Source organism: Tympanuchus pallidicinctus, unplaced genomic scaffold (genome assembly GCF_026119805.1).
Source record: "Tympanuchus pallidicinctus isolate F22 unplaced genomic scaffold, pur_lepc_1.0 scaffold1, whole genome shotgun sequence".
Taxonomy (NCBI): Eukaryota; Metazoa; Chordata; class Aves; order Galliformes; family Phasianidae; genus Tympanuchus; species Tympanuchus pallidicinctus.
The window spans coordinates 12,371,954-12,443,787 of record NW_026294618.1 but is presented as its reverse complement, the minus strand read 5'-3'; the positions used below and the strand labels follow the sequence as shown (position 1 = coordinate 12,443,787).

Sequence of the window (71,834 nt, the reverse complement as noted above, 5' to 3'; positions counted from 1 at the left end):
GGCAAAGTACTTTCTGAAAAATTTATCACAGCATGAACTTAGAAAATGTGATCAGTTTCACAATCTATTAAAACCCAGTTCTCCAAGGTGGTAGTCTAGTCCATGGGAACAGTAACTGTCATTAGAATCTGAAATTACTTATATTTAGTCCTATGTGATTATTAGGTTCTTGAGGCCAAATGAAATAACAAAGTAGCTGGCTTTTTTTTCCTCATTTGATGAAACCTTAATTGTGTAAGAAACAAATGTTTTACACTTTCTATTCAAAGGAAAATGAAGAGATTGGGATATTCAGTGTCTTCTTTGCCTTGGTCTTTACTCAGCCTTCCCAGGTTGAGGTGATCAAATACTGTATCAGGATGCCCAGAATGGCATCCATCCTAGAAGACTTTTATAACAAGATCCTAAACAACTTATCTTAACTATAATCTTGGTCCTGTTTTAAGCAAGAGTTTGGAACTATCTTCCTCATACCTCAGGTCTCCAGAAGCAGCTCTATTCTGAATCACAGTGTTAAAAGTTAAGCCAGTGACACAAGAAAAATAGGCCAAAAATCTTCTCTGGAAAAAAAAACTTTTGTGATGAAAAAATTCAAAATTTGAAAATATTGTTTTCAAAATAATTGCCCTCAGAGTCATATTCATAATGTACACCAGAGGACTGAGTCAGTTTGCAAGAAATGAAGGAAGGGAAATGATCTGAAAGAGAGAAGACAATACAATAAAAAGTGAAGATGAAAGTTGAAGAGGTTAAAAAAAAAAAAAAAGGGGGAGGGAAAGGGGGCTTGACAGACAGAGAGGCAAAGGCGTATGAAACTGAAAATAGGTGATAAGTATTAATGCCTGCCTAGAAAAGAAGAATACAAAGCATTGAATGGAAACTGCTTACTGTTATCACCTTTGCATTCTAATCTTTGTAGCTACAGAGCTCCGAATTAGAGCACATTTCCCTACTGCCTATATTATCATTGTTCCTTTAAAATCCACTCTCTGGCTGCCTATCTTATTACCTTTTCATTCAAAGACTTGGCCTTTGGCTGCCTGATTTGCCTTTGTCTCACTAAATGCAACCCTCTACCTTCTTCTTCATCTTTTCCTGTGGATCTTATATGTCAGCGTTTATTGCAGTGCATAAGAAAGTATATATAGTTACTGCTTTTTTTTTTTTTTTTTTTTTTTTACCATAACCTGCCCATACTAAATTTAGTATGCATATTTCAGTCTGAAATATCTGAGACACCACTATCAGTACTGTCTGGATCTTTAACAATATTCATAGAATACTTATGAGATGTTCAGATAGCTGAAATATTACAAATCCAAGCATGTACTACACTCATCTTCTTTACCTTGATCATTTAAAAAAAAAAAAATTGTAGTCAACATACACCGAACTCATTACCTGGATGTATCTCCACATATCTGAAACTTAATCATGTCAGACAGAGATTTGTTTTCCTGATGTGTTTACCACTAATCTCAGATTACCACATGCAGAAAAATAAAGGAAAGAGAAATTAGAGTATGTACTGAGATCATACCCAGAGGGTAATGGTCAGTGGCTCAATGTCTGCCTGGAGACTGGTGACAAGTGTTGTCCCTCAGGGACCAGTACTGAGACCAGTGCTCTTTAATACCCTAATCACTGACACAAACAGTGGGATTGAGTTTATTTTCAGGAGGTTTGTGGAGAACATGAAACTGTGTGGTGTGATCAATTATGAATTCAAATTTATCAGTTATGAAAACACACTTTTTTTTTTTTCCAGTCTGAATTAGTTGTCCAGACTTCTTGATTTCATAGAATCACAGAATCATAGAGTCATCAAGATTAGAGAATATCTCTGAGGTTCAACTGTCCACCTTCCACTTACCACAAATATTTCCTCTCTAAACAATGTCCTTTAGTACAACATCTAAATGTTTCTTGAACACCTTAAGGGATGGTGACTCCATCACATCCCTGGGCAGTCCATTCCAGTACCTGATCACTTATTTAGAGAATAATTTTTTCCTAATATCCAAACTGAATCTCCCCTCACACAATTTGACGTCATTTCCTCCAGCCCTATTGCTAGTTACATTCGCTCTATCCCTATCGCTAGTTACGCAGAAGACTGACCCCCACCTTGCCATGACCTCATTCCAGGCAATTGTAGAGAGCTGTAAGTTCTCTCCTGAGCTGTAAGTTCTCCTCTTCTTCAGACAGAACAAACCCGGTTCTCTCCACTCCCCATAAGACTTGTGCTCCAGGCCCCTCACAGCTTTATTGCCCTTCTCTGGACATGTTCCAGGGTCTCAATGTCTTTCTTATAGCGAAGAGCCCAAAACTGAACACAGTACTCAAGGTGCGGCCTTACCAGGGCTGAGTACAGAGTTCAGAGGTATGATCACCTCTCTGCTCCTGATAACAACACTATTTCTGATACAAGTCAGGATGCCATTGGCCTTCTTGGCCACCAGGGCACACTACTGGTTCATGTTCAGGAAGTGTTGACTAACACCCCCTGGTCCATTTCTTCCAAGCAGTCTTCCAGCCAATCTGGAAGAGTACTCCATCTGGAATATTCTACCCCAAGCCTGTAGAGTTGCCTGGGGCTGTTATGGCCAAACCGCAGGATCTGGCACTTGGTCTTGAGCTTCATCTCGTTGGTCTCACTCCAGCAATCTCAGTCAGATCCTTTGTAGAGCCTTCCTATACTCAGGCAGATCAACACCTCCTCCCAGCCTGGTATCACCCACAAACTTACTTACAAACTTACAAAGGGTGCTTTCAATTCTGTCATTCACATCAACAATAAATATGTTAAACAGGAAATTCCTTGTAATGAGCAATTGGCATTTCTGCACGTCATTTATCTCATCTAGTAATAGTGCTAGATACACTGGACTCTAAAACTGCTCTCGATGACTACAAAGGAAATAAAATTTGTATGTCAGAGATGTACACATACACACAGTCTTCTAAATTTCAATAAAATTAATCTAATTCTGGCTAATAACAGGTGATACCATACTCATTTCTGTTTACTCAGGGTTGGAAAGAAACTGCATAAGATCATAAACAAGTGTTGTTAGTTCTGGGAAGTTTGATACTTATTTACACTGCTTAATTCCTTGCTGAATTCAGATAAGCTCTCTGTTGGGAATTAATCAATGTGAAATGTATCATTGTATTCTACCACATATGACAGAATGAAAGATAATAGTAAGAACTTGGGAAAAAACTGTTGTATTTTCAGTGATTTGTAGGGTGGATTCCTTCCATTTCTATTGACTGGGTTATGCCACATTTGTATTTATATGCCACTGTCAGAAGGGTTGTTTATGGTCTCTCTTCTCATTAACTAGAACACTTCTGCAGGCAGTAACTGTTATAACTATTTCAACAAAATGTTTCTATAGAGATTTGTTGATTATATTCCCAAATTTAATACCAACAGTGCTTATATAAACTTCAAAGTGAAAACAGGAATTGGTATTCATAGGTATATGCAGTAAGGTGGCTGTATTGATTACCACGGAGTCTTTTTCCTCATATTCTGTTCAAGAAAAAGATGAATAAATATCCTACACTGGACTGCACAAGCAGAATTAAGATTGCAGAAAATGAAATTAATCTCTCAAATGAATTATCAAAATTTATGAAAATGAGGAACAGATTAGGAGAAAAAGAGGGCATAGGATTTGATGAATGAGAAACACAGACTTTGTCTACATTTTGCTCACATCAGTCTTCAAAGTTAAGCAAACTAGCCCAGAGAACAAGTAGGTATTACATAAGTAATTCCAAACTATTTCCTATCTGTTCATAGAGAAATAAAATTCAGCCAAGAAGTCATAGCAGTTAGTTATTGTACAACAAATTTTTAACACAGAAGACACAGACAGAAAGAACAAGAGCACAAAGTGAAGCTCACTAGAAGTGAGGAAATGTCAATATTATGATTGCCAAAGCAGAAACAGTGAAATGCTTATTATGTGTTTTGATTTTATGCACTTGCTAATTACAAGTTCACAGGGTATTTTTTTGATCTTTTTGTGTGTTTTAAGAGATTGGGAACTGTCTGTGTAACAAGTAACTATTCAATAGCTATTTTCTTGCTTATACTCAATGAGTAGTTCAGTGCACTACTTGCTGTATGTTATTTAAACCCTGCTCTGAATACAGAGTTATTCATTTCCTTTGGCTGTTCTTCTGGTACTCATCAGTGATAGATTTGAGTGTTTTACTTAAACTAATGGCTTCACTTTCACAATCATCTGACAAAATTGTCATCTCCATTTTACAGACTGAGAACTGAGGCACAAAGATACAAACAACCAAAGTGCCCACTAATTTTCTCATTCAATCAGAGATACACAGAACCTGATTTTGTGGAGTGCTGAGAATTATACAGCAGATTAGATGTTCAAAGCAGCATCCTACAGACAGCAGTGGCAGCTGCAAGTGAACACAATTTCTGCAAATCAGACCCTGGAGTCTCAATGCAAGCAGTGAGAAAATAAGGATCACGTAATCATATGTGTCTACATGGCACATTGCAAATCCATGAGCAATATCTAGGCTGCGAAGGAATGAATGGGGTACAAGAAACAGTACCATTATGTTAATACAACATAATGCTTTAAGCATTTACCCTGCAAAGCAGGATGTTTCAAACCTGCTGCAGCGTTCTGCTGCCTTCTTCCCAGAACCATCTCACCCCATCTAACATTCTTCTTTTGCACTCACTGTACACTCTGTGCCTTCTGCTACAAATGACTCTGAAGGGCCAGTGAGAAGGGGGGCTTTTTGTAACTGCACAAGACTGATCTATTCCCAAAAGTGTGCCCTTCCTCTGCAATGGATGAAGCAGTGCTCAGAAGAAAAGAGAAAAAAAAGAAAAGAGTATGTAATAATGTAACTATATCAAAAAAGTCTGGGCACTCAAAAGACAAATTAAGATAGCACTGCCATTTCTTTGAGTGCTTTATGGGCAGGTCTACTGTGCAAACTACTCAGTTAAAAAAAAAAAAATCCCTCTCACTTCCTACTGAAAAAAGAAAGGAAGAAGAAAAAAAAAAAAAAAGAAAGAAAAAGAATGAAAAATGAAGAAAAAAAAGAAAAACTGGAAAGGAAGCAAGCAAGCAAGAGAGAGAAAAAGGCTGCTGAAAACACCCAGTCATCCGATCCTGGTAAAATAATCTACAACTGAAATTGAGTATTGTGTTTCGCAATTTAGAAATTCAATTTCATTTACTTTTTTAGATCTATGTTTGGCATTTTGGCATATTATATTAAGCCATTTATTATGGAGTTATTAAGACACAGCAACAATCATTACAAACTGAGTATACACACTATGTATCCTTTGCATCTGGCTAAAACAAACACATTTAATTGCTTGGTTAATGATATCTGACTAGAAAGTGTAATTAAATATTACACACTTAAAAATGGATTATGATAAAAGCCCAAAGCAGCTTCTTCTAATTTTCATAATGAAAGAGATCAAGTGTTTGCTTTGTTTTGTTGTTACCTAGAATTTGGATTACAAAATTACAGAAATCAGTGATGAAGACAATTCTCCATGCTTTATTTTTCATCCATATATTTCTAGGAGCTTTAAAACATATGACCATGGGCTTTTCAATCATGCCTCTTTGTTTTTACCCTAATCTTAAACCAGGAAGTTGGCAAATGTGCGAACTAAATTCATGAACTTTAAACATGAGGTAGAACAGCAGCTTAGCTAAGGTGTTGGCCTTTTCATTGTTCGAAATTCATCATATGTCTATTCCAGAGCCATTTTAAGCAGGAGGATCATAGGAATTAACTATCTCTAGAGAACATGTCATGGTGTTACGGTTTGGTTTTTTTTTCGGGTTTCAGTATTCCACATCAAAACATCATGTAGTGTACGGGGTATTAAAGTGTTAATGCCCCAATCCCAGGTACCTATCCCTGTGCATTACAGAAGTCACAGGATCTGGCCCTTCCAGGTGGGGCGCTCTCTCACTGCCTTGCAGTGGGTGCTGGAGGGTGCTTTCCTAGCTGTTCCAAACTTTTCAGGTTTGACTTTGTCCCGGGAACTCTCTCTCCCATCTTGTCTGATTTATTAGTCTCAATTTCAATTAAATTGTATTATATTGTGTTCTCTTGTATTCTGGTATCATAGTAAAATAAGTTTTCCTCCATAGATTGTTGCTGCTGTTCTTTTCCTCCTTTCCTTCCTTCCCATTTTGTGGGGCTGGGGTAGGGGGAGAAAGGGCAGGGGCCTACTGTCCCCCTGTCACGGGCATAGATTGATCCAGTCAACTCCGTGACAGAACATTAATAATACAGGAGTTTTCAACACTTAACAACACTACTAGCTTCAGAATAGGGAACCATTAAGGAGAAATATTTCAGGTGCATGATCAAAATATTGTTAGTTGACACAATTGAAAACAACATCAAATAAAAACATTCTCAAGGATGAAAGAAATAAAGCAAAATACCACATTACTGCATGCATATTTATATTAAGATCTACGACACTAAACAGCAGATTTAATATTTGGTATAATTCAGTGCAGGTAATTCGAACTTCTGACCCAGCATACAGTCTCAGAAAACTCCTGAGTTCCTGTCTCAAAATTGTGACTGATGAGCCAGTCTCGCTATTGTGTGCTTAACAGAAGGAGAAGAAACTGATGAAAATATTGCATTTTGTATACTTTTCTCTCTATATCAAACAACCCTGTGCACAGTTATATACTTAAATATACATTTGCTACTTCTTGTAGAGTATAATGGGAATCAGATGGAAATATTAAGTTCTTACGCATACGTGAGATGTTTCAGAATGGCATTTTTGGCCTCTAAGCCAAATTACAGAAAATAATAATAACGGAACCATAAACCTGAGAAGTAGATCATAATCATAAAGTATGTGTGCTGGAGCAGACTGCAACTCTTCTCTTGAAAGCGAATTACTATGCAGCCAGCTATCCCTTTCAGGATAAGCTGAGAACTGAGTTATCATTCTTCCCTGAAGTTTGTCTGCAGAAGAGTTTTTAAGTTAACAAAAGCAACTCAATTAATAAAGGTGCCTGTAGGGTTATTAAGCACTGCCATGTAAAAGGTCATCTTTGTTATTGTGCAGATCTTGGACAGGTTTTACAATTCAAGTCACAATTGGTCAGGGACAGCAAATATGTTTCCAATTGCAAACACCTATTGATAGCTAAAATTGAGTCTAATAGATAAGGAGCAATTATTGCGATGTACAGCTGAGTAATATACTTAAAGGGGTAATTGATATTTACAACTTTCAGTCAGCCTTTCAGGTAATTCTGTTTTGATTTTATTCCAGCTTCTTATATCTTGCACCTGGAAGTGCACCCAAGTGCCATCATAGACAGGTCTCAACTGGCTACCTTGGTCAGAAGGTGAGATGGAGAAAAATTATGGGCTGACTTTCATTAGCTGGAAAGGAAATTAGAAGTATTCAGCAAGAAAAGATTGAAATAAAAAATTAAAGCCTATGAGAGGAGCAATTTTAAACTGAATTTTAGCAAGACTGAGGTTTTTATAGATGTGGTGCATTTATCTCCTCCTTCCAAATTTGCAGTGTGCATACTGCCATTGCTGTCTCCAGTTGGAAAAAACGAACCTTCAAAAGGGAATCCTCCAACTGCAAATTTAGCCCCTGAGAGTGACTGCTTCATGGAACAGTTTCTTTCTGAATTAAACCTCCTGGCTCTACATTGTAGAAAATGACTCTTGGTTGTCAAGTATCTTCTGGAAAACTTCCTTCCACCTGCTGTTTATTACACTGTGAAAATGTTGAGAAAGTTCTCATATAAAATTGATGCCTGTGAACTCACATTTGGCATGCTGCAGCACTAAAACAAATTCATTCACAGGCATTAAATACACTCAGATAAGGAATATAAGTGGTGCACTGTATGCCATATTAATCAGATGGAAGAGACATGATTAAAAGAAGAGAGATGGTTAAAGAAGTGATGCAAGGCTGGCCTAGCACTGTAAGACAGAAGAAAAGTTTCTTAAAAAAAAAAAAAAAAAAAAAAAAAAAGCCACACCACTGCTAATCTGGGCAAAATGGAATATTATGTACTCTGAAGTTGTTCATACTCTTCTGGAAATTCTACTCCAGTGTATCTTCGTGCATGTTTGATTTCAAATGAACAGAATTCTTATCACAGTGATGGGGAAAAAAAAAACTAAAAAATCAGTAATCAGAATCGAGCTCTTTCTTGTTCCTGGAGGATTTTTTGTGTTTCGTAGATACCAGACACACAGTTTATGTAATACAAATCAGAGAAAGTAAACAGGCATTTTGAATTCCTTGGGACATTTCTACTGCTTTGAGTGGTTCATATGCTAATGAAATAAGGCATTAGTCAACTGCAGCTAAGAAAAACAAGGCTCCTTTTTGTAAGTCAAAACAAAATGAACATAATGAACAGAAATGACTGTGATTTTACTCTGAAATTATTTAGAAATCATGTTGTGGAATTCTGTTTGGATGGTCACTGCTGGTATCAACAATGTCAGAGGTGAATTTACACTTCACCTCTCTTTTATTTATCAAATCTGTAGGCGTTTTCCCCCACACAATCTGTGCTGTAGTTAAAAAAAGCAGTGTGTTCTTGCATGTGATAGTTTGGGTAGACAGTTGTTTATTGAGCTCTGCAGCTTTTCTACAAAGAGTTCAAAACATGAAGTGAAATTCTTTAAAACATGAAAATCTCTGCACATACATTTTCTTTCACACTTACTTTTTTATTACACTGTGTTTTTTACAAAGGCTACCTTTATAAGTCTTTGGTCTTATAAGAAGGGTTACCCTTCTTAAAGACCATTCATCCTCTGAGTTACATTCGGCACTGGGAGTTTAGAAGTGAAACACAACACATACAGACAACATGGCGAAATGAAAGAAAGCAATATTTTTTGAAAGAATAAGCCACTTGCTGGCTTTATTAAGGAATGAGATCAGAAACTACGTAGGTTCTTTATATAGATTATGTATCTAGGTTATCAGGGTTTTTTCATTTACATTTTTGCCTCACTTAGCTACATGAATTACTAAGTCCATCCCAATAGAAAAGCATTGCTAATGAATCATTATGGATAAGTGGAGCTCTTTAAGACCCTGGATTTGATTCTTTTGGAGGTCTGCTAAGAGAGCTTGGCATCAGTTTTGGCATTGATGCCTTCCTTTGCCATTGTTTAGGCAATGAGTGGATTAGTACAAATCCCCTTTGAAATAAATGAAAAACATTCAGTAACAAGTTTGCTTTCCACACATTGTTCTATAAGCATTGTTGGAAGATCTTCCTGTAGAAGGCCTATCTACGTAGATTAAACTGTCAGCCATTAATCCATGAAGTCATCGGATGGTTTGGTGACTAATAAAAAAAAATACTAGGGAAAAAAGCACATACATAGTTGATTTTGAATATTATTTAGTCAAGCATATAATGTTCTGATTTTAATGCATCAGACTATATTCTTCTAGATGTGAAGTGTATATTTCTGTTAATTGTTGATTTAGGTGTTATAAGACTAAAAAATGGATTTTCAGAGAAAATCCTTCTTTTTGATTGTACGGCTATTAGTAATGAGAGTGATTTTATACTTGCTACAGTTTTGTAGCTTTATAAACCCTGCTTTTGTATGCGTTCCCACACACATACCCACATGCATATCCAAGACTGACCTTTGTAGCTATGAATATTTGGCATAGAGATGTTTTATGACTGGATTATTCATTTTCTATAAACGAAAAAGTTCATTTTAGATAAACGTCTAATTTGCAAATGGGAGACTTTATTATTATTATTCTCCATAGGAGTAAGATTAATAACTTTAAAATTTGATATTTTTCCCCCAGTACATTTAAAATGAAAGTAAATTTTAAAAGGCCATACTTTCATCTCACTTACTGGGCTTTTACCAGCTGCAAAATACCATCAGTGGAAAACGTATTGCAATCTGGGAACATAATAACATTATAAAGACTAAGCTTTCTCATGGACACAAAAAGGAGAGTGAGAGGAAACAAGAACAAACTGATAAATTGAAGTAAATTGTCTTGCTGTTCCACTATATGACATGCATTTGGCAGAATGTAATATCAATGATTTTTTAAAAACGGTACAAAATTTGTGAAAAAGTGAAAAAAAAAGTAAGTGGATATGTTATACAAATATACATAAGTTTTTATAGAACTGTCTCTTTGCACTTGAATATCATGCTCATGTTCCTATGTATGAGCTTTGCTCCAAAAGTAATGCGTCCTATATTTTATTATTATTTATACAACACCATAGATGGATGTTAACAGTATAGTAGTAGAGGATGAATCTTCCTATCAATACTCCATCACATTCTGCTGCCAAATGACAGGTGGCTGCAGAGGGGCAATATGACAAAATGGTGCCTGATATGGAAGTGTGTAAGCAAAAACAAAGGCATGTCATTGAATTCCTCCATCTGGAAAATAGAACCCACTGGCATTCATCAATACTTGCTGAATGTTTATGGAGATCAAACACTGGATGTAAGCATAGTAAGGTTGTGGGTGCTATTTCAGCAGCGACAGCAGCAACAGTTGGTCATCTTCACTGATGAGGATTATTATGAGCGTGGCATGCAGGCCCTTTTTCATCACTGGTGAAAATGCATAGCTAAAGGAGGTTACTATGGTGAAAAGCAGTTTAGTAGCTGAGAATTTGCCTTGTCAAACAATGCTGTTGGGCTCTTTGTATCTGTTCTCATTTCACTGGCAATAAATAGGAGGCATTATTTTTGGAGCAAACTACAGAGAGAGAGAAAAAGGGAGAGAGAGAGAGAGAAGCATGTATGCACATCAGTGCTATGTGTGTTTATAAATATTTTACATTACAACAACCATAATGTTGAACTTAGTCCTCTAAAATTGGCTGAAGTACAGAATTCTGGAAGGTGAGAGAACATTACAAGAAAGCACTGGTGTGTGTTCATTCTGCTCCTATTATCTTTTTACTCAGCATCTGGCTGCTCTCAAATACAGGAAATTGGTATATACTAGTAACGACCCAGCACTGATGTTCTCACATTCTCACTGTAAATAATTTTGTATTTTTAATACCGCAAAGATCCTGTCTGATAATAGTAAACACATATTACTCACTGCCTGCACTCTCCAAAGTCTGTCTTGCAATGGGATGAGTGCTTCAGAGTGGACGTGTTACATTTCAGTTATTGAAAACTAGACCCTTACTTACATAGGATTTCGAATAAGAACTTTTTTGAAGTCATTCACTCTGTGATACTGATTTACCTGTGTATCAGGGATAGGTACAAGTTATTTTATGAAAGTATAGGTCTTGCCCTTTCTTTTCATTGCAGTTCTTGCCACCAGAACATATCACCACATGATCATGACATGCTATCACTCTTCCTTATAAAATGGGCTTTCAGCAAGACTTCCTTCATTTTCCCTGGCAGCAGATGAATATTGTTTTAGCAGTTTATCCATAAAATACCCTTATCCTTTGTTTGTTGTCTTGACTGCTTACAAGATTGCTTGTTGGCCTCAGACTGACACTGTTCATTATTTAAAATAGTTAATGCTGTTATCTCTGAGATCAGGTTCACTGAGTTTTATTCAGACAACTGCATGATTGAGTGCCATCTTTCCAGATTGTCTTCTACTGTTTTTTCATCCCTCCCTTGGCATTTCCCTCCCTCCTCTTCCCCCCCTCCCCCCCCCTAAAACCACCATTCATTTATATCTGCTGTGTTCTCTGAGTTCATTTCTTGCTTGGGTAAAAAATTTCAAAAATTTTCTTATGTCATTAATAATGTTATTTTCAAACTGATTCATGAAGTCAGCTTTATATGGACAATATTCCTCCAGCTCAGATAGTTTGGAAACATCTTTTATATTTCAGTAAGGTGATTCAGTAGACCTAACTAATTTCCAATTCTTTATTTATTCATCAGTAAAAATAGATTGCATGTAAGTGTATATACATTTCCATAAAAGCAAATGTACCCTTTTTGCATGTATGAAACTCTTAATAAATTGCATGTTCTGCAACAGCAATTTTTCCAGGATCTATAAGCAATCATTAAGGTGAATAAGTCTTGAGGTAGAACATAAAAAATTGTATACACGAGACACTTCATCTGAATTTAAGCTCTCTGTTAGAAACTGTAAATACTTAGAATCACAGAATCATAGAATTCTTAGAGTTGAAAAGGACCTTTAAAGTTCATCTAGTCCAGTTCTCCTGCATTGAATAGGGACATCCACAGCTAGATCGTGTTGCTCAGATCCTGGTCCAGCCTCACCTTGAAAGTCTCCAGGGACTAGGCATCAATTGGACAGTCTATTCCAGTGCCTCACCACCCTCAACGTAAAAAAGTTTTTCCTTCCATCTAACCTAACTCTCCACTCTCTAAGTTTGAAACCATTTCCCCTTATTCTATCACCAGAGTCCCTGCAAAAGAGTCTGCCTCTTTCTTCCCTGTAGCTCCCCTTCAGATACTGAAAGGCTGCTATCAGGTCACCTCGCAGACTTCTCCAGGCTGAACAGCCCTGGCTCTCTCAGCCTGTCCTCATAGGAGAGGTGTTCCATCCCTTGGATCTTGGATCATTGTTGTGACCCTTATCTGAACACACTCCAACAGGTCCATGTCTCTTCTATGCAGAGGACTTCATATGTGGACACAGTACTCCAGGTGAGTCCTCACCAGTGCAAAGTAGAGGGGCAGGATCACTTCCCTTGCCCTCATCTGCACATTTCTTTTGACGCAGACCAGGGTACCATTATCTTTCTGGGCTGCAAAAGCACATTGCTGGCCCATGTCCAGCTTCCCATACACCGTTTCTCCCAGGTCTTTTTCAGCAGAGCTGTACTCAATCCTTTCATCCTCAAGCTTGTACTGGTACTTACATACCTAATAGCATTATTCTATATACCTTTTTCCCTTCCCTTTTAAGCCTGATTCAACACAACCATGCCATCTTCATTTAGTGCTGCAAGTATTTCATTTTTCATAAAGAGACCTTTCTAAGTAACTTGCATACTCTTTAAAGGTAGCAAAATGAGTGGTAATTACCATGTAGATTTACAAACATTAGTAGGAATCTCCTAATCTGTATGATAAACACTTATCACACACACATACACAAATATATTCATATGTAGTTAGCAATGATCTTGAACAACATGAAATAGTCTTGAACAACAAGAGATCACTGTTTTTTCCATGTTAAACTTGAATATTATGTCACTCCAGTGCAGGTAACGTGCTCAGGTAAAAGAAGAATATACTTTTATGTGAATCAAGTTGAATTGGTCTTCCTGCTTTCTATACTTCAGAATAAGTAAACCGACACTCAGTCCAGCTATTCATTCCTGTGCTCCAGATAAAATAAAATTTTTCAATTTTGTTACAGAATCACAAATAGCTGAGGTTAGGAAAGAGCTCTTGAGAAAATCTTATCCAAACCGCTGCTAAAAAGTTGGAGTTGTTAGTCAATCACATTTTACCACTGCATTAATTTTGTGTCAGAATACAGTATGTGACCAGGTTGAATATCTCATAAGATTGTAAGTACATTACCTAAATTATGTTGCTTGTATTAATCATGTTTACCATCTCATCTTTCCAAAGTCCACGTTGTCCAATCTTCATTTTAGCATAACATGCTCATCGTGTCTGGGTATGAACTCAAGAAAACGAACTCATACTTACATTAATATTACTTTTTAGTATTTAAAATATTGTTTGAGCATTGCATCGCTTCCTGGAAATATTAAATGTGTAAAATTCAAATTTGCTTCCTATTATTATTATTATTATTATTATTATTATTATTATTATTGAATTTTAGGGTTAAATTTTCAACTAAACTGACTTAAAATGGCTTATTTTTTTTAAGTTCCCACTTAAATATGTGGATGCACATTCAGCAGCAACTCTGAGCAGGGTTGCAGTCTTCTGTATGCAGATACTAAAGCCTTGTTTCTTGGTGGAGAATGTGGGCAACGGTTGTTTTTTAGCTTTTTAGAATGAGCCAGTGATTTTGTTGATCACATCTGTTGGGATGTGACGATGGTCATCTTGCCACTTTATACCTAGGAACTGAATTTCCTGTCTCAAATAAATGTTTAAGCTTTCAGGGTCTTTCAGGTGTTCAGGAATTAAGTTCCATGACACCGAAGATGTCCATCTCTCTAGAGTTGATCAGGGAAAGGAGATTTAACTCCTGGCAAAGTCCCCTGGGGAATGTAGTTCTTCTTCTCTTCTGGGCAGGTACCCAGGACTTGAGCATTAACAGTTAAACTCCCAGTGTCCCACATGATATTATGAGGTGGAATACCAAAAACCAAAAATCACAAAACCATGACAATGACACACTTCCTTAGCTCTGACTTTTTACAGACAGTTCAGGCCGCATCACTGTGAGGTAAACTGAGGGGCTAAAAATGTTATCTAACTTTTTCTTCATCTTGTCAAAAAGAGATCATGTTCTTCCATTCCCTAACAGTAATATCCATAGAATACTTCAAAAAGTGAAAATATCAACTTTGTATCTATCTGCAAATTGCACAAGAGAAATGTTAGCCACTTGAAAAAATTGTATGCAGAACTTTTCCTATTCTGTAATTTCTGCCTCTTTTGAGTTATATACTGTTAATTTTTGACAGCTTGCCAGAACATGAAGAAAATAATTTTTCAACATCTGTCTGTTTAGAATTTTGTTTTCTTGTATCAAGTCAACATAGAATCAACTAAAAGAGCTAGTCTCGCTAATGTCTGAAAATACAAGAGATAGTATTGACATATTAGATTTTTTCTGGTTGAAGGAATACAGAATCTCTCAGATGTGATCCACGGGTAATATGCATCTTACTTAGTATGTGTACCTAGAGGAAATCAGTTTGTTTTCAAACTCCCTTTCCTGGAACATGCTAGACTTCCTGTGTATCCATATATCCCAGCTGCAAGGCTCAGCAGATGGGCTGAGAATTGGGTGAGCATGGTCACTTACTTAATAACATCTTTGCTCTCTTAGAAACAGCTTCTTCATAGCAGAAAGGAAACACAGTGGTGAGGGATGTAGTAAAAGACTTACTGAAAACCTGGACCTCTGGATAGGCAGGAAAGACAGGTTCCTAATAAGTGCTATCACTAAAACATCATTAAAAAATGTCACCATATGAAGGAGTGCAAATTCAGGGCTTGAGGAGATAAGGAAGAACTAATCGTTTTCTATTTGTTTTATCCCTGTTTTGAAAATTTTAGGATACTTCTTTAGATTTAAATTGTCCCATCCTAAAAAAAGTTAATAATCACCAACTGTTATTGAAGCATTTAACTCTAATTAACTGCTCATTAATGCTCAGTTAGGATGCCACTCCACATATACCCAATAGGAAGAAATAAATGAGATGAACAATTGATATTCTAGACTACTATATGGATTTTTTTTCCTTGAAGCTGTTTTCAGCATCAAGAATGTCTCATCTGAGTATGTCAGAAATCTCCTTGCTGTCCTTCTTTATAGATTAGGATAAATCTTTTCTAATATTTCTGGTAAATGTGTTCTTAAATCAGGATATTCTCATTTGAAGAATTAATCACATATTTGAAAATTAATTTTAAACTGAAAAATAATTTAGGATGACAATTAAATGTTCTCTTAATGGAAGGATTACTGCACCAATTGCTATTCTTTGTGTTTTATGGACAGAAAACAAAAAGTATACCAGTGCACACAACATGTGGAATAAACAGGAAGATCTGGAGATCTATGTTTGGTTGCAGGGCCATGATATCATTGCAGTCATGAAGGCATGGTGAAACAACTCACATGACTGGAACGCTGTTGTGGATGATTATGTTCTTTCTCAAATGACACAGCAGTAAGCTGAGGCATTAGCATTGTTCTTTGTGAGAGAGAACAACTGGAATGTATCAAGTTATGCTGAGGAATGAATGAGCGCAGAGCTTATGGGTGAGAATTAAGGGGCAGACTAATATGGCTGACACTGCTGTGGTTATTTAGTAAAGGCCACCTGGCAAGGAGAAAGAAGTTGGTGAGGCCTTCTTAAGATATAGCAGAAAGTAGCCTCACAGTCACAGGCACTGGTTCTCATTGGTGGCTTCAGACACCCTGCTATTTGCTGGAAAAGCAACACTGCCAAGAACACACAGTCCAAGAGTTTCCTGCAAAGTATCAGTATAACTTTCTGACACAGGTGGTAGAGGAGTAGACAAGGAGAGATGTGATGCAGAACTTTATTGGTTGTAGATGTGGTTGTCATCATGCTTGACAAACCAGTCAACTGCCTACCACATCATCCTGGTAGTAAAGCTTAGTAAGTGTGACATAGATGAGGGAGACTGAGGTGGACTGAAAGCTGGCTGACTGGTAGAACTCACTCTGCTCAGTGGCACAGAGTCTAGTTGCAGTACTGTACCTGGTGATGTTCCCCAGAGGTTTTCACTGCATCCAGTCTTGTTCATCTTCTTCATCAATGACCTGGAGAAGGGATAGAGTCCATCCTCAGTCATCCTCATTGATAATATAAAGCTGGGAGGAGTGGTTGACACACCACGAGGCTGTGCTACTATTCAGTAAGACCTGAACAGGCTTGTGAGTTGGGTGGAGAGGAATCTGATGAAGCTCAATAAAATCAAGAGTATAGTCCTACACCTGGGGAGGAATATCTGCATGACTTAGTACAGATTAGGCAATAACCTGTTGGAAGGGAGCTCTGCAGGTAAGGATCTGGGTCTCTTGCTGGACAGCAAGTTTACCATGAGCTAGCAGCATGCATTTGCAGCCAAGGCCAATAGTAACATGGGGAGCATTAAAAAGTGTGTCCCACAGACTGAGGGAGGGGGTACTCCCACTCTGCCCTGTTGAGGCCCCTACTGGAATACTGTGTCCAGTTCTGGGCTCCCACATTCAGAAAAGACAGAGATATTCCAGAAGGAGCCCATAGGAGGGCTGCAAAGGTGATTAAAGGCCTGAAGCGTCTCCCTTATGAGGAAAGGTTGAGAGACCTGAGACTGTTCAACCTGGAGAAGACTGAGATGGGATCTTATTGCTGTTTATATATAAAGTGTAGGAGTCAAACGAATGTAGCCAGGCTCTTATGCCCAGCAACAAAACAAGGGGTAATGGGCACAAATGGGAACACATGATGTTCCATACAAAGATGAGGAAGACCTTACTGTGAGGGTGACGGAGCTCTGGAACAGGCTGCCCAGAGAGGTTGTGGAGTAATCTTCTCTGGAGACATTCAGTACCCACCTGGATGCTTCCCGGTGCAACCTATGGTAGAAAGCCTGCTTTAGCAGGGGGTTAGATAGATGATCCATAGAGTTTCCTTCCAACCCCTATGATTCTATAATTCTGAGAAAGTTTTTTCTGAGAATAAGGACTAAAGTTACACTGCTCATTTAATTCTTCTGCTACAGAATTTGGCATTATCTGTAAGTGTCATTACAAAATTTCCAGCTCCAGTGATTTTACTGTGAATTTTCACAATGAATAGTGTTTTATATCAAGTCACAGATACTGGAATCAAATCAAATTTTACTCATAAAAGTAAGTTTCTATCTCTCATGTTGGCAAATAAGAGCTTGTAAGCTGATGAGAGGAAAAAGCATGGATTACTAGCCTGCGTGAGGAGAAGATGAGCTTTTGTCATTGTGTTCATAATTTTCAAACTAATCTCATGAGTACTATACATATACTTGTCATGGTATACAAAGTTAGAGGGATTCGTCTAATACTGAGGTGATATTTACAGACACTATTTTGCTTTATTCACTGTTAACTATGTCTTCGGGACTCTTCATGAAGATCACTTGATTAAATTTTGCACTGGTTCAAAGAGAAAGGCTTATGTCCTGAATTCTTAAAAATCATGAAGCTTGAATTCTTCATCCTGCTTGAAATCTTTTGGCTCCATCACTGTTTTATAGGAAAAAGGCTATAATTAGGCCACATTAACCTAATTTATGGACACACAGCTACATGAATCCCAATATATGATACAGACGTTTCACTGTTAAATTACATATGCTGTATGTACAAATGAAATACATGTAATGTTTTATGTGTATGTAATCCATCTGTATTTGCCTAAGTAGCTATGGAGACACATACTAATACGTCTTATCAAATGCTCAAAAACTACTAGAATGTGTGTGCAGGAAGCAGGGAGTATAAAAACCTCATACTCAGGAATATTAGTATTATTAAACTGTTTGGATTGTTTTTGTTGTTTAGTTTATGGAAGTTATTTAAGTCAGTGATTATTAAATATGTTCTCCCTTGAACTGGAGTTTAACAAAGAATTTCTCAATATTCATCAATGTTACTGTCAAGTCATTTGATTGAATTAAGATTAAATAATAAATTAAATTCACAACGTATTTTTACCTGTTGACTTTGCAGAGCACACCATCAGGTCATTACAATAATTAAAATGCATATAGTAATTTCTGGCACATCTAGTTTATAAATGAGAATTCTGACAGAGCATTCATTCAAAATGCTTATTCTGTGATGTGTACCGTACATGGAGTCTGAGAGATTTTACAGATGCAAATAGAAAGGCCCTTCTCTGTTCCCTCATGATTTTCTTGTCACCTTCCATGAAAACTCTACACACCCTGTTTTAAGTACCTTGCTAGCATTTAGTGGGGCTAGGCCTTCTTGCAATAATTTCCATAATAAGGACAAATTTTCTAACCATATGGACCTTTCCAACATGCTGAAAACACATTTTACAAGGACTATTAATCAGTCGAGTCTGTTGTGATTAGATAATTAATACAAGAAAAAGTACTTGATAAAAGAGTGGATTTTAAATTTTTAATGATATATCATGAATTAGCTAGTAGAAATTAATTAGGAGATCAGCTTCTTAGTGTCCATATTTTGTGATGAAAAGATTACCAGTCCAAAGGTTTTCAGTGCCTTTTCAGAACATATAAGCGTGTAATTTCCTGGTCCTAATCTGAAGCATAATAAAATGTTTTCATGGGGTCTCAAACTAAAACGGTGTTAATACTTACAACAACAACAAAAAAAGTATCATGATGGTACATTTTCATATCTGCAGAAATATTTCAATTCTACAGATTTAGATTTCTTCTTTTCCTCATAACTATTTGAAATTCATTTGTCTATGAATCACTGCATTTGAATTCCAATGGTTTGAGTTAGCTACACTGCTACAGACCTGGAGGATAGTGTGAACTGCGCTTCTCTTGGCATTTTAGCTATGCAACTCCTCTGACAGAAACCTGGATTTGACAGAGTAATTGCCTATCCATACAGTCATGGGACTGAGTTATCTGCCCAAAGTTAAGGACAAATGGAAGTGCCTCTAAGACCTCCTGATTTCCAAAGCATTTTCAATTTTGCACTCTGAGGTATAAAAGTGTGCACTTGCTGCATTTTTGCTTTGTCTGACCTATTTACCTCTTTGGAAATTGTACAGATTTTTTAATATAAAAATACAAAGTGTGGAAGCTATTAAAAAAACAACATCTACATTATACACTGTAAGATGCTTTTTTATGACACCAAATAGTGTGATTTATTATTCCACAATCTAACATTCATTGCCATAATTTCTGGATTGACCACTTATCACTTTATAAACCTAAGTGTAATGTCATGGTTTATTTATTCATTTTAAATAGTACCATTTGTAACTCAAATTCTTGTTTCTGCAGCTGAAACAAAATCACGACCTGGAACAGGCTGAAAGCTCACAGTAGACAGTGAAGAGAAAGGATTAGACACTTATTATGTCTGCTTTAGAAGACAGTAGAGATGGTTCCACAAAGGTCCTGCATGATGCACAGCGCAGACTGCAGGGGCATTTCAGTGTCAGATGTGCTCAAGAAGCACATCATGCCCATCTTGTATGCATTATTCCTAAACTACATTGCTGTCTCTATACTTAGATTGTATATTCCTGAACCTTACATCTCAAATTTAAGTCAAAATTATTGAACTATGTGAATTGCTGAGTAACCAGGCATAGAAGACATACACACATGGATGAAAAGGCATATAGCTTCTGCAAGGTCTGTAGCTCATCTCAGGAAGAAGTTAGATTCTTTGTTTTGTTCTCTATGGTACATTGTAGCCTGAGTCTTGATTAAAGCACACAATTTTCTTGACATGATAATATGACAATAACAATGCATCTTTCCATGTAAATTATGAATAAAAAGAAACGACAAGTCCTCTGGACTCACTCCAACAGCTCCTTGTTCTTATCACTCAGGTTTTACTCTTTAGACATTATATTTACAAGTGATATGATAGCATAATTTACTCTTCTCTATTGCTCCTGCTGGAGAGTTCGTGGGACCTGACCGGTCCTTCCAAGGACTTTCACAGACCAAGGAGCTTCCAGGGTTTCATGTCTCTTTGCCTGCTAAGATACATTGTCCCTACACTACTCCAGACTCCGCAGTGAGTGTTACCTTTCCTCCAGTCAGAAGCACAATCCTGCTGGGGCTTGCACTGCAGAAAACTTGCCTTTGACAATTTATTTCCTACAGTTACTTAAGCATCTGTAATTGCTGCAACCTATCATTGTGACCTATCATTACCTTTCAACAGTCAAGTGAAGTTTCCAGATTTTGGGGAACATAAGAAATCTTACAAGGTTTCCTTTTAAAATATACTCTGTCAAAACAAATGCTGATGAAAAGTCATAAAATTAAAAAGTTGATTTTAAGACTTTGGTTAAGATGTCAGAGTAAGATAAACTTTAAATGCTAATTTCTTGGTCTTCATACAAGAAAGGTAGTTATACCAGTAACTTACCTGTCTCATTAATGCTATTGTTCATCTAATACTCAATATATCTTCAGTTCTCCATAATCTCAGGAGAAATCTCTGATTTAAGTGAGCTTGCTTTGAAATTCATTTGGCAGGATAAAATCCTAGATTTATTTATTTTTTTCTAAATCTCCGGTGTGTTCTTAAAATAAGATCTAAAACTAACAGAACAGGGAGCACAATCATTTTGGAGATTGTAAAAATGTCTCAGATCACTTAGGTTACAGCAAATATTCATTTGTAATTTTATTTCATTAATTAAAATGACTAGGAATACAGTAAAATAAATTTTGCAGAGAATTTGGACTCCATTCAATTTCAGTGAAAACAACAAAAATCAAACATATTGATTGAAGTGAGTTTTTGAATAATGCAGTTTTTCATTTAAAATTTTGATTGACAGTAACCTTCACATTTGCTACTGAATGTGTTCGTATCCTTTCAAAATGAAAGCTGAGCTACATGTCTTAACAGGAATCTTGACAAATAACATACAGTTAGATGTTGCTTAACATTGAGTAACCATGCCCTTGTCCATCACTAATCTGCTTTTGCAATGTTGCATGACTGCCTGGGAAAACATGAGAGCACAAGGCACACCCAAGAAAGAAATGGAAACCCAGTAAGCAAATAAGACTGCTAATCGTTGTAAAAGACCAAATTTAGAAAGCCTAATAATTATTTAGACTCATCAAAGGAAATCCCAGAGATTCTTTTCTTGGGGTGTGGGAGATAGAGAGGAAGGGAAAACACAACACGGTAAAAAGACTCGGAAGCTAACTTGTACATAATTATTCACTTTGCAGCATAAATTACACTAGGAAACAGAGAAGTCCAATAGATCGCCACGTCCAAGTCACTGACCAAAAAAGTACTTGATGAATTTCAAAGAAGAGTCATTGTGCAGACACCTTGAACATCATAAACTGGAAGAACTAAACCCATGCATGCTCACATAGATTAGCTTAGAAGAGGCTCTAAGTCTCCCTGTTACCTGTCTCCTCAGGCCTACTGCAGTCAGAAACAGCTGAGCTATGAACATTCTATTAATGTCCTTCACACTGAGAGCTGAGAAGGAGCTGCTTCTAGAGTTGGATTGGTGGTGCAAATCAAATTCTGCCTTCAAGGTTGTGAAAAGGAGGGTTAAGAAAATTTTAAAATGAGGAGTATGTCTCACTGAAATAATACAAAATATCACACTTTTCATTATACTTCCCAAAAACTTAAGGATAAGAAATATGACTAATTTAATATACACAATGACTATCCAAAGTTCCTGATTTGGGTTAATGTTTAAAACAAGCCTCCACAAAGCTTGGAATCTACCTTAATATAGAATCATAAAATCATAGAATTACTTAGGTTGGAAAAGACCTTCAAAATCATCAAGTCCAACCATCAACCTGACCTACCAAATCCCATCACTAAATCATGTCCCTTAGTGTTAAGTCCACATCTCAAATTCCTCCAGGGAAAGGCACTTCACCACCCCCTGGGCAGCCCATTCCAATGCTTGGTTACCCTCTCCATGAAGAAATTCTTCCTAATGTCCAATATGAACCTTGTCTAGTGTAACTTGAGGCCATTTATTTATATCCTATCATTTGTCACCTGAGAAAAGAAAACAACGTTCACTTTGGTGCAACCTCTTTTTAGGTATCTGTAGAGAGAAATAAGGTCTCCCCTCAGCCTCTTTTTCTTCAGACTAAACAACCACAAATCTGGTGGCCTTCTGTGATGGAGTGATGGCTTTGGTGAGTGGGGGAAGGGCAACAGATGTAATCTACCTGAACTTCTGCAAAATCTTTGATATGATCCCTCATTATATCTTTTTCTCTAAATTGGAGAGGCGTGGATTTGAAGGATGGATTACAGAATCACAGAATCACAGAATTGTAGGGGTTGGAAGGGACCTCCAGAGATCATCATGTCCAACCCCCCTGCCAAAGCAGGTTCCCTACAGCAGGTCGCACAGGTAGGCATCCAGGCAGGTCTTGAACATCTCCAGAGAAGGAGACTCCACCATCTCCCTGGGCAGCCTGTTCCAGTGCTCCGTCACCTCACTGTAAAGAAGTTCTTGTGCATATTTGTGCGGAACTTCCTATGCTGCAGTTTCCGGCCATTTCCCCTTGTCCTGTCAAATTGTTCAGTGGATTAGGAATTGGCTGGCTGGACACAGTCAAAGGGTTGTGATCAATGGTTCTGTGTCAGGGTGAAGGCTGGCCACAAATGGTGTCCCCCAAGGGTTGGTCTTGGGACCAGTGCTCTTCAACATCTTCATCACTGACACAGACGATGGCATTGAGTGCACCCTCAGCAAGTTTGCAGATGACAGCAAGCTGAGTGGTGCAGTCGATACATTGGAAGGAAGGGAAGACATCCAGAGGGAGTTGGACAGGCTGGAGAAGTGGGCCCATGAAAACCTAATGAGGTTCAATAAGGCCAAGTTCAGGGTGCTGCACTTGGGTCGGGGCAATCCCAGGTATTTATACAGATTGGAGGAACATCTCCTGAAGAGCAGCCCTTAGAGAAGGACTTGGGGATCCTGGTATACGAGAAGCTGGACATGAGCCAGCAGTGTGCACTTGCAGCCAAGAAGGCCAATTGTGTTCTGGGCTGCATTAACAAGGGTGGCCAGCAGGGAGAGGGAGGTGATTGTACCCCTCTACTCAGCTCTTGTAAGGCCCCACCTGGAGTACTGCATCCAGGCCTGGGTCCCTTACTACAGGTAGGATGTGGAGCTCTTAGTCTTCCCCAGACTGACCCCCAGCTCTTTCAGCCTGTCCTCATAGGAGAGGTGTTCCATACCTCGGATCATTTTTGTAGCCCTCCTCTGGACATGCTCCAACAGATCCATGGATTTATAAAGCATAACTGAGAAACTTTTTTTTTCAGTGCCTATTTCTCTCCATAGATTCCACCATGATGATGAGTCTACAAACTGAACTGTAGGTAAATTTCTGTAAAAAAAATAACATTAAGTGCTAATTAGATCCTTCTCCAGCAAACCGGACTTAATTTTCTGAACTTGCTGTCCACTTTCTTTGTTATCTAGTTCTTGTGTATTTTTTCGGGGATGTTTCCTTATTTTTTTTCTGATGACATTGTACACTATATAATATTTCAGAACTCTAAGACTTATTCTGGAAAAACAGTGTAACAGAAGTTTTTAGTCAACTAGCACTATTTCAGATAGAGATTACACAGGTATGACTACTTGGTGTTCAACAGAGCAACATGGCTATTACACTTGGCTTTGAGCTGTCCAACTCTCCTGTTTGATTTACGTTTGTTAAAATTGAAAATGATGACCACCAAAAGTGCACCAATAAATGCATTATCATTGAAAGAAAATGGGAAAAATAAATTATCTGGTTTTCTCCATATATTTACAACAGTCACACAAATCTCAGGAATTCAATATTATTCAAGTCTCTGTGGCTGTGTAAAACTAAATAAATCCTGAGACCAGCAGTGTGGGTTGTTGTATTGTTGTTTTTTGTTTTATTTTCTGAAAATTAATAAGCAATATTTCTTTCTAGTTAAGCTTCTCAGAAACAAGGATCCATCTGCAGTGAATTTTCACAACAAAGTAAAAACGATGAAAAAAGTTTTAAAATGGGAAGTTGGCATTCCCTGTCTGGTTATGCTGTTACAAATCTTATACTCTATTAAAGGAAACTTCTAGAAAATGACTTCATTATTTATTTATTTATTCTTTTTTGTATCTTTGACTTTTGTTATTGATAGATTAATTAACATTTCTTTTGTTCATATTTGAGTGCTGAATTATCTTTAATTGCTATGTACATTCTTCTGTCTGCAAGAATTAATAAACCACTACTGTCAACTTTTGCACAGATACGTTCTCTTACACATGAGGTATCAAAGACTGAGAAGAGGAGAACTTTACAGTAAGTAAACTAATCAAAATGGAACCAGGAGAATTTTGGGATATTGAATAGAATGTTAAGAAAAAGAAGTTAAGAAAAAGAATTCATTTTTTCCTCCTGGGCTTGCCACTTGTGACAAAATCATGTGTTATACAACTTGATATTTTCTCTGGGACAGGAGCAGTTGTTCATACTGGAAAGAAAACAATTTTACAAATCTTCTGTTATTATGAGCAAAATATTTTACATACATTTTCTCCCAATCTACCAAAACCCACTTTTTTCTGTTTATAAAAATAATAATATACTCACATTGTTCAAAATTCTAATAAGCGTTAATAAATGTTACAGATCTGCCCAGGGCATGAGACTGTGTCCTCACTTGAAACACACACAAGAACACAAATTACACATTTGATCATAGTATTTGGTCACGGAGTTGACCAGATCAATCTATGTCCGTGACAGGGGGCGACAGGCCTCTGCCCTCCCCCCCACCCCAGTCCCACAAAAACGGGAAGGAAGGAAGGAAGGGAGGAAAAAAAAACAGTGGCAACAATCTATGGAGGAAAACTTATTTTACTATAATATCGGAATACAAAATAACCAATATATACAATTTAGTTGAAATTGAGATTAATAAATCAGACAAGATAAGAGAGAGAGAGTTCCCGGGACCGATTCAAACCTGAAAAGCTTGGAACAGCCAGGAAAGCACCCTCCAGCATCCACTGCCAGGCAGCAAGAGAGCGTCCCCCCCACCCGGAAGGGCCAGATCCAGTGACTTCTGTAATGTACAGGGATAGGTAGCTGGGATTGGGGCAGTGACACTTTAGTGCCCCGTACACTACATGATGTTTTGATGTGGAATACTAAAATCCAAAAACAAACAAACAAAAACAAAAACATAAAACCATGACATCTGTTCAGACCAAATGCAAGGATTAATAAACTGCTTTCAAAAGTCTCCTGAAGGAACAAATTTTAGTCCTTGTAAAGCCAAGCTCAAATCCATTCCCTGCTTCAAGACACTACAGAAGAGAAACAGCAAGCAGCCACTCTTCTGCATCTGTGCAGGAGAGGGTTCAGCAACCACACACTGCAAAGGGCAAGAAGTGGAACGATATTTGAAATCTGTACGATGGTCTTTTTTTTAATGTACCAGAATCAAATTAACTTTGGTAATAGTTTCTATATTATATCTTTTACTTTGAATGCCTACAGGCCATGTGAGTCTGCTAGGCTTCAGTGGCATGTCATAATCCTCCTAAGTCCAAATGCATGATTTAAGTCTTACAAAATCTGTCAGCAAGTGTAATCTTTAGAAAAAAAAGATAAATATTTAGAGAAATTACAGCAAATAATTTCGCCAGAGAAATTTTAAACTTCAAAATTAAATCATAGAATCATAATCATAGAATGGTGTGCATTAGAAAAGACCTTGAAGATCATCTAGTTCCAATCCCCATGCTAAAGGCAGGGACACCTCCCTCTACACCAGGTTGCTCAAAGCCTCATCCATCGTGACCTTGAATGCTTCTAGGGTGAGACATACACAGCTTCTCTGGACAATCTGTTCAAGGGCCTCACCACCCTCACAGTAAAGAATTTCTTCCTTATATCTACTGTAAATCTACCCTCTTACAGTACAACCATTTCCCCTCATCTTGTCACGACAAGCTCTTCTAAAAAGTCCCTCCCAGCTCTCCTGTAGGCCCCCTTCAGGTCATTAGAAGGCCATTATAAGCTCCCTCTGAAGCCTTCTCTTTTCCAGGCTGAAGAGCCCCAACTCTAGTTCTACCCTTGTAGGGTAGGTGCTCCAGCTTTCTGATCATCTTTATGGCCCTCCTCTGGACCGATTCCAATAGCTCAATGACCTTGTACTGGGGGCCCCAGAACTGGACATGTTACTCTAGGTGGCATCTCACAAGGGCAGAGAGGCAGAATCACTTCCTTCAACCTGCTGGTCACAATCCTCTTGATGCAACTCCAGATATGGTTAGGCTTCTGGGCTGCACTGCAAATTGCTAGCTCATATTGAGCCTGTCATCAACCGATACTCCCAAATTCTTCTTAGGGCTGCTGTCAAGCCGTTCTCCACCCAAACTGTATCTGTGTTTGGGATTGCCCCTGTCCAGATGTAGGACCTTGCACTTGGCCTTGTTGAACTTCATGAGGTTGACATGAACCCACTCTCAAGCATGTCCAGGTCCATTTGGATAGCATCCCTTCCTTCTAGCATGTCAACTGCACTATTCAGCTTGGTGTCATCAGCAAACTTACCGAGGGTGCACTTCATCCCACTATCCATGTCACCTACTAAGATGTTAAATAACACCAGTCCCTGCACTGATCTGTGAGGAATGCCACTTGTTATCAGTCTCCACTTTTGGAGCTCAGTTGGACATTGAGCTGTTGACCACAACTCTCTGAGTGCGGTACCCAGAAAATTCCTTATCCAGCAAGTAGCCTGTCCATCGTATCCATTTTTCTCCAATTTGGACATCAGAATGTCATGTGGGACAGTGTCAAACACTTTGTACAAGATGCTGTCAGTTGCTTTTCCTTTATCTACTGATGCTGTAACTCCATCATAAAAGGCCACCAAAAGGCAAGTCAAGCATGGACAACCAAACATGGAACCCTTGTTGTTTACCACCAATCACCTCATCTTTATTTTCCATATGCCTCTGTAGGACCTTCAGGAGAATCTGCTCCATGACCTTGCCAGGCACAGAGATAAGATTGACTGGTAGCTCCCTGGATCTTCTTTTTTTCACTTCCTGAAAGTGGGGCTATGTTTTCCCTTTTCCAGAGTTACCTCTTAAGAAAAAAAATCTTGTTAAAATACTTGTTATACTAGTTTTGTTGTTGTTTTCATTTTAGAATCTCTTTGAGTCTGGCAGTTAATCAACAGCAAAAAGATCTTGACAAGTCCACACTAGACTATTTTTCTGCCTGACTTTTTGGTCCAGCTACCAAAAATAAAGACAACGATAAATGACCTATTCATAGCTATAAGCTGAATGTATAGCTGTTGTATCTGCTGACAACTCCTCCTTTATTCCTGCCTCCATCATCCTCCTCACAACAGCAGAAGGGAGCACTTAGCTCCTGTAATCTGAGCAAGTCTTGTTGTTAGTGGTGCAGCAGGGAGCTACCATTATCTTTTATTTATCAGATATCTGGCTGACACATAGGATAATGTGCTGGATTTTGGCCTTCCATAACATGTTTGAGGCATTTCTGTAAATTACTCTATGATGTGCTTCACTGCTTCCTGATAAGTGACCAGATAGAAAGCTGATTGAGGAATGTCTTGAACATCATTTCTCTGATCTTATATTTTTCAGTCCTCTTTTTCAAGACAGCTCAGCCTTTATAGTCTCCAGTGCACTGGTTAGAATCATAGAATCATTGAATCAGAATGGCTTGGGTTGAAAGGAAACTCAAGGATCAGCAAGTTCTAAGACTCCTGCCACATGCAGGGTTGCCAACCACTGGATCAAGTATTAGATCAGGCTGCTGAGAGCCCTGTACAACCTCTCTGGGCAGCCTATTGCAACACCTCACCACGTTCTCAGCAAAAAAAAACTTTCCCCTCACATCTAATCTAAATCTCCACTCCTTTAGTTTAAAACTGCTATTCCACTTCCTTCTGAGCACAGTACAGGCTCTAGCCTGTCAGCTTAATGAGGCAGACTGAGAGGCTAAGTATTTCCTATCTCACAAATACAAATTTGCTCTTACACTAATTCACAGCCAAAGCCAATGAAAGTTTCAGTGTTACGAGTGTTTTTAAGGTGAAAAGGAACAAAGGTTTTGTAATAAACACAGGGTAATTTGTTGTTGTTGTTGTTCCAGTTCATTCTGTTTCTCTTTCAAACACCAAATTTTTCCCCCCTTTTCTCTTTACAAATGAGTACGTGCTAAAAATTTTAATTTGAATGGTACTCATACCTTCATTTGGCATCTGTCTCTAAGTCGCAATACCATACTGAGATTTGCTTTTTTGAGAATTAACTAAAAATGAAACCTTGTAATTTCATACATTTTAAACAATTAGAACAGAAACTGGCATTAAATATGTTCACTTCTTAGTGACTGCTGGAAGACAAGAAAATACAAAATGCTAATACTGCAGTATGGAAAATGGAGTATCCTGCAGTTAGGTTTGGCTTGTCTGTGCATGCTTTCTTGTTTCCCTTTGTTTTGTGTTATTACTAACATTTGCATTTCCCCGCATTCCTCAACTTCACTGATCCTTTGTTTATTTTCGGTTCTCTTCTGAATATTTACATTCTCTCCCTTGCGAGAATCTCTCAATTTCCTTGAATCATTATTAAACACCATAATTGATAAGTTTAGCTCCACAAAAAAAAAGTATTTTTTTAATGTGATATGGATGAAAAAATGCCAAAGAGACAATAAATATAAATATATAGGCATGGACAGTGACTACTTTAGAGAAGTTATAATACTCCCCACAATAACTCAATGACTTCAATGCATTAGCAAGGATGCAGTGTTTGATCTCAGATTTGAACTGTTACTAAGCTAAAGAGAATCATCAGTTGGTAGGAAAATGGAATCTCTGAAACTGCGTTATTATCTTCCTAAGGAATATAGTGTTGTGCACTAATTTATTCCTATAGTGTTATTTGTCTGGTTGTCGGTTATCTATGACAGTACCAGGACTAATAAACCCTTAAAGTGTTTGTTGGGTCAGTCATTAGTTAATTATACATTATCAAATATAGGATTAACTTCTGCATAGGGAAACAAGGACTTCTCAGGATGCAAAGACCTCTTTGATTTTAAAGTGAACATAGATACTTGGTAAGAAGACTTTGGAAGGTAGCAGGCCTGGGCTAGAGACACATTTAATTCAATGTAGACACTTTAGTTTTTTCTGTGTTTTTAATTTAGTTTTTTATGATTAATTTATTTATGATTTACTCTATCTAGGTTCCTCAGTCATTATACATAATGTAACATAGCAGGTCTTGCTGCTAATTTTATTAATGTTACTATTATCAATAAATTCTTTACAGCTTGTAAATTCTTCTTCTGGAGGTATTCCAATCTATGGCCTGCGTTGATAGGAACCCACTGGGCTCCTAACATGTGAACATGAACATGCACACTCATGCATACAAAATATATATCCAGAATGACATAATATGAATTAAAAATTACATACTGCATAAACTTGATTTTCTTCTCTAGCACCTAGCAAAGTGTTTATTCCATTTGAACTTTTCTTTATTCTTCAGTTCTCTCAGACTCAGAACCTTAACTTTATTTATGTTTCTGGGTTGCTTGCCAAAAGCAGTCAGCATATTAAGCACGCCTCTCTGCAAAAGCACCTCACACCTCACAGCCAGGTGAGTCAGCAGAGCTCGGCAGCTCTGGGTGACATACTCAGCTCTGATATGGAGTAACACCACTGATCTGCTGAGTATTGCACCTGCAAATGAAATAGAAGAAATGAATCTTCTTTGTTTCACAAACTGAAGCCAAAGGCGAAAGAAGATGATAACAATACAGTATGCTGAAGCTTTTTGTTTTAAAGAGACAGAAAAGGGAATGAATGCTGAGAGAGAGGAAGTACTCTAAACATCAAATGAACTTTTATGTTATTTTTGGCTCTGCTAGCACAAACCGATCCCAGAAGCTAATACCAGCTCCTGTACAGCCTGTAATACCAGTTATTCAGTCCTGGATTACCGCTGATTCTGCATAGAGTGCAATGAGCTTGCTGTAAGTTCTTGCTGTGTCTTTGTGTGTTGTGCTCCAACTGTTCTATTGGAGTCATTATCTTTATTAGTTCTAACATTTCCTAAACATTTTCACTGCCTCATCTATTTTACGACTTTTGCAGTGCATATAGTCTGTTATGATTAGTAAAGTAGAGGTATTTAGAGAAGTATTTATGGATTAAATTCTACAAAATTTTCAAGAGGATATTTCTAATAGTGCTTGTTTATTGCATGTGAAATACTAGCCACAACAACAAAACCAAGAACAGTAGTAAGCACCAGCTCCAGCTGCCTTGTGCTTATGTTTCTTATTAAAACTCTGATAAATCTTTGCTGAATTTCAGTCTGAATAAGTGAATCTGAAGGCACTCACACCCACTGAAAACAATGGAGCCAGTCATTAACTCCATTTCAGGATGTGCCTTACGTTGTATTAACACACCTCCTAGTACTTTTCAGTCCCAGTGTGGAACAGCAGGTGCTGTTCCATGAATCATGAATTATACCCAATTACATTTGTTTTTCGGTTGTGTAGTATTGTTCACTGAGGATTAAAATGAGAGTAAGTACAGATGAAGCCTTAACAGACAATAATTTCACCTTAGGAAAAATGGCTCATGTCAGAAGTAGCTTCACCAAAACCCATATCACTGATCTCGATTGTCCTGTAATATAACCTACATATTTCCAAAAAAAAAACCAGTCATTTTATATTTATTTACTACTGTTTCATGCAATGAGTTCATAACAAGTTAGGCAGTTCCTGTTCAAACTGTGGCTGTGGGAGAATTACTTCTCTGATACATATTCTAATCACCTTCGCACTACTTTTGGGAAAAAAAAAAAAAAGTCACATATTTGTAAATATTTGTACACATACATATTGAACACTTACTCCAATTACTTCATGCCCAGCACTGCTTAAAACAAACAAACAAACAAACAACAACAAAACAAAAACAACTACAATTTACTATTTCAGGAAAGATTAGCCATTGCAATGGTCATTATTTTTAATAGAAGAAAATGTTTCATCTGCAAAAGCACTGCATTGCCTTGTGTAGAAACACACCACCTTGTCTGGTGGATATCAGACAAATACTCCTTCAGCTCTAATTTTCTTTGTAGGTATATAATTGCTATCACTCACAGGTTTGAATGGATGCCTCACATTCATCAGATAATTTTGCTAATAATGATCAACACCACCAAAGCTCTTTAGTTCCCATATACTGTCGCTGTGTAGAAATATTACAGCTGAAATTTCTCTACTACAAGCTGAATCTTTTTCTTTAACTTGGTTGCGTGTAGTGCAGCTGTGATAAGGTCTACAGAATAAATAAAATTAGGAAGAGAATATGATACACAATTTAATTCAAAGTGAAGCAGTATTTGTAATCAGCTTCCCCTTCACTCAACAACTAAAAACCCTCAAATCTCACGCTAGTAGTTTTTCCAGTAGGCATTCAGAATCTGTTGTTGCCCTTCCTCCTGCGTCCCTCTCAGTTGTAGGCATCATAACTGTACCCTTCACATTTCAAATCTCTAATTGGTCCCATTAGCCGTCATCAGTGAGACATTTAATTTCCTCTTCTGAAGTTCATCAACATGTTGGAATTGTGTTTCATTTAATGTACGTCAAACCCCTACAAAGGTCCAGCTACTATGTTTCACATTTCTGTGTATTTTCCAGTGCAATATGTGTTGTAACATACTGCATGCTGAGAATTCTCAGGTTATAAAGAACACGACCAAAATCGTTGCTTAAAAGCTTTTGGTGATTGCTCATTCCTCTCAGTCCTAATGCGTCAGTGAAAACTTTGGAAGAAAATTACAATGCATAGAGATCTCAGAAAAATCACATTGTTTACTTGTTTGTTCACATATTTAATGTCGAAAATAATCTCACACTTTATTATTTCTATTGAAGCAAGAAATTTCTCATACTGTGCAGAAAAAGGAAAGGTAGTGTTATAGGGATTAATAATGCATCTAATATGAATATCTCGGTAAAATTAAAGATGAAAGAAACAACAAAAACAAAATGAAAGCTGAGACATCAAAACAAAAAAGCATGGGCATCCTGAATACAGAGTGCCGTTTCACTTTTATTACAAATCTTTTGTGTCTAGGCATTGTAACAAAGAATTATAGAAATCCAAAGCACTTCGGAACCAAATTTGTGCACCCATTTATGAATAGATATGTATGTAGTTCAAGAAGTTTATCAAATATATAGTCATTACCAATAATTTATTGGTGAAGGAATGTAGTAGCATAATGCAATAGTGTGGTTCCCTGATGCTCCATTTTTCAAGTCCTTATATTCATAGCATATAATTCTGCAAAATATTAATGATTTTGGATGACTTTTTTTTCTTATGACAGATGCCTGCCTGAGGCTGTTTCTTTGGTGGGCAACAATCAATCAAACAACTGAACCATTCTAGGGAATTGAATTAGGAAGAAATTAACATAAAAATATTCACAACCTCGTTTTATAAAGTTGAACCATGCTTTGAAGCTCAAATCTCATGTTTGAAATGAGGGTGTTTTTTCTAACATCTTTTTAAAATTTGAAGAAATTTGAACAGATCTAAACATTGGGGTGTGAGGGGAGAACTTATGTTTGCATTCTCAGAAAAAAAAAAAAAAAAAAAGGCTTTGCTAGAGCCTCATTTGGCCTAACATAGTTCTTAGTGTGGTACAAAGAACTGAAAGAACTGTATACGTTCTAGGCCTGAAACCAACTGAGGATGCTACACATTATCTGACTGTATTGTCTAAAGGAGATGGACCAAGATGATAAACAGATAATAAACTTTCGCCAAAATTTCCTTTGTGGTTAATGAATATTGTATTGGCAGAAGGGATATCAGGGAGATAAGTGTCAAAAGCATCCACTAAACATAATCACTTAGTTGGAAATACTAACCCCCTTCTTTATTTCTGGACAAGTCTCACCCACAGAAAACTAATTTTTAGGGGACAGTGAGAGACCACTGTTGGTAATGAAATGACACATTATTAGTAATAATAACTACTAAGAAATACTGCAGCACTCAGTGTTCTTGATGACCTAACCATCTCTTTCGGTCTGGAGAAAAAGGAACTCAGCAACTGAATAAATGAATGTTGATGGATGAGGATAATCTGGCAATGAAGGAATAGGAAAAGTTTAGTCTTGCCTCAGTCTTACCTGCATGGTTTAGACAGAAAAACGGTAAGGTGGCAACAGACAAATACTGCTTAGAAAAACATGGGTTATTTAGCCTGTAGAACCTGAAGAGATACCCAGCACTGTAGAAGGATTGGGTTAAAAATCATGATGATGACAGATGAAACATATATTCTAAAATGGTAAGAAAGACAATTTGAAGAACTGTCAGGTGGTCAAAGTAAGCACCATCCCTGGTAAGATGGAGTATGTATATCCTGCTGGCATCCTTTTATGAGTACAAACATGACAAGTAAGCAATCAGGAACATTCAGCACAGATCTACAAAGGTAAATGATATCTGACTAATATAATTGCCTTCTGTGAAGGAATGACTGACTGAAAATAAAGGATAACAGTTCCTGTAATTTTCACTTTAGTGAGGCATTTGGCAGTGTATTTCACATTATCATTTGGAGACTGAGGATATGTGGTGGGATAAATCATTTTGTAACTGGACTGAAAAGTGGCTTCACCACTGGGTTTCAACACAATATTCAACTGCTTGAAGTCGTAAGACTGGTATAGAATGAAGTACCCCAGGGTTGGATAGCAGAGTTGGTGTAGTTCAGTATCTTCTCTTGGATGATGAGACAGAACACTCCCTCAGAACACTTGAGAAGGAAGTGTTCAACACACCAGATGATCCAGATTCAGCACTGGGACCTTGAGAAATCTGAATCCTGTGCCAACAGAATCTTTGTGAAGTTCAAGAAGAAATGTTAAATTCTGCATGTGAGGTGGAATACCCTCACAAGTATGGCTGAGCAGTATCTTCTTTAAAGTGTTTGGGTGTTTCAAGCTGAATATGAGCAGAAGTGAATTTGAGATAAATTGCATATTGAGCTACATTTGTGGAATGAGTCCAGTACTTTGTGAGTCACACCACACATTATTGACAAGGCTGCAATTGGAGCACTACATCCAATTTTGGGCTCTACAGCTCAATGTGAGTGTGAGGAAAATAGAAAGGGTCCATCAGATAGCAAATGATGTTTAGGGACTTAGAGCATGTGGCCCATAAAAAATGGAGGAGCTTGCATCTATACAGTATGGCAAAGAGAAGGATAAGGGATAATCTAAAAGTGCCTTTACAAAGATGACAGAGTTAAACTCTTCACTTTAGTGGCAGACTCGTAGAATCATGGAATCATAGATTCACAGAATCATAGAATGGCTTGGGTTGGAAGGGACCCCAACACCCATGTCAGCTTTCAAACTCTGCCACAGACAGGGCCACCATCCTCCAGATCTGTACTAAACCAGGTTGCCCAGGGCCCCATCCAACCTGCTTTTGAACACCTCCAGGGACGAAGCATCCACAGCCTCTCTGGGCAGTCTGTTCAAGCACCTCAGTACTATCTCTGTAACAACAACAGACAACAAGAAGCAGCTGCAGCAAACTGAGACTTTGAAAATTCAAACAGGACCATAATAAAAGCTTTCTCATTATGCAAGTAACCTAAGACTGAAACAGACTGAGAAGTAGTGAAATATCTATCTTTCAAGGTTTACAAGGCACAGTCAGAAAAAAACACACTGATGATAATCTCATTTTACATAGCAGATAGACTAGATTGACTTCCAGGTATCCCTACATATCCCATTTTTTAAAAGCTTTCACACTAATTATGTTGAAATCTCTATTTTTCATGCCATTTCCACAAATGAATTTTACCTAGGGGAAGATTCAATGAATTCCTAGTACTGGACATCAGCTATGGCAAGCAAATTGCTCCTCTATAGAGGGAACATCTACTACTTATGATTACCCAAATGCTCTCCACGGAGTTGAACTTGTTTTCAGGATCTTTCAGTTTATATAGATGAACTGCTCTGTGAACAAGAGATTTTGTGATATAGTGGTTTTTTCAGGAGGAAATAACTGGTGGGTGTAATCACTGGGGCAAAGAAGCAAGGTGTAGTGATTTACAAGGTTCTCAGAGATTCCAAAATTTTGAGGTTGAAAACAGGGATTTAGAAAATAACCTGTTTCACTAGAAAAGCTGTAGTTGGATTACAATATAAAAGTGAATCAACAGTGCCACACCTTTGGAAAGAGGTATACACCTTAATTAAATATGACACCACATTGAAAGATATAGAATAGGCAAGGAGACAGTAAAGAGTTCTCCTGCTCCCTCCTGCTCTGTTAAAGTCTCAGTTGGATTTCTCTTTTCCAATTTTCGGTACTGCAGTGTGTGAAACATATAAACTTGAAGAGAGCTCAGTAGAATATTAAAAACTGGGTTCTAGAAAACAAAACGGGACTCAAGACTAAATGAATTAGGACTCTTTAGCTCAAATAAATAAAAATGAAAAATAATAATAATTTTTTAAAAGGGGGGATTTTATTTAGGTATATAAAAAGCTGCACGTACCAAATAAATAAATAAATAAATAAATAAATAAACAAACAAACAAATAAATAAATAAATATTCTCCATACCTATTAAATAAAAGAACTGATGAATTTTAAATGTAACGAAGACTGAGATTGGAATCAGAGTATTAGAAAATGTTATTGTAAGTAAAAGTAAAAGCAATATGATGAGAATAGTTAAACGCTAGAATAAAATTTCCAGAAGATTGTGGAATCATATATGTGAACTATGAGCATGCAGAGATGTTGTTCAGGAAGGAGAAGATTAGATAATGACTGTATCTTTTTATTTTTTTGTTTTGGCTAAATAGTAAACCATTGAGTTGCCTGTTCTGTACAATACATTCAGAGTATTTTACGGTGCACTTAATACTACACTTATTTTATATTGTAAATATTGCATTATTATGTGAATTATTTTCTAATAGTTAATTCTAATAATTTTATACTAAGAAAAGATGTTGTTATATTTCTCCTTTGAATTTGTTTGAGTTCTTTCTCTTCCATCTGTCTTGTCTCATGGACTTAAAGTAACTGTATCTTAGAACCATGAAAATTATCATTATTTTTCTTGCACTGATAACTTCATAAATGATTTTGAGTCACATGCACCCAAAACATTTTTATAGCTGAGGTCTTTTTGACAAGTTTCTGCTCATGAGGAAAAGTACATATAATAAAACATTTAAGACGAAAAAAAGTGATTTCAGTTCATGGATACTTTTCAAAAAATTTTTCTCCAATCAATAGACTTAAGGAAACAGTTATCGCCCATGAGCTATTTCTGAATGGTAAAAAATAGATATATTTAAAAGGAAATTAAAAAGGAAGCAATATGCTAAATAAATTATTATTTCAGAATCATGAGCACAATTAAGGCTGTAATGAACATATGCGACTCGCACCATTTTCAGTTTAATTTACTACAGTTGGTTCTTTGCAGAGTCTTTTCCTTTTATCAATTTAATTTATTTCTGCAATTCTCAACAAATCACACTGTAAGTTAATAGTATTGGAGGGAGGGAACGGGGAAGAAAGTGGGGAGAGGCTGTCAAAGCCCAGTTCAGGTGTTTTTAGCATACAAGGAATTGTCTATCTAATATTTTGGAACACACTATTTCACGTGTCCAGACAATGTAAGATTGTAGTCCTAGTCCAAGCTCACATGCTGCTGTCAAGATGGCTTAATAGAACAACATTTTTATTTTTTTTTCTTTTGGCAAATACGCTGTGTACCAAGAAATATATTACTCACTTATAAAAAAATATTTTTCAAATCCAAGTTAAATTGAATGAAAATTCAAAATCAAAAAGATGTTCCACATTTTTGAAAATTCTGAATGTTTCATTTTGATATCAGCATATAGTGTTTTTTTTAATGTGGAAGAAAACCACTTTTGGAAGACAGAGGAAAAAGTCACTGCCTACCTGTACTTCATACACAAAAGTGCATGATTAAAAGCCCGCTCTCTTAACAGAGCATAAACTTTTCTCTCAATATAAAATAATCTTTTTTCATAGGTTATTTTGCTTTGTTTGCCTTTTTGTTTCAACTGACATGTAATGTTTTAGAGACATCGCAATTCAAAAGTGGTATTTCTTGACTGAGCTGAATCACTGGCTATGTCAGGGCTGTGTAGCTGCAAACTTCATCACGTCCCAGACACTGGCTTACTATGTCAGGTGAAAACCTCCATATAAGTTGGTCAGAGCAAAACAATCACTCTGGGAGTCAGAATCTACAAAGGTCTCTTATCTTTAGCAGTTCTCCTGTACAGGGCAAATACAACCCAAGAGCTGCATGGGAATTCGCACCTGGCATTTCATCCATATTTTGTATTATTGAGCATTTGAATCTAATGACATTCAAAATAATGTAATTCTGTCACTGACCATCTAGGGAGTTTGTAAGTGAAATGAAATGAGCATGTATCATAGAATCATAGAATCATAGAATCATAGAATCATAGAATCATAGAATCATAGAATCATAGAATCATAGAATCATAGAATCATAGAATGGCCTGGGTTGAAAAGAACCACAATGATCATCTGGTTTCAACCCCCTGCTGTGTGCAGGGTCGCCAACCACCAGACCAGGCTGCCCAGAGCCACATCCAGCCTGGTCTTGAATGCCTCCAGGGATGGGGCATCCACAACCTTCTTGGGCAACCTGTTCCAGTGCGTCACCACCCTCTGTGTGAAAAACTTCCTTCTAATATCTAACCTAAATCTCAACTGTCTTAGTTTAAAACTATTCCCTCTTGTCTTATCACTATGAACTCATGTGAACACTTGTTAAGTAATATGTAAGTAATATCATTTAAATTCATTTCTTATAGTATCTCCTTATCCCATGTTTGTTGCACTTCACTTACATGTTCCCTGCAGAGATGTATTAACATCACTGTTTCATTTTAATGGTGTTACAACATCTCCCCAGACTTGCCCTGAGATTGTAGCACTACTGTCTTCTGTATCCTACATTACTATCTCACATTGCCACAGATTTTTGTTTTTTTCATTTCTAGAAAGGGACAATTCTCCCTATATTTCTTAGCACCTTGATTCCAAGTCTTTTACTACGAATATGTGTTGCATTAAAGTAACTAAAATTTCCTGAATCTAAGCAACACAGCAGAATCAAGTGAATTGTGATAAATCCTAGGGAAATCCCTGGAGCTCTGAGCTGTGCTCTGTCGCATTGACCATCCTCCACAGGTCACAGCACCCAACCTCCTTGTTGTAAAACACTGCTGCCAGAAAATGGTAATGATCTTGACCACCCTCTTTGTAACTAGGAGTCAAATCAGAAACCAGTTCTCAGGAAAGTACGATCCAGAGTTTTTTCTGTTTCGTAGGAAAGAAAGAGGCACCTACTACATGGGGAACATTCTCATCTCAAGGCTATTTCCATTTTTACCTCAAGTAGTCTTTGAACTACTGAAACAGAAATAGGAACCCCAGTTTCCTTGCCTTAAGGTGAGTCCTCTAATCACTTAGTTAAAAGCTTTGTTCGTGCTTCCTTGAATTATTTTCTCACCAGAAAGGTTACAACTTGATGACTGGAGAATAGCCAGATAGTCTCTAGCATGTCTAATGAGTAGATACACTTCAAGTAGATGACACAGAATTAAATCTGTGGCTACATAAAGAACTGAACCCAGATTTTTCAAATTTAAGATGAATAACAGTAGGATATGTTACAAAGTTTGACAATTGCTTTTTAAAATAGAAGAGAGCTTTCTTTTCTTTCTCTTTAAGTAATGATTGAAAGCACCAACCTGGCCCTCCGTGACATAGCCAGGGACACTTAGAGGGACTTTGTAGTACAGATGAGAAGAAAATAAACAGGTACAAAGAGAGTCCTGTCTCAAATCACAATGTTATTTTTCTTGTAGTACATTTTATTCTCCTCCAAAATTGCATTCATTTCTGCTCTCTAAAAATAAAAAATACCAAACTATAAAAATGTTAAGATAAAATACTTTTACACCTTATGCATCCTACCCCAAAAATTCAAGTAATGTTGCATCTTCTAAACAAAGGGATAAATATTGATGTTGCATGGCTTGTTACTTCCATTACTACTGAAGAAACAACACAGCTAAACACAATGAGCTGTAGTCTATAATCATTTATGCATTGTACATAAAATCATTGGTTAAAGTTTAGTGACACACATCTCTGAAAATTTTTGACAAGTTCATATGGATCACAAAAAGAAGTACAAAGATAATAAGTTTAACTTGCAAGTCTAATCAGGTCAGCCAGCTTTTTAGCTGTGAGAATGATGAATATGAAGAGCCACTACTCACATTTCAGTCCTAAGGATAAGTTTAGAGGCTGGCAAAACGTTTGCAAATTTTTACTGGGAATAGTAATGAATTTACAAGCCTGGGTTGCTTAAATTCATTTTTGTTGAGCAGAAATCTATTTTTAGAAGCACCACTGTGGAGTCTCAATGGTTTTATTCACAACATATACACTTTTGCAAACAGAATGAATTCTAATTGTATAAATTTGTCATTTCTAAGCATTTGAAGCTGTATTTCTTTCTTTGAATGCACACAGCGATCTCCTTGGCTTCAAAGGAAATAGTGTGCATGTCCCTGGTGACAGGCTTCTCTGCACTATAGGCAGAAGGAGGCTGGTGTAGAGGTATAATTGATATAAGTTTTGAATGGCTGAAGTCTCCAGGAATGGGCTCTGTATCTGAAAAAGGAAAATAGAGGCTAACTCCAAAAGGTATTTACATATGACAAGAAATGATTCCTGTACTGAATCTAGTTCTGTAACTCAGTCAAAAGGGTTCAGCTAACATCATAAAGCATGAGAGTTAAGCTCAAATAGTTTATGAATAGCAACTGCAAAAAAAATTGAATTTCTTCTTTGCTACTCTGTCAAGGGGTATATGTTATTGCTTATAATATTTAAAAAGTCATTTTTGGAGTTGAGGTATTAAGAGCTTAACAGATTAAAATATTTTATAAAATATTAACTGCCCTAATAGAAAGACACATTGGGTGCCCATTTTATTTAAACATTTTAATTTTCATACGAGTCCTTCAGGGCAGCAGGAACATTATGTTATTAAAAACGAGAAGAATTGTAATATAATGCATTTAGGGAACAATGACTTAATAAAGTATCACAAAGAATATGTGAAAAATAAAATGGCCAAGCAATTACCTAAGTAACTAGTAGGTACGTGGATATATCTTTATTATAAATTTCTTATTAGATCATTTAGAGACACAGTTCATTAGTAAAGAGTCCAACACTGAAAATGTCATTTTTTTGTGAAGAACCATTACTACTTTACTCCTTATGGACAGATATTTCTGAAAGTTTTTCAATCTGCAATACTGATCAGGGAAGTTTTGCACAAAGTCATAAAATGCTAGTTGAGAAAAGACATCAAAAGTTGACTTGCCATGTGACAGTGGTCCTTTCTCTTAATAAGACCGTATTAAAACATGGTTACAAATACACTTTCTTTTTTTTTTTCTTCCCTTATCAGCTTATTTTCTGAAGCTGCACTAGTTTCTGGACATATTTTTCCTATAATAAAGTTATTAAGACATTTTTACTTTATATTTACTTGTAGTTTAACCTAGAAGAGACTATAGGAATTTCTCTTCTAGGTTGGCACTACCACCATAATTTTACCATAGGAACAATGTAACTACATCTAATAAAAGCCATGTCAAAAGGATACATTCAGAAGGGACTGATATTTCTGACAGTTTCTGAGCATCAACTATAAAGTGCTAACACCTTTAAAAAAGATCTGTTTTTCACCTGGCACATATTCAACATTCCTTTCAGCTGTGTTGCAAATTTAAACTCATACTGTAACTACATGCTCACAAGATCAGCCAGAAAAGAAGTTGAAGGAGTATGTAGTTGGGGGGTTAAAGCTCACTGTTGATGCACCTCTTATTCATGATTAAATAAAATGGAAAAGTGCATCTTTACAGGGGAAAGAAAGAAAAAAAAAAAAAAAAAAGGATAAAAATTCTCCTGAAAAAATGAACCTAATTTTACCAATGCATAATTGAATTGACAAATTTAAAACCAGGGTTACTTTACCAAAAACTTTCAAATTCATAGTCACCGAAGACAAAAGACCAAAAAAAAACCCAACAGGTGCTGTGGCTAACAAACATTTGGTTATGCTCATACAAGGCTAGGCTATGTTTTCTTTCATTTCCAAATAGAGTTAAAAAGTAAAATGAAATTTGTGTAAATAATACGAACTTTCAGACTATGTTCCTGTACAAAATAACAGTCTGGATAAGGTTAAATGTTCTGCTATGAATAAGCAAGTTTTCCCCATTTGAATGTTGTCGTGTCAACTCAGAGTGTTTTCTTGCTGTTATTGTTTTGTTTTTCTGTATTTATGTGAAAATGGTGGTGTCTGAGCATTTTGGAACATTTAAGAAAGCACTACCAAAGAGAGTAACTAATTTAAAAGCAGCCTTTCCCACCCCTTATCCCCAAAACCTATGCATTCAGTTTCCATGTGGTGCAGAGACAGACATCTAAATGAAAATCTAGTCCCTCAGCTAGTTTTTTCATACTCAGTGAATGAATATGATCTACAAGCTCTTCCTCTGCTTTCTCAGAGTTTGTTGCTCACATTCAAGATCAGCTCTGATAACCTCAGAGCAGACGTCTGGGAGAAAAGTGAAGTTAATGACAGAATGTTGAGGAGGCTCAGCTCATCTCCTGATGCCTGGGCTGGGCTACTGGTTAGCCAGTGTTGGGAAGGCCTTGCCTGGCTGCCCTAACTTCTGGGTCAGCCTCAGATGACCGGTTCCCCAGATTTGCTCTGTTCAACAGCTCACTCAGAGACTGTGCTGGTATTGAGGGGATCCATAGGTCCCCACATCCTGCTCCTTCCTGACACCCTGCCTCCTGAAGCTGGAAAGGGATACAGATTCCTGGTGTGAAATCTTATCTGCTTAAGTCTTCTGGAGATAAATACACTTAAAAGGGCAGTTGTCTCTTCCAAGCCCTCCACAAAATCTTTTATACAGTATCTTTTTGGTTGTATCAATTGAGCAGGATATAGAAATTAAGTTTGGGTCTTCCCAGGTGATATGTGACCAAAAAAAGAAAACCACTACAACAACAAAAGCACTGGGTCATGCCTCACCTCCCCTTCAGAAGCTAAGTGTAAACAGTTGGCCATAAAGAATCAGGTCACAGGGCCATGGAGTGGAACGGTATTTCTTATACTATTAAATTGGTAGCATGGCCTCTTGAAAGGCTTTGGCACAGGCTAGCTAATATTCTTCTATAAAGCATAGGGATTAAAAGGGGTTCAGAGTAATTCCTAATAGGCAGCTTGGATGCAGCTACCCAGTTCTGGAGCTTAGAGTTCAGCTGAGGTATATAGTTATAATCTCCCTCAGGGCTGAGAAACAGCCTCTGGCCAATTTTACTTTCAAGTGCCCCGTGAATGCAAGAAGCACAAAGCAAGCAGAAGTCAGCAGAAGTGAAGAAAAAAGGCAAAGGGCAAATCTCTGGCCACAGTTATTGACATTAGTGAGTTTTCACTCTTTATATTTCAACATCATTGGATGAAAAATTATTGAAGCTGTCCAAAGCTCAAGGATCAAAATCCCCGGACACTGCCAAACTAGATACTGTAGAAACTGTACATACTTATGTAGTGTCATTGCTGCTATAGAGCTGGCATACCACGCTTTTACTCAAACCTGGACATTATGACCTTGCCTATATATGTATATGGGCAATTTGCATGTGAAGATGTTTGCAAAATAAGCAACTCTACCATCTACATCAGTTGCGGTCCAGATAACAGGTTTCTCAGAGGACTAGCATGGTTTGTTTCTGATAAGGTACCATAAGGTACACTGAGATTGTAAAGAAAATATAGGAAACAGACACAGAACGTGAATGTACAGTCAAACTACAACTGGAGTTGGGCACTTTAGGGAGTGTAAAGAAGATCCTTCCTGGTACCCATTATATCCAGGTGTGTCTATTGGGCAGACCAGGCTACAATAGAAAGAGAGGTAAACTACTGGACATTTGAGACTCAGTGCTGCCAGAATTTGTGATGGATGGATTTCCATGATATAGAGGAAGCTTATAAAACATAGCCAAGTTTCAACACTTGTCATGAATTTTTGTATCTCTGGTTGTTTATTGAAACGTGGGTTTCCAATTTTTTTCTGCACAAACATTCACTCATTTAAATTAATAGAGTTTCAGCTCCACTTTTAGCAATAGGGGCCCAAGGCTTAAAAGCTGTGCTCACAGCAAGATGATGATATTATTTAAAAAACAAGTTTTTAAAAAATAAGCTACTGAGCATCTACTTTATTACATATTTTAAGAGTTTTCAGTGTGTTAAATTAAACATAAATGCAAGACTGACAAAATACCAAGGGTGGAAAAATGCACAAAAAGAAAAACAGCAATAAAAAATGTAAATTCACTGCTTTGGAGTATAGTATAACAGGACAAAGCTAGATATGATGATGTTGTCAGGTTTCTTCCCTACACTCAGTCTGAGGAAAAATATGTTGGAGTTAATAAGAATGGATTAATGGCAAATTCCTATGTCCTGGTGCAGGACAAGGTTATGACCCTGGTTAATGAGGCTGAAGCTGGTGAACACAAGTGTGAGCAGAGTGACACTGCGTTGCCAGTGCCATGATCTGAGAGCAGCCAAGCCAACCCTGCACTAGCATTCATGCTAAGTAAGTCTCCACAAGCTCCCAAAAAATAAAATGCCTAAAGGAGATGATAAATGTATCATCAGAATAGCTCAGTCAAAACAAGCAGTAGGCCACAGAAATATACTTCTGTGGACACTGTACTGTTGTAACATTCTCTAACACCAACAGAAGCTTTCAAACGGAGAGGTTTACTTCAAGTTGTTGGTTTACATAATTCCTGTCCTGACAATTTTATATAATAACATTTATACTGGCATTTGTTTTGCATTGTTTTATGGTACATTCCTTACACTTGGAGAGAAACTGAGAAAAAAAAAGTCCTTCTTGAGGGACAGAGGAAGAGCATAAAACACAGATGAGACAGACTGCAGCCAGTACTGAAAGGTAAGTAGGAAATGGGTGTTGCAGGTGTCCTGAACAGGGGTTAAGTGCTTCAGCAAGAGATGAGATGCATTCATTGAGCAGACTTTCAAAAGCACGGGGAACGCAAAGAAAATGGTTAAAATTTGGCTGGGGCTATTCCATCCAGTTAGAAGTGAAGAGTCTTGAACACAGACTGATTCTTTCTGCATCATGCAGTTCACTGAAGAAATTTGTTCTGTACTATTTTGCATGGAAAAGATGAAATAATGTATTGTTTGTTTGGAACTGTCTAAAAATTACTCCACATAGCCTTGATGATTGGCAAATGTGGGAAGTGTGAACTGTGAGTGCAACCTAAAATGATGCAGACTTTAAACAAGAAAAATATAAACTGTTTAGAAAACAGAAACTGTTGATGAAGAATGTATGTATGGAAAATGGCCTTCTGCTTGAACTAGCTTTAACAATTAACAGTTATTAAAAAAATCAAAATATCATAGGCTCTTTTCCAGCCTAAATGATAAATGTATTAGGGTGTATTCATAACTTAATTTAAAATGTTGCAGTTGATGAAGGTTATGCCATAAAAGAATGTATAATTTCTGACAAAATCAGGACAAAAGCATCTAAACAGTTTCAGAGGTTTGTAACATCCACTATGCTTACTCCTGTGAAACTTTTAAACACATATTTTAGGATATAGTCATTTTTAGATAAACATTTTTACTTCAATTTCTAATTCCACAAACCCCTGAATGCCGCATCCTGAACTGCTGTAAACCAGCAGCTCAGACACCTATGAGTTTGAGACTGTAGTCCCTGAATTTATGAAAGATGCAAAGTCTTAACCAACAAAATAGTATAATTGCCACAGTGAAAAATAACTGGTCAGTCTTAGAATGTCACACCACTGAACAAGCCCTTTTCTCCCTTCCATTTATGATCTGATGCCTTTGCCTATGCTAAAAAATTAATGAGAAACAAAATACTCTCCTAGAAAGATAGGCATATAAATATTTGAATGGGAAAATTAAAGGTTCATTTGAAGAAAACACATGTCTACATAAGAAACCCAGTATTTGACCCATATAAACCTAGGCATGACATTTTTACCGTGAAAAATGGGAAGTTGCTATAGGTAGATAGAAACTGCATGCCACTATCATGAGAAGAAAGCATCAGCATTATTTTTCTTATTTAACCAAAGCCAAAGACTGGACTGAAAAAAAAGGTCTAAGCTGGGGAGTCAGAAGTGAAGGTGGTTAGTATCCACAAGCACCAAAAATAGAAATATTTATGTCTATCCGACAAATTTATTTCCGCTGTGAATAGATAAAAACGGTGCTTTAATATGACTCACATATGAATCAAATAATTACATTAGGTTTTTTCATGAAGTGTCTTAATATTTAAGTTCGTCTCAAAAGTTCCCATGACGAGAGCTCTCTGAAGAACTAAGGTTACAATCCCATCGCTAACACAATCTTATAGGGAAACTGTGTTCACATCAGCTAATTATTCCTAAGCCTTGATTTCATAATGTGCAAAATAATATGTAAAATATGTACTGGCATTAACTACTACAGATGGTAGATTTTAGATTTGACGTATTTTAGGAAAAGATGGACTGCTACCATCAGGCAATCTTATGTTTTATGTAAGACAAGCCATAGCCCACCTTCTGTCTTAGGACAACCCACTACTGCTGCTGCAGCCAGATGTGGACAGATGACCACAGCTAGGAGTCACCTCATCTAACATTCCAATGTGTTGGTGATGATAAAAGACAGGCAGCTCATCCCTTTCTAAAATGGGGTGTGCAATAGGTGAGCAGAACAGCCCATGGGAAAGGCCAGTTTTGTCTGACCATGGGGAAATCCAGAGCTCAGATCGCACGGAGGTTCTGAATTTAGACAAGCGGACGCTCATTTCCTTGACGGATGAAGAAATTCTCGGAGAGATACAACCCTTTAGCTAAAGGAAGGGCGTTTTTCTTACCATGGCAATCACTTTTTTTCTGCCTTCTTTTCAGTTGCAGGGCTCGCTTGGCGGTGCGCACACTGCTTGAACCCTCCTCTCTCCAGATAGCCGTGCTTCGCACGGAGACACCCAGCGGTCTCCGTGCCACAACCAGAGGCCAGCCACGAGGCGCCGAAATCAGACTCTCGGGCGTTGGGGGACAGCGAGGCCGGACCGGACAGTGACGCCGCGGAGCCCCACTACGGCCGCCGCCACCGGGCGCAGCGCAGCGCGGCGCGGCCAATGAGCGGTGCCGGGGCGGGCTCGGGAGCGGCGCCGCCGGTACTTATGCTCTGCCGGAGGGGCTGAGCAGCCCACAGCAGAGCGGGGCGGCGCGGGCGGAGGAGCCGGGCGCGCTGTGGGGAGGACGGAACTCACCTCCTCTGCGGCGCCCATGGGGACAGAACGACTTTAAAGGAGTTTGGGGGGTTTTGACGACCCGCTGGGCGACCACGGGTACGGAGGGGGGAGAGAGGGACACCTTTCGGGGACAAAGGGTGCTTCATTTTTTATTTTTTTTTAATTTTTATTTTTTCCCCTCTCCTTGCGATGTCCTGGCAGAAATGCGAGGCTGAGCGGGTAGACACGGGTGGCAGCTGCGAGGCCGCCTGCTTCTTCAGCATCCTGTTCTCACGTACAGCGGCTTGGCTCGGCTGCGAGCGGGCTCCGGACCCTCCGGGCCAGCGCTCCCACTGCCCTTTCCCTTGCGGAGCGGAGAGCAGAGGCTCCCGAAGCAACTCCGTCCCCCGCGCGGAGGCGGCGGGCGGCGAGGAGCCGCCTTCTCCTGCGGCGTGGGGCTGGGCCGGGGAGCTGGGAGGCCCGGGGCACTGCCCTGCCCTGCACCCCGAAAGCGAGTGGGAAGGATCCGCGCTGGGAGTTTCCCTTCACTCGGAGGGGAGGGATGGAGCGGGGGAGAAATGGGTGCTCGGGGCGGAATCGCTGAAGTCTTTTGTATGTGTCTTGATTTTTTTTTCCTATTTTTTTTTTTTTTTCTCTCCCTTTCCTTCCCTCCGTTTGCACTCTCGTTTTCTCTGTCCCTGCCCACCCCACCCTTCCTCCAGATCCGGCGATTCCTGCCCTCGCCTCGCCCTGTCATTGATGGGAAATCAACTGGATCGCATCACCCACCTGAATTACAGTGAGCTGCCTACCGGGGACCCCTCGGGGATCGAGAAGGACGAGCTGCGCGTCGGGGTGGCTTACTTCTTTTCGGATGAGGAGGAGGACCTGGACGAGCGAGGCCAGTCAGAGAAGTACAGCGTGAAGGGCTCCGGCAGCCCTGGCCAGGAGACGCCCACCCACCACCTCCACCACCAGCTCGTGCTGAACGAGACCCAATTCTCCGCTTTCCGCGGCCAGGAATGCATCTTCTCCAAGGTCAGCAGCGGCCCCCAGGCTGGGGACCTGAGCGTCTACTCGGTGTCAGCGCTGCCTGCTCTCTGCAAGCCGGGGGACCTGCTGGAGCTACTCTACCTGGGGCCGTCGGAGCAGCCGCCGCCGCACTGGGCAGTGTACGTGGGCAGCGGGCAGATCATCCACCTGCACCAGGGGCAGATCCGCCAGGACAGCTTGTACGAGGCTGCCGCGGGCAACGTGGGCCGGGTGGTGAATAGCTGGTACCGCTTCCGCCCACTGGTGGCTGAGCTGGTGGTGCAAAACGCCTGCGGGCACCTGGGCTTAAAAAGCGACGAGATCTGCTGGACTAACTCCGAGAGCTTCGCCGCCTGGTGCCGCTTCGGGAAACGGGAGTTCAAAGCCGGGGGGGAGCTGCAGGCTGCTGCCGGCACCCAGCAGCAGTACTATCTCAAGATCCACTTGGCGGAGAACAAAGTGCACACGGTGAGGTTCCACAGTCTGGAGGATCTAATACGCGAGAAGCGCCGAATCGATGCCAGTGGCAAACTGAGAGTGATCAAAGACCTGGCTATAGTGGATGGGAAAGAATAGTGTGCAGTGGGGTACATGGCTATCTTCCTTCTGCCCTACTGGGGAGCCCAGCCTGCCACAGGGGCGGCCGGCTGCACCCTCTTTCCATGGGACGCGACTGAAAGCAGGATCCATGGCAACATTCCAAACGAACAGCGTTCTTTACACCCATAGCCAGTATTTTGTTTGGCTTTCAATAGTGTTAATGCTGAAAGAGCGCTTGAGAGAGAGGAGGAAAAGGGAGGGAGGTGCACGAAGGCTGTTCTCAGTGTGTGGACAAAGTCTCTCCTGTTAATCGATGTTGACCATTCTAGCAACACGCTAATAAAATTTCAAATTGAAATTTTTTTTTTAATTTTTATTTCATGGCTTTAATCCATGACAAATTTTAAACATTGGGGGCCATGGATGTGGATTTAGCTAAATGAGTTCTTAGCTAATGTTCGCCTTGCAGCCAACTGAAAGCATCCATCATACTTTGCTAGTTGGAAAGGGTTGCAGGTGGGGGAGTTGTAAATGCTTGTTTGCTTTGTTTCTCAACACTGTTGCTTCAGCCCATAGCTGCAACGCAAATTTTGTCCCAGCCAACTTTAGTGAGACATCAGCAGGGGAAAATGCTTTCACATTTCTGGTTGAAGCTGATCACGTTTAAAATAATGTCTTTGCTTTCTGTCTGCAGCTCTCTGCTAAATGTTATCATAATTTATAAGCTGCTTCTACCACCACTTTTTTAAATTTTATTTCATGAAAAGTTGGTGAGCAGGTGTTTCCTTGAAACTAAATTTGCTGGTTGAAGGTGTATTTTAGAGAACAGTGTACTCAGTGTTGGTCCTTGGAGATCCAGCCTCTAGAGTCTTATGCTTGGGCTGTGGGTTTGTATCGCTGTAGTGACTCTCATTGCAACACTGCATCACTACCTCTTCATGCACAAATCAACAGAATCCTGCAAGAAACAAATAGGTTTGAACTCTGCATGTTGACTTTTTAAACAGCAATTTATTACATAGTTACAATTCCACTTGAAGTATATGTAATGTGGCCAAGTTCATTCATATTCTAAGCAACTAAGAATCCCATTCAGTCTTAAGTTTAAGAATCCACAGCTGCATTTAAGATGCCTTTTAATGTGATGTGGGTAATGCCTTGTTTGTATTTCAGATCCAATTCACTCATTGCTTAACTCGCAGTTTTGAAGTGGAAGATCAAAATATTAAATATACGTAAAATCTAAAAAATTATACTGGGGCATTTCTAAATCTGTATTCTATTTTTATTACTCTGAGCTGCGTACAACTTGTAATAAGTGATTTGTCTTTGCATGTGTCAGTGCTGGAAAGAAAATGCATTTGTTTTTGTCCCCTCTTCGCACATCAATGTCAGATGACAGAATAGAAGCAACACCCCTGTTCTGTATGTACAATACACTCCACCCCCTATCAATGTACTGTATCCTGGCTCCTTTTTGTATTAAACAATGTAATTAGCAACCTTGATGCAACAGTAACTTCATTTCTACAAAGGGTTTGCCTCCCATACCTGAAGCTGTGAGGGTGGAGTGTAGTTCACTATACGTACCAGCATAAATATGTTTAAAAAAATAAATAAATACACTCTTTCAGTGAAGGTCATCAAACAGGCTTTGTTTACTGATGCACATAGCATAGTTATGCCCTAATTGGCAGTGTTACTTTTATTTTCCCTTTAACCTTAAAGTACTTTTGGTACAATGGGGTAAGCATTATTTTTTTTTTAAGTGAATTGCCATATCTTTTATTAAATATGTACTATTTTAACATTAGATGGGTAATAATGTCTGGTAATGATAGCTCTTTTCCATAAGATTAACAGTCTTCGACACTGTATTTATGTATTTATATTGCATTACATCTCCCAGGCTGTTCCAGTTGCTGAGTACCTCATAGCACTTGAGGGGAGTGCTGTGAGATTGCAGAAAGATACTGATGTTGCAGCCAAAGCACTTAAGGAAAAAATGGAACATAAATAGTGGGAGAAGGAAGAGTGGGCAAAAGTAATTTAATTCTTCCTTGTAAGATATGTTGAAGAGCTGGGGTAGGAAGAGATGGGAGAGGAAGTAAGTGGCAAGGTGTCTACAAAGACAGAAAGAATGGGGTCATGTAAATTTTGAATTCTGAAATGTTTTTTTTTCTTTAAATTGTTCACAAATGAATAAAGCAGGGTTAGACAGAGGATCAGTTTGCAAAAATAGCATTGCAGGTCCTCACCAGTGCAAATTTAGAGCATAGTGACTTTAAATGTTTCACTGTGCTTTGCAAATACTCCGTCTCTCTATCTAAACAGCCTTTTAAACTGTTTGTTGTGGGTTTTCTTTATTTATTTATTTTTAATGACTAACTAGCCTTCACGAACATGTTAGTTTTCCTTAGCTGGCTTTGCTAGATGTGTGTTTATTCAAGCTCTGTCAGAAGTCTTTGGCATTTCTCCAGATTTGTACAGATAAAAGTAACAAGAAAATTAGGGCCTCAGTCCTTTGCATGAGGTCTGGAAGAATGTATTGGAAATATTCATAAATGGCATTGATCTGAGATTACTGCTGAAACTGTTTACAAGTGGCAGTCTGCTGTTCGCAACAGAGATATCCACACGGATCGTTTTACTTTCACTGGATTTTAGTCCTGAGTATCTGAAGCAATCTGGTCCTAATTCATAGTCCACTGAAATTAATAGAAAGGTTCTCACTGACTTCGGTGAGCTTTGGGTCAGGCTGTGTTGATTAGGAGGTGGTTAGTATTTGTGGACCTTGAAGAGAGTGAGGTTTAAGTGGCATTGAGGAAAACAGAAGGGCCACCTTTCTGAGGTCAGAGACAGGCAATATTGTGGAAATAGGCAAGAAAACGGGCTAGACCTCAAACAAGCAGCGTCAATGTGAAGAAGCAGTAGGAAAAGAGTGAAAAGTGAATAGAAATGATTGTTCGGTGCCTTGAAACAAGAAAGGAAAGACTGGGGAGCAGTTGGACGCAAGTGAGGCAATTATGTGTATGACTGACAGGTAGAAAAGTAATTGATTATACTCATCTTTCAGGATCAGTGACCTGTCTGAGTTAACATTTCCATTTCCATCAGTAAGGATATTGACAAATTATATTATATCCATGGGATCTGTTTACATTCTTCAGTCTAGCGCTGTAGGGTAAATATTTATATCTAAGCAATTCTTTGCCATTGAAGTACTGTCTTGTAGTGTGACTGCAGGTTTAGGTTACTTGAAAATCCTGCTTTTGTGCCATGTTTCAAGTTTTCTGTTAACTATTTGGGGAGCTACTTTATTGAAACTGTTTTGCTTGGATACTATATTCCTTGTCATTTCCAAATGCAGTCTTTTGAATGGCTTTGAGGCTAACATGTTATTAAAAAAAATTGTTTCATGTTCTCTTGAAGCATAGAGAGCCTTTGTGAAATGTTTTACTGGCATGACTGAATTGTTTGCTGGTTATTGGCTGGGTATGTAGGTGCAGAAGTATGAGAATGAATGGCAAAATGGGTTTTATCTCCATCAGCTTTGTATTTCTGTGTTACTTTGCTTTCATTTTATAGGACTTCTTCCCCTCTAAAAATTATCTGTATGCAATTCGAAAAAGACAAAAATCTTCGTTTTATATATATATATATATATATTTAGGGCAATATTATGCTACATTGATTTCAGATTGAAATCAGGTTGTAACAAGATATGGCCTTCAGGGTGTGACAAGAAATGGCCTTCAGTCTGTGCAGAGTGTGCATAATGTTAATTATCCTGCCTGATTTAATTTTAGTATCTTTCATATTCAGGTAAGTGATGTGCAAAAATCTGTCAGAGTTTATAGACCTCTTTATGCGATGTGTTGAGCAGCTGTAACTCCAACCAAAGTTGGCTGAAGTTGAGAGAATTCTGGATCTCACGGGAGACATGGAACATCCTGTAGGATCAGGTACCTCAACCCCCGCTTCCCCCCCTCCCATCCCCCAAAGTTTCCAAATCTGTCTTTTCAACTACAGAAGAAATAGGGGACTGTGATATCTACTGTGACTTTTACTGTTATTTTCTATGAAAGTTTTCTACTAGAGTAATGTAGAAGTGTTCTGTCCATAATTTTACTTAGCTGTGATGGAAAAAAAATATGGTATGTGTTGATGCTTATATTTTGTAAATGGTATCTTTTCTGCTTTATATCCCAGGAGAAAGATGATGGTCTCAGCCAAAAGGATTAATCCAGAAATATGTAGGGAGGTATGATTGGGCTACTAAGCTGAGAGCAGTTTCACTGCAGAATTACGTTTAAAAGGATAATAATGTATGACTAGAGTGTGATCACATGCTGCTGTTTGTTCATGAATGTCAGTGTTTCCATGGCAAATCTGGAATTTATTTACTTAATTATTATGAAATATGAAACTTCTCTGCTCTCTGAGTTCAAATATGACAAGTAAAACAGCCCTACATTCATGGATCCTCTGAATGGTAGTTTGATCTGTCAATTCTTTATTTTTATTTTCCAGTTTCACTATAAAGAAAATTAATACTGGGATCAGATATTTTACTGAACTGCTTGTAAGTGAAAAGAAGATGTTAGGTTGGAAAAAAGGCAGTGAGAATTCTTCTGTTACTTGGAGTGCTATTGGGTTTATTCTCAGTTTATATACATATAAGCTATTAGTCCTACAGTGGTTTGTTTTTGTTTTTTTTTTAAGAAAGTAATTGTGACACTATGTATTCTCTCTTTTGCAATATGATATTAATTTACATATATAATATATATCCCTTGTGAAATTATTCTTTTTCCATATATTGAAATGTCACCATGCCTTGGAAAATAATCATTATTTGAACCATGTTTATTTTTGAAAAAGAAATTAGAATTTGTCTGATAGCATTTATACTTGAGCAGGTAGTAATATTCACTTTCACTTCTTAATTTTTAATATTTTGCAACATTAGCAAACCTACTCAGGTGGTTATATCCAGAGGAATCATCAGCATAGGCCATATGGATTGAGATAGTTGAGATTATGGTTTTATAAGATCACACTTCTTTTTTTTTTTTTTTTCTTTTTGAAAGAATATTTTTATTTGAGGAATTCCGGGAGTTTCTGGTTCTGCATATGATCCAAGCATAAAACCACTTGCTTCTGCAAATGTTTGTAATATCAGGTCCTTTACCATAAGGGTAAAGGAAGGGTCTATCCCTTTCCTCTGGCATTTACTTGAGGTTAAAGTTGAGGAGTAGGTCTAGCCAACATCCTGACCATCAAGTGCACACAATTCAATGGAAAAATTATGTACATGATGTTTACCAGAAGAGCCTTAATTGCATATTCTTGCTTGTACATATAGTAATTATCTATGCAATTCTGGCATTTTCCTAGGTAAAGTGGGTTAATGCTTTTCAAATATATATTTTTTTCCGCTTGTGTGACTGTGTGGGTACAAGTGTTGGACACTGACAGAAGATGGGGAATTAGCATATGGGCTTGTGTCTCTGAAGTGCCAATCCCCTGCTGTTTTAGTAGGGAGTCAGACAGAATTTGAAATTAATGTGAGTACAGCAAAAAAAAAAAAGGTGGGAGAGTTAGTTAAACTTCAGACTTTTCAAGAAAGAAGTTCAAGCTAAACTTGAAAGCTGTTCCTTCTTCTCCGCGGTTAGTGAGGGTGAGTAACTGTGTATCCCTCATGCACAAAACCATTCCCATTTTGGAGATTTGTTATACTGTCTAGACTAAATAGTGAGCAAAATAAGCAGTGTCATCAGCCTTAAGTAACAATTTTTCTAAGCCTAGATGCTATTTGGATACACAGTGACATTGGCAATCTACTTTGAAAGTTGCATGAAGTCATGAACTAAACTTAGAAATGAAGGACTTCAGTCATCTTTCTACTTCCTATGTAGGAGAGGTTAAAGCTTGTTACCAGTACCTACTTCACCAACACAATCCTGTGGTGGGCTTTACAATGAAGCAATCAAGCCCTAGAATTAGTTCTAACGTAACACTGAGAACCTATATCCAATGGCATGAGTAAATACAGAGTGCCACATCATGACCCTCCTTCACAGCAGAGTACTATACACCACAGAAGGAATATTCCTCATAAGTTATTCAGTGTGAGTAAACACATCACAATCTGGTCTCAAAACAGATAATCTCTTTCCATACGTTCCCATTGTTTCCATGTGCCCTTTCAGTCAGTTGAAAGCAATATTAAAGACTGAGTCTGAAAAATGTGATAATTGTTTGTAAATATTTAAACAGAAATTTATATGCATATTGATATACAACTAATATATATATAATATTGTAAATATGTATACATATGCATAATGCATACATAATATGTATATAATATGCATATGCACACACAATAAGTCTTGACTGTTTTGTTAGTATTGGTAATAAATGGCAGTCATTTCTGTATGTATATTAACTGTGCAACAAATGGATACCCAAGAATATACTGGCAGGATATAAACACTATTCAATATTTATTCTTCAGGGTATGCCATGGTCTTCTGACATCAAGATAAGTTGATTAAATATGTGGGTTTTGATGTATTGCTACTTACTGCAGGAAAAAAATCAAGGAGCACTATACTTTGCAATAACAAGCTATCCTTTTAGTATGAACTATGCTGCTACTAACTTGTGTGTTCATAAATAAATAAAAAATGCCCCAGTAACGTATCTATCCATCCTCTCTTTGGCATATGTTAATGATAGCACCACATTTTTTTTATTATTATTATTAGTATTTTTTACTAATTTAAACATTTGTTATTGCTATTGTTGTTTTTCCATTTGCTGTAATGTTTTGAAAGCAAACCACTGAATTAAGCTGTGTTCTGTTGTTTAGCCATGCTCACCTATTGTTGTACAGTTGTTTGAAAGTAAAGTGGCAGCTGGCTTTTCTTGATTTTTCTCAGATGTTTTATTTGAAAAGCTAAAAGGCGAGACTTTGAAAAACAGTTGTAACTGAGTTGGCTCCTTCCCCACTGAGCACACTGCTGACCTTTCACCAAATTATTTGGGCCTTAGCTAGGCTAACCTGTCTACTTTAGAAATCTTACATTATGGATACAGGGTGAAAATGAGATCTGTCAAGAACAGTGAGTGCTTTGAAAATAATAAGTAAATAAAAGCATTGCTGCTGAAAATAGGTCTAATAGAACATAGATAAGTGACATTTCCGGTAATTACAATATCTGATTAAGCATTGGCACCAGTTACTTTTAAGAAGCTTAGGTTGTGTTTCATGCTACAACTTCATTTAACAGAGATGGCTTGGATGAGTGTTGTATCTGTTAATATTTATCATCTAACTGTATGATAAAACTCTGTTTATTTGCATATGACACAACCCTACTTTATCTTTGCATTCAAACTTTTTGCATGATATGTGTGCCTATTTTACAAGGTTTCTGGATCAGTATTTCTAGTCTGTCTGGCTTTATAACATTGATTCTTCAGTTAGGTGTAATCAAAGGTCATTAATATTGAAAAGTTCACTTTAATTGACCCATCGACTTATTTTAATTATGGCAGTATAAAAGAGTGTCAAGTGCTAAACTCCTACAAAAATAATCAGTTAATATGTGGATTCAATATTTCCTGTGTCTTTTTAGCTCTAGCTAAGGACTGTAAAAGAGTTCCCTCCATCTTTATCTCTCTTTCAAGGTGAAGAAATACGACAAAATAGATGGGTAGAAAAAAAAGCTTCTTAAAAAAAAAAAAAAAAAAAAAAAAAAAAAAAAGCAGAAATCTTGAACTGTTCTTTTATATTTACAATTTGTGTACAGATTAACTTGGAAAAGTGCAGGTAAAATTCTCACTTACAGTAGGAGCACCAATTATAGAAATGATACCCTTTGAATTTTGGCATACTAAAAGCTTGCATATATGTGCTAAATAATTTTCTTTTCCATTTCATGGCATGCTAGTTACTTTTTTAATCCATAGGAACCCAAAGTTGAATTCTCTGTGTGCTGATAATGTACTCTAGCAGAAGCAGAAATGTTAAATGTTTGCATAATGTGAATGATATCAGAAAACCTCTCTTGAATTTCATTTTCCTAAAATCATTAATATCGTGCATACCTTTGAGTCTGCATGAGATTAATGACTTTCCTCAGAATAATTGTCCAAGATAATGCAAATGAAAATAAAGCTGAAACATGACGTGTTAGAATTGTTTGGTTTTTTTTACGTTAAGCTACGGATTGTCAAATATTTCTTACTTCTTTGAAATAGGAGTAAGATGTGTACTGATATTTAAGGAGCAGTTCTGTTTGCAAGATCCGTAGACCTCCTTTCTGTGCAGGAGTGCTTTAATGAATAAAACAATGCCAAGAAATAAGAAAATGTAGGATTTTGAGTTTGATAGAATTGACATATTTGCACAAAAGTTCTAGTCCAATTTCAAATCTTAATAGAACTTGCTTCTGACTGAATAACTCAAAAATATGAGATGCTTAGTTCTTATTAGTTTTGTTCATAATGGTTAGTGTTTTACAGATACAGTCATTTTGGTGCTTTATCTTCTCAATACTTCATTGATGACCTCTCAAACTGTTTTGTGTGTGTGTATGATTTTTCTGTCGTGCTTGTTTGTTTTTGAGTTAACAAGTATGTAAAATCCTAACATCTGAGAATGAAAACCCGGAGGACACCCCAGTCAAAAAACAAATGTTGAAAACAGCTTAAATTGAGCTTGGGAAATATTATTCACATATTTTAATGAGCTTTCATACCTGCAAATAAAATATTATAAAACACAATTAAATATTGTGTATTGTAAAGCGTTAAATAAAGTAGACTTTTTAAACATAGAAGTATTACATTTAAAAAGGTTGCTGCTAAGCAGTTTATCTTGAAATGAACCCGCTGTATTGTGAATGCAAGATGCAGAGGTCAAAAAAGTATTTCGTAAATCTGATTTATGAGCCAATCTACCTTGCTGAAGTTTCCATTATCATTCAAATAAATGTCTCTATGTACACTAATGCTTGTAGCATCTGTTATTATTTGTGTTCATCTGTGAGAATGGCTTTGTACGATTACAACTAACCAGAAAAATATAAGGATCCCTGTTATATTTGTACATTGAGTGTGATCATTAACTGTTTGCCAGGAATAAGGCAGTAGAGAAGTCAGTGTAACTTTGGACAGAATAAAAATAAAATAGAGTTGATAGGTAAAGGAATTATTCTTCTGCAAATGACATTTTGTCCAGTGTATGAATTGAGAGAATGCATAAATGAATGATACAAATCTGTAAGAGAATAGATCTATTCTATTATATAGAATATATATATAATATATTATATAGAATATATAATAGAATATTATATATTCTAGATAGAATATATATTCTAGATAGAATTACATATTCTAAATAGAATATATAGAATATATAGATCTATTCTATAGATCAATGGAGATCTATATATCTCCATTGCTTTCCTTGGCACTGTTCCAATGCTTGACCACCCTTTTTGTGTAGATAATTTTTCCTAATACACAAACAAAATCTATTGTGGTGCAATCTGAGATAATTTCCTCACATCCTATCTCTATATTGCCCTCAGTCTTTTTCTGCTTAATGATTACACAAATATAATTAACCTAATGCTGAAATAGCTAACAAAGATGAGATACCCTGAAATTACATGCTTTCTTTTCTCCCAAGAAGAGCACTATTACTTTGACAAACCTCATACTAATAAAGCTTGGTTTACTGAGTTGGAGAATGTTTTGGTCTCAAAACAATGATGATCTTCGATAATTTGTGGATAACTGATAAACCATATCAATCAACAAATGGGCAATTGAAGAAAATGATTTCAGAACTGTTAACAATTCATTAATTGGAAAAAAAAAATTAAAAAGAATTTGAAAATGTCTGCTGAATCATTTATTTAATTCTAATCAAACAGAGGAAAATTTGCTGCCCTCCAGTAAGATTACAGAACTCGGTCAATTATTTGAAGAATATCTAAGGGACTGATTGCCAGAGCATCTGGACAACTTACAATAAATTAAAAACAAATATTAATTATGCAACTATCCATTCAGATGGTTCAATGTGCTTTAGCACATTTTATTTTGCCTCACAAAGGACCGGCATACTGACATGTTAGTTAATTGAATGCTTGATTGAGCAAGTAAGCCTTACATTACACTTTGCAGCCTGCCAAATCTAAATTCTGGTGACCTGCCAGAGGAATAGTTTTCCATCATGAGAACCACTGCTGATATCACTGTTATCTTAAAAAATGCAAATCTGATGGCTCATTTTAGGAGATCTGCAACTGGTTTTAGCTTTTATAAGGAGAAATAGTGTGAGAGGTGTTCTGATGTGTAGCTGATGTCTATGCTACTCTAGGTTTTAAGTAGTATTAATAACATCTTCAGATTTGTCTGAACAAAAGTATAGTTTCAGCATATATTCACAGAGTTATGATTTATGCTAGCAATAGCAGATTCTGTTAAAAAGAACAATGGTACATTCTGTATTTTCTGAAAATTCTCAGGTGACTGTCAAGGTAAGCCTTACCTTAGTTTTAGACAACATATCAGAAGAAAGGCAGAAAAGACTTGAACAGCTTGCATAGATTGCATTTAAAAGGATGGCCTGGATTCTTTAGGAAATCAACTGCATAACAGTAATAGTAAAGGATTTAACATTCACTAATCTCTGTATTTCTATAGATGCCACGTTACTCTCTCAATGGGGAAAATAATTACTTGCTGTCTGCAAAATGTATTTAGTGATACTTCAAGACCATGCTGGATGGATCCCTGAGCAATTTGATCTAGTGAGAGGCAACCCTGCCCACAACAGGGGCATTGTGACTACACGGTCATTAAGGTTGCTTCCAACCCAAGCCATTCAATGAATGTGTTACTATGGTCATCAGTACTGCAGTAAGACAGCAGATTGCGTGTTTGTGGATAATGAAGTGCAAAAGCTGAACGTAGCCATTTGAGATTCAATTAACATATTTTAGGATGAACAGCTCAGCTTAGTTGATATTCGAAATTATGTAAAAATATTAAAAAAGTGATACCAGAAATTGTAACATAGCTTTAAGTAATGTCAAATATATCCTAAAGACTGAAGCCTTGATATTAAACTAATATAAACTGGAGAATACTGAAGCTCTGCAAGTGCTTAAGGCAACCAAAAATCCTATTTTTGATCCCTTTGATAGCACTGTACTTTCATAAGTGCCTAGTTGCCCCTATTTTGTTCATATGTTCAAAGATGTTTTCACTAACCAGATTCCTGTTTAGTCTTTTACAAGCAGAGGAGAAGTTAGGTGTTCCATAGCATAGTTCACTTTTTAAAATCATCTGCAAAGTTTTGATTAGCATAATTTCTTAAATTTCCACAGTTTCCTTTGCTTTGTTCTTGTGATACATCTCTTAGTCTATCAGTGTAAGCCTCAAATTTATGTGGGTTATCAGAACATGGTCTATGACTCATGAGAGTATAGTGACACAGAGATGTTCTGTGAAATCTGTTTATGTATAGCAGAAAAGCTTGCATTTATAGAGGATTGGACATGGCTATTTAAGTGATTCCATTCTTATGGTCCGAAATCAGTTCGCTCCAGCTGGGGATTTGGCACTGAAAAGTGCACTAAGAAGCCCATCTTTCAGGGTTTGAAACTGCCAGTTTCTATTAGTGGCAACATTGAGTTTATTTCTCCATTTGTGTCTAATATTTTCGAACTAATTGCCTTCCTGTCTTCTAACTTCAAAGTTAGTTTAGCTGTTGCTTTTCTTCAAAGGAAAGATAATCTTATATGTTTTGATGGTAATGCCATTTCATATTCTGTCAGTGCAAATCTTTTTGACAAGACTGGTGACCTGTGGGTGAGTGCTCGATTCAGGCAGCAGGTGGTGGACCATTTTCTCCCTTGTCGTGTACTTAGATCAGCATATTATGCTTACAGAAGTGTAGATAAAGGCCACAAACTTTCTAAGACTTAGTAATACTTTCAAAAATCACAGGAAATCTTAGCCATTTATCTTCATCTTCTTTCTAAAGCAGTAAAGCTATTATTTCATAGCTGTGCTGCTCTTGGTCTGACAGTTCCTTATAATGCTTGCAGTCTGGCCTTTTCCCAATATCAGGCAGATCAGAGAATGGCCAGGGTTGGAAGGGACCTCAAGGATCATGAATCTCCAACCCTTTTGCCACATGCAGGGCCACCAACCTCCACATTTAATAGTAGAGCAGGCTGCCCAGGGCCCCATCCAATCTGGCCTTGAACACCTCTAGGGATGGGGCATCAACAACCTCTCTCAGGCAGATTTGGACTCGGTGAAATGCAATGGTAAATGTTTTCTTTTTTTTTTTGCTACAACTTGGTATGTGCAATTTTAGCTCAGATCTGGTTACAGAAGTCGTTTTCATGTGGATAGTAATTCCTTTCTTCATTTTTCCATGAGCAATCCACTTCATCTCATGTGTCCAGTTACACACTGACAGAAGATAGCTCTAATGCAAAAAAAATTATCAGTGTCCAAAGAAGAGCTGCAATGATGGTAGAGGGTGTAGAGGGCAAGATATATATGCTGTGTCTGAGGTCCCTGGGTTTGTGCAGCCCAAGGAAGAGGCTGAGGGGAGGCCTCATTTTGGATGCAGTGTCAGCTAGGGGTTAAGGACAGGTTCTGCACCAGAAGGCAGTGGGCATGGAACTGGGCTGTAGGCATGACCACAAACTACTAGAGTTCATTAAGTGCTTATATAAGTCTTAGATATTTAGCTTAATTTTTAAGTAATAATTTTTTAAATTGGAAATTCATTTTTAATTTAAAAATTCAAGTAACTTTTAAGTCCTTTGTGGATCTAGGACTTGGACTTGTGTATCTCTGTGGGTCTCTTCCAACTCAGAGTTTTCAACGATTCTGTGAAAATTTGTGTGACTGCAGGAAAATCACAGAAAATTCAGAAGTATTATGGATGTATATATCATATATAGTATGTATCTTCACTATTTAAACAACATCTCTGGGGTAAAGCTCTGTATTCCTACACCTATTCCATGTGCAATTCAATATATATATACCTAAGCAGCCATTGAATAAAATATATTAACATCATGTGGAGCCAGAATCAGAACCCCAGACTGCCTGTGGAAGCTGGTAGAGCTAAAGCCAAAGTCCATCAAAGTCAATAGACCCCCTTTCATCCATATCTAAGTGTTTTGACTGAGAGCCAGATTTGCTTCTGAATCTCTCTAGACTGAATTTGTCCATGGCTGTAGTCTGTCTGCCACTGCCAAGGCACAGAATATGAAAGAAACTACTTAAAACAAGGGAAGACATTGAAGTGCTAATATTACACAGTTCTCTTGTATCTAAGGTGAATTTATGTAATAAAAAATTCTGGCTACATTTTTGAAGACTCTTGACTTCTTGCTTTCTGAGTGTTGAATTTTTGGTTCTGGCTAACAAATTTTACAATGTAAGAAAAAGACAGGAAGCCCTTGTATATCCTGATTTCACTGCTCATCTCTACTTTTACAAGTGTGCTAAGCTGATATAGGCACTGATTGATCAAACTCCGTAAATTACTCTATCAAATGCCTCCAAATAAAAACATTTGCTATCAAGAAAGACAAATGAATAAAGAATACCTAGAATTAAAAATGAAATACACAAATCTTAAATGTTCCATTGATGAATTTCATGCTTGACTGAAAAATAGCTAATGAAAATGGCTGTCTGCAACATTCCAGCTCCACTCTGCCTCCTGACTGACTCATTCCTTATGAAGCATAAAAAGTAGATCAGAGAAAAAGCTGAGAATGAAATTGAAGTACAATTTACAGTAATATAATGGCTACCAGATCTATATTCTAAGGGTTGCACTTGACTGTTTTTTTCACTGCTAGAAGAATTTGCATTTACATTTAAATAGTTGCATATTGAAGTTAAAATTTCCTACTTTTGAAAGGAAGTGATGGTTAAAATCTGTTTTACTATATTGAAATAATTAGTCATTCATTCACTAATAGTAAGTGCATTTTAGAATATATTTTGAAAATGCACATGAGAATTCAAGTACTTTTAAAATCTTTATCACTTTGATGAAAAAAATACTTTTTTAGTTGTGAGGAGTAGAAATAATTAGTTTTATTTGCTACTTTCATTTGAGAATTTGATCATTTTAACAAAAAAATATATATATATTCTTCCAGATGCCAAACTAAACTTCTGCTGACCAAATAAATCATTTTTAATATTGTCTTATGAAAACATAATCTTTACAGGTGGGAAAAAATAGTTTTTATTTAACAGTGATTCTGATCATGGTATCAAAAACAAGGCTAAACAAGTATTCACACAGTCTTCAAAATTGTTCCATTTTCTCCATTATGTGTAAGAAACAAACATTGATAATTTGGATCTTAATGTATGTGGTTTCTTTATACCATGTGACAGTAATTCACTTTGGAAAGAACTGTAAGCATTATATACATGTGTGTGTGTATCTGTATAGGAGTGCTAGTTCCTGAATTTTTCATAAGCAGATAAGAAATTCTATCAAAACTTGGTTTGTTGAGTTGCTTACTGCTCTCCACTTTAACACAGAATATTCTCCTAATATTCTTATGATTCTGAACACCAATTGGCAGCCATACCATCTGCTCTTTGATTCAGCATAAAACAGCAATGAAGAATGCATTTTTGGGATTCACTGTAATTCTCTTTATACAGGGAATCTAATTGGTCAGTTTAGTGGGTTTGTCAAGCACTGAAATACTGCAGATGTCAGTAGTCAGACTTAAAATTCATGATCCAGAATAACCTTTATCAATATATCACTTAGTTGTGGAATTTCAAATCAGATCTGACTTTTATTTGTCACACACATGCATTCAAGTCCTTTTTTTAGCAGCTTTACAGTTGCTGTGAGATGAGAGTAACCATAACTTGTATGCTACTGCAACTTCCTTAAGCATTTGTGATAGAAATAAAGAAATAATAACACTACTCCCCAGGAAGAGACCAAAATTTCTGAAAGAAAGAATTAAATATGTCTGAAGCTTTTAGAACCAACAGAACATCAGTAGAATTATCATCAGACACTATTTCCTACTGTTTACCTATTACAAATGTAGTGATAACACTGGAGTTTCAGATTTGTCTATTAGATTTGTCAAGATTGCTTTTTTGTCCTTGTGTGTGTGCATTTGTATTTCTCCTTAAGTTCTGGTGGACTTGAGGGGGAAAAAAATGAAGTTATTAAAATATTTGAGCTTGAATTTTGTCTTGATTCCAGACCCTCTTTCTATACAGAACTACCAATATCAACAATAAGTTAATCAATTTTTTGTGTTCCCAGTGTCTACCACATACATTTCCTGCTAAATTTAAATAGATCAGAGAGTCATCTAGTGGCCAAACAGTGGAATTTTGAATAAATTTTCTACTCAGGAGTTTTTCACTGCCATCAGATCTCATGAGGTGCATCTCAGACACTGATAGAACGTGATGGTCGGATATCAGTTGATTGAATTCTCATGAGGATAAAATAAGAAAGGAGGATAAAGTCCATCCTCTGCTCCCTGAAGGTAAACAAAGAAAAATCATCATAATCATCAGCATCACCACTAACAACAAAATACTAGATAGTTCCTTAGTTTATTGGCTTTTATTATTTATTCTCTCAATAATGCTTCCTCCTCTTAGATCAATGAATTCTTGAGTCTTTAAATTAAGTACGTAATTTCAGACAGCCAAATTTTAAGTTATTTACATTTCAATTTTGAAAGGATCTTGTCATACTGGATCAATCCAGATGTTCCTCTAATTCACTAAACCATTTTTTCAAAGTGACCAACAGCAGACACTGTAAAAGAATACACAGATATTCATCTTCATATTCTCTCTAATTTTACAACAGATACAATATTTTTTTCCACAATGCTTGTTAGAATTAATTATAATTCTGAACAATCTACAGAAATTACAAATACTTACTCATACTTTGTTTCCGATTAAGTACTTGTCTCAGAATTTTCCATGGTTTGATATCCTACTTCTACTTTTCATGTAAAATATGTTCTTGTTCTATGACACAAGAAGTTCCTAATCCTCTTACCAATAAAATTCTATCCTTACATGTTTTTCACTATACTAAGAAAGGGAAAAGAAGCATGTTTTTATTATCAGTTTTTCTAAGGTTCCTTTTTGTTATTGTCTTCTGAATCTTTCAATTTTAACGGTGACTATCTTCTGATTTTTAGATACTTGACATATCTCCAAGGTTCTACAATAATTTACATCATTATTTCTGTATAAAGTTCCCTGAGTACGCAATATTTTCTATACATCTTAATATCTTGGTTGTGTTAAGATTTCTTATGTAATGTTCTTATGTCTTATGTAGGAAGATTTTAAATTTTTAAGAACTTTATTTCTTTCCAACAGATCATGAAGAATATTGAAAGAACCTTTCATATTAAGGCCAATAGTAACAGAACAGAAGAGGTGGCTTAGAGACATAACTTACACGGGTGCCATAATAGTTTCTTTATCCTCAGAGTTCAACTGTTAGTTCATGTTATAAGCACTGAATTCAAGAACTTGGAAACATATAGAAAAAATTTCAAATTAGTTCTAGAAAATGATTTTTTCTTTTTCCTACAGCAATTTCAAATATTTTAAAAGTTCTGTTTTCAGAAGAAATCAATACATGAACTGCAGGCTTTCAATTATTAGAAGGTTAAAGAAACTGTTAGGTCTTAACCAAAAATGGCAGAAATAATTCAGTGTTACACAGAAATTAAGATAATTACTGCTCATAAATAATAGTGTAGCAAAATTGCTACATTAATTTGAAACATTTGCTACAGTCATTTATGTAATGCTTAGCTAGGTCTGAAAATTTGGGCTTTCATTTACATAATACTATATACACTGCTTTAATGTCTACTTTCATTTTCTCCCACATCTCCCTTCTTCCACAAAGCCCACCCAAAACTTGAGATTACTGCTTCATTTGAACTTGGATGGGCTTCAGTATGTTCATGCAAGTCAATAATCTTTTGTCTTTTACTACTTCTTCTATCAAGAGCCAAACTGAATTGTACTTTAGTGCTCTGAGGAGGTGAGAAAAGTGCAGCATATGTTTTGTGCTATCATTGGGGAGACTTGCTAAGAATGATGGAGTAAAAATGCTACTTCACTGCTCCTCTAAGTGACGAATGGTATAACTGTTGTGATGGGGGCACTTGGGATGTTGTCAAAGCACTGGCAACCTTGGACAATGATGCTGGTGTGAGCTTACCAAAAATACAATAGTTCACAATAATACATAGTTTCTGCTTTCTCATTTTCTATTCATCTTTGTCTCTCCACTGTAAAATCATATGGTTATGTCTCCAGACACCCATTTGGGATAACTTCGGTAATTCTGCCACAAGCAGTGGGCACACAGCTGTAAAATAAATTCAGCTTTCTTTGTCAGACATTGGTAGAAATGTGGTGCCAAATAAAGAGTTGTTGCTTGGTTCATCCTGGGTAGGGAGAAGTGTTTATGACCCATCATGTCCAGATTAGAGGTATAAAACCATTTTTACATTATGCTACTTGACCAATAGAAAACCAGAGGCTTTCCATGGCTGTTTGGGCTCCAGAAACATGGGACAAATCTAGCAGATATTCCAGAGATTACATTCTATGTTGTGCAAACCTGATAACATCAAAACTCACAATAAATAACACATTATCATCTTTATGGGCCACGCTGACAAAACGTGTCATTTAATTTAACCTTCAAAACATCCTCGCTCTCTCTCCCCCAGATTCAATTTGTGAATTCAGCAGGGAATATCATTACTGAACAATGAGTGCTCCTCAGAAAAAAAAGCCAACATAGTGAGCTTGGAGAATAAGCAGCCTTTTCAGTTTTCTCTTACTAAAGCATCCTTGTAAATTTACTTGAACTGTGATAAGAAAAAGACAGCTGCATTCAAGAGGAGTAAAGAGGTGTGAGTCACAAGGAGCAGTTATTCTCTTTAAGACAGAAGGCAACTCTTTTACTCTATCATCGGTAGGGGTCCAAATATTGCTGGTGTTGGCAAGGACCTAAAGCCTGCTAAAAAGTGCCCTAGGGAGGATAATCCAGTTTTAGACATGACAATATTAATATCTCAGAAGCAGCATCACTGTGTGATTTCACTATAAAAGTGATTTCAATAAGAGTGCTAGTGTCGAACAGCTGGTATGGAAAGACAAGAGGTTTAAAGTGTTTCTACTGCCTGCTCTTTGTTATTTTTTTCCTCTTCTTCTGTATTTTCAGGGAAATACATGCTTTGTTTCCATTTATAGTATCTAACATGTAATTATCCCTACACTATGAGTGGCAATTGAGTCAGGCTGTCTTAAGCACACACAAATTGCTAAATAAATAAATAAAAGCCTAGATTTCTAAAGAACAAATTGACAGCAGAAGAATGATGTGAAATTCAGTAACTGGAGGAGTGAATAGATATGTGGCTACATATTCTAAAGACTTGATGTGATCAGCAGTATCCACAATTACACAGTAAGTTTCTCAAAAAGTGCTAATGGAAGTACTGATGGCTAGAGAACTGAAAGAGCTTGGCTTACAATATGCAAAAGCTGACAAGTTACTTCTATGTTTTAGCATGAGAGATGCTGACATAAATAATAGCTAATAAGCTCTTGAGGAAGTATTTGAGCTTTTTTCCACAGCATCTGCTGAGCACCGATGAAATGGGACATTCCTCCATCCATTTGTTGAATATGGTGTAGATAGAGTTCTTCCCTTCCAGCAGAAGAATTTTCATTGAAGCTGCAGAGTATCCCAGGGTATGAAAATCTGTAGTGTTTGATGCTGACTTCCTTTAAACTCTTTTCATACAAGGAGTTACACAGTTCTTGCTTCTTTAGGCAGGTGTCAACTTTGATCTGCTGCCAAAGTATTTAGCAGTCTAAACTTCTTGGAAAAAGAAGAGTTTCCAGTGGCTCCTAAATCACAAAATAAGAATTAGGCAGAAACTATATCTAGTGCAGACTTTCATTATTCAATCCACGAAGATATTAAATATCAGCTACACGAGTCTGGAGGAACTGAAAAATCTAATTTTCTGTAAATCAGTGTAGAATCAGTAAGACATCAATGACCATAAAACAGTTATTACTAGTAAGACAGCAAACACTGTAACATCGTAACTTTTTACCTTCATTGTCCCTCTTGACCTACTGGGAGAAGGAAGACCAAAGCATGAGATCCATAAATGATGAGATCCACAAGAAGTAGGTTACGCTGACCACCACACAGTAGCTTCAGATTTATGAAGTGCTCATGGAAAGCTCCCCAGACCCTAGGCTGTCAGACACCCAGTGTTATAACTGGGAGTCTGTAAAAATTCCAAAAAAATCTGTAGACTGGTCTTTCCTCAAAGTGTTTTAAACTTCAAAAGTAGAGAACAGGTCTGAAATTTCATTCCCTCTGCTATTTGGAAGATTCTGTTTCATTTAAATTAGGCATTATGCAGTTTCTTAATGGACAAAGCAACCAACTTTCCATAACAAGGCTGCGCAGGCATAGATTGTGTGACAGTATAATGCAATCATTCACATTTCTTTTTAAAACTATGTGCTTTTCTTCTCTTGTTTACAAATAAAGATATTCCTAGTGGTGAATCTTCAAACTGAAAAACTGCACAACTTACTATTCATTCATATTCTGAGTCGTTTGCTTTGTTGCTTTTTTGTTGTTGTTGTTGTTGCTTTTCTTTCCTTGTGGTTTTGAGTTTTTTGGGTTTTTTTTGTTGGTTTTTTTTTTTTTTTTGTTACTGTTATTTAACACACAAAATGCTCAAGACCTGTAGGTAAACTTACTTGGAGTATTTCTTCTATTTAAAAACAATCATACATAGCTATCTTTTACTTAAAACCTATACAGTTTTCCAACAAACAAAAGTATTTTTGTTTGCAAATACTCTCAACTATCTACCTAGGCTTTATACTTACATGCGTTTTTTGTTAATATGAGGCCCATGGGAGGTAATGGTCTGCACCTGCACAAATGAAATTAAATCAATTTTGTAGTGATTTCAATAAAAGTGGGATTTAAAGTGTATCTAATTCACTTGCTGCAGCATCTGATGCACAGACTCAGATGCAAATGATTCAAGTTTTATTACAAGTTCTCATATCACTTATATAACTTCACAAGTTTTCTTTTTCTAGCTTTCCCATCCACCTCTACAACTTTCCCATCCACCTTTACATGTCAACAGAGCATTCTACAAAGCACTCTTCAACCGTTCACACAGGCATTTATCCAGTCAGACCCCTGAGACGTCCTTTCTTCTAGAGGTGTTCTTGATTCTCATGCTGTTTATCTTGCTCCACAGCTTCTGCTCTGAACAGTTTTTCTTATATTCCCACACTTTGCCACTTTCCATTGTCTAGCAAGTGGAATAATTCAAGTACCCAAGCATAGTTGAGTATTTCTTTTTCAGATATTGTAGGGTATCTGAGGCTGTTGAAACCTTGTTTGTCCATAAAGGGAGCTTAACTGACTATTTTCAGTTAGATGTTCTATTTTACATAGCTAAAGTCAAATGATGCTTTGTATCCTTGGAATAAGACTTGCAGAGAATCATTAAAAAAACATTTAAGTGCTTGCTTCTTTTATCTGAAAAGCTTATCTTCCTTCCACAAAGAGCTAAACTCTCAGTGATTTGAGTACATGAACAAAAAGTTTAGTTTGAAATTATGCAAAATAAATCAGAGCTGAACAGTTAGAGCAATTGTAACTATCAATGAGTTATTCACAAAGGATAGAAGGGATGGGCAAGACAGGAGAGAAGGGAAGTCACCCTTGGCAGCAGGACTGAAACTAAGTGATAGTTATGGTCCCTTCCAACCTAAGCCATTCTATGATTCTATGAACTATAATTACCAGCTACAGAGGGCTGTTGTTTTTTGTTTGTTTGTTTTTCAGGTCAAACTATTCCATTTAGTATTCTTATATGTTGATTTTCTAGTCTCAGTCCCTTTTATTAATATAACCAAGAGTTCAGCTGTCACAAAGATACTTGCAAACACAAAGCAGAAAAAACTGAGTTAATTAATGAAATAGGAGAGTCAATCTCCCTGCGTTACTTTTTTGTAGTATAATTTTCTGCCTTAAAGGACTAAATGGGTTCTGTGCATCCCATTTCTGTGAAAGAAAAAGGAAAGTTTCAAAAGATTCATATCCCACATATGACAAATTACAATCCTCTGTCTTAGGATGGCATTTTTACCTTCTCTGACAGAATGCTACACCATATCAACCAGTACGTATACTGACTTTAATTAAACTATAAGTAAATAAAATGTTACTTCCTGTATGATTTTCACCTTGTTTTTAATTTTCACATCTGCCAATGAATAAGAGTGCAATTGAAATGTCAATATCTTTTCTTAGCAAAATGGGAAAGTAAAGGATCACTTTTTTTGAGAGTCATGGGATCTACCAGTTGGAAATGTATGATATGTTTTAAATGTTTCTCTTAACTTTTTGTTGAACATGAAAAAAAAATTGCATTTTTTTTTCTGCTGAAAGATGAAGTTTCCTTAGTTTCCTTCCTAACACGACCATTTTTTAAAAAACATGTTGCATATTGCTAGAAGAGAACAAGAATAGGAAAGAAACTATATGGATTTTTCACAGAGAAACGTGGAATAGAGTATGGCTCACATGGACATCACTCTGAGGACCAGTAGATCCTTTAGGTTTTTGCTGACATGTTCTTGATCTACAATGTCTTTACTGTCTGCTAGATTAGGAGACTTTTCAGCAAGCATTAAATCATGTATGTCTTACCATTCTTCTTAACCATGAAGTTGTGGAGAGGAGTCTTGAAGAAATGATGATTTCTTCCTCTCTTACTTCTATTTCATTCATTGCACCCATTGCACTAGCGTTTACAAATGTAAAAGACTTCTCTGTGCTGAGAAAGCATCCTGAGAAATTCTGTCTCATTTCAGCCAAGAAGGAACAGACAGCTGCGTAGCTTTGATTCACAGCAGTCTGTAATAGCCCTTGAAATTGAGGATTACAAAAGGTAGCAAGATAGCTTATAGAAAATCCAAAAGGGCAACTATAAGTGGAGGAAATAACAGTGGCAATGAGCTATGTTTGTTGTTTTTCCATAAATGAATGAATGAATGAGTGAATGAATGAATGAATAAATAAATAAACAAACAAACAAACAAATAAATACTGAGGCAATGTTTCTGTGTCTGTCATTTGATGTTGTTATGCACTGCCTCAAGAGAAAATAAAAACCATACTCACTTTCTTATCTTTTCTTCTTTCCTTCCTTCCCTCCATTCTTTCTCTCTGTACCCATTTATTTTTTGGTCCAGCTATAGTTGGCTGCTGATAATTTAAATTCATTGCCTCATGAGTGCCTTCCTGTTAGAGATAAATGACACTTCACACATTTGCTGCTTGTTTGTTTAACAGCTGCCTCTCCTTAGTCTCTGTGTTGTAGGTATCTGGAAAAATGTCATGTTTATGTTATGTACAATAACAGACCTGATTTTTTGTTAAAATAATGTTTTGGAGGAGAATTGTACTTCTCTCTTATGGTCATTCGCTGCCTAGTTCTGGCACCACTTAGTCTACTTTTATTTTTAAGAGATGACCTGATAGAAAAATAGAGAAATAAATCACAATTATATTGCCTGAGTAAACGTCAGAAATTTTGATTACAGCACAATGAAAGCAGCCTCGTCCTTCTTTGTAGAGAATTGCTAGCCATCCATACTTGACATTATGTTTTCACTTTTAAAATCTTGTATGAACTGAAAATATGATTACTTGGCACATTTTTAGAAATCAGTTATTATTGTTTGAGAGGTTAATAAAAGTTCAAGTTTCGTAGTTAACACATACATTAGTTTTAAAGTTGAAGCACTCTCCATTTTTTACTTAGGATTGCTCATTTAGTATAGATCTGTGTTTCACTTAGCTATTTTGCTTCAAGCCATTTTTCTTTATCTTATTAAACAAAGATGTAAATAAAGTCCATAATCAAAAGTTTGGTTTGAAAATAACAATATTACATTTCATAGATAAAAGCTGTGCCCACTGAGGCCTCAAGACCAGTTTA

At 37.1% G+C, this 71,834-nt stretch overlaps 2 protein-coding genes and 1 long non-coding RNA gene across 3 annotated transcripts in view; 1 reads left to right on the top strand and 2 right to left on the bottom strand.

Annotated features, from left to right (window-relative positions):
• Positions 1-11,879: 11,879 nt before the first annotated feature.
• Positions 11,880-47,833, bottom strand: LOC128089310 (uncharacterized). The gene is made up of 6 exons (XM_052700593.1): positions 47,783-47,833; positions 47,116-47,218; positions 46,717-47,022; positions 35,042-35,117; positions 23,690-23,841; positions 11,880-16,540 (listed from the first exon to the last, which is right to left on the bottom strand). The coding sequence occupies exons 1-6, from the start codon at positions 47,831-47,833 to the stop codon at positions 16,533-16,535; spliced, it is 696 nt and encodes a 231-aa protein (XP_052556553.1). The 3' UTR covers positions 11,880-16,532.
• LRATD1 (LRAT domain containing 1) lies at positions 47,044-56,860 on the top strand. The gene is made up of 2 exons (XM_052665719.1): positions 47,044-47,193; positions 47,799-56,860. Exon 2 carries the CDS (start codon positions 47,836-47,838, stop codon positions 48,682-48,684), a length of 849 nt encoding a protein of 282 aa, XP_052521679.1. The 5' UTR covers positions 47,044-47,193; positions 47,799-47,835; the 3' UTR covers positions 48,685-56,860.
• Positions 56,861-67,436: 10,576 nt separating this feature from the next.
• LOC128072601 (uncharacterized) overlaps positions 67,437-71,834 on the bottom strand; it is a 15,756-nt gene continuing 11,358 nt past the window's right edge. The window contains exons 2-3 of the long non-coding RNA XR_008202378.1: positions 68,695-68,741; positions 67,437-67,686 (exon numbers count right to left, since the gene is read on the bottom strand). This is a non-coding gene — a long non-coding RNA (uncharacterized LOC128072601). The remainder of the gene's footprint in view (positions 67,687-68,694; positions 68,742-71,834) is intronic.

What these genes read in the sequence shown, in the direction of transcription:
- LOC128089310 (XM_052700593.1), bottom strand. Translation starts at nt 47,833, where the DNA reads ATGACAGGGCGAGGCGAGGGCAGGAATCGCCGGATCTGGAGGAAGGGT. An exon ending in CCATGGGCGCCGCAGAGGAG is followed by an intron (nt 47,023 to 47,115) that starts GTGAGTTCCGTC and finishes GCAGAGCATAAG; the next exon opens with TACCGGCGGCGCCGCTCCCG. An exon ending in CTGGAGGTGTTCAAAAGCAG is followed by an intron (nt 23,842 to 35,041) that starts GTTGGATGGGGC and finishes TTTTTTTTACAG; the next exon opens with AAATTTACCTACAGTTCAGT.
- LRATD1 (XM_052665719.1), top strand. Translation starts at nt 47,836, where the DNA reads ATGGGAAATCAACTGGATCGCATCACCCACCTGAATTACAGTGAGCTG.